Below are 60,948 nucleotides of genomic sequence, written 5' to 3' on the forward strand. Positions count from 1 at the left end.
TAGAAATGATTGTTTGCTTTCAATATGGACCATAACTATTTAAAGTACAATTAGAGGTTTGCTTCTTACACCTCCATAATTGCTAACTGCACGCCCATAACTTCTAAAGTGTCTGGTTCTTCGCATTTTATTTGAAAGCTGCTGCTCCTTGTTCACAGTTACCTATAATTTTCACTATCGAGGTCTAAAATTTCGCCGCAATCGTCACATTTTGAAGTTTTTCCAATTCATTATCATTCCTCACATAATTTTAATATTGAGGTGAACACGCCACTTTCCAGAAAATGGTCCTTCTGGATTCCGGAAAAGTGTTTATTACGGAACACTAATCATGAATCCCTAATTCAGAATTCAAAGTCCGATGATCTTCCGAAATAATCAAACCAAAAAGTTCTTGAAAAATACATTATGGTAAAAAGAAAAATACTAACTCACCTGTTGACGAAGGATTATGTTGTTTTCTTTTAAAATTATTGAATATGGTGTAAGTTGATTAAGAAAGCTAAGTGAAATCTCCACTGGACATTAAGATATCAAGCTATCTAGATGTGAAGGTTCCTTTCGCAAAGCTCAAGAGAAGAAGATGATGGATTGATTCAAAACAAAAAAGAAATGGAAAGCACATAAACCATAGAAAACCAAGAACAATTAAAGGAAGAAGAAAACATAAAATGAAAAGGAAAAAAATGGTAAAAATGTGAGAAGCACGCCACTACAAAGTTAAGCTAGAAGTCATGGCAACCTTGAATATGATTGGATGTGTGTCGCCACTTGCTATGCAAGATAAGGCTTAAAAGTTTCACTCCCAAGGGAGGAAACTCTCACAAATGGTTGAGACACAAGAGTGTTTTTACTTCAAAATGTTCAACTCTTTTACATGTCTATGAGCACCCCTTATATAGAAGAGTTTAGGGGCCTCTAAGCAAATCAAAGATACCTAAGGATATCTGTACAAAAACCTAACCCTAGCTTCTAGAAACTAGGTCAAATAAGGTTACAAAAATTAGAGACAAAAGACCTAATTATGGTGTGTACCAGGCTAATTTCGTTCTAGCACAAAAGGAGACAAAGAATGTGTCTCAATGTCTCCAAAAAGTGGCCAAAGTATGCTAAAAACAAAGGAGACCAAAGGTACATAGGTACACTTGCTTCATGGCTTTTACTTTATGTTTTATGCTTTTGCTTTACTCTCTCCTCCACATCATTTATGCTCCCCAATCACCATGCACCACCTAGCATTGTTTTCTTACTCCTAATTAACTTACAAAGTAAATAAACATAGATTAGCATGTTGGCTTAAGTCAAGTCAACTATAGTCAACAAAGTCAAACCTAGTCAAAGGTCAATACAATAAGTCAACTAAAGTTGATTCAACTAAGTCAACTTTGGAAATCAAAAATAACAAATACAAATAAAAAGTATGAAGGATTAGTGAACTTCCTTTCTAAACATGCTTAGTCTTCTTAAACATGTGCCTCCATTCTTGGTTGGGGTCAATCCTTCATCACCTATTTTTTGGCAAGAACAATGCAGCGGTGTCGACTCAGTGGTGAACGATGGCGGTTGTGCTTTGCAGACCAGTGGTGACAAAGCAGAAGCAGCGGCAGCGGCGTGGTGCACAGTGGACAGCGTCTTGCAAACCTACAAGAAGGAGTTAGCGTAAAATTATAATTCCAGGATATTTTTGTCTTTTGACTTTATCAAGGGATGTATGTTTCTGATGATCATGTATTGTCAAAACGGATAGCATAAGCATATGTTTGTCAAATATAGAACATGTTACAAATATAATTATTCGTATGAACCAATATTAAGTTTTCTAAAAAATATTCACTGTATAACTTGAAAAGTCCCAATAATTCACACCATGTTGGTTAGCTTTAAAAATCTATCGAGTAGTTGGCCCAAGCAAAAATTCAGCATAGTCATATCATAATTGTTTCTGAACATTTCTGACCTAACAAATGATTTGGACTTGCTATACCCAATTGGATTGGACAATTTCAACATGATGATTCAACAAGTTTTAATAACATTGATCCCATAATTTACTTTTCATAACTTTTTATTCTGTTAATTTTGAAAACACATTAACATCAAAGATTTTAGTTTCACCTTTTGTCTTGACGTCAATCAATTGAAAACTTAATATGGATTTTAAAATTAGAGCAATCATGGCACAATATATGCCCCTGGAATGCTAAGCTTGCTAAGCGAAAGTTCCAAATCATGTGATCAAAGAACATGAAAAGAAAATTAGGTTAATCAATATACTGTTTTCACCGCAAGCAGCATGGGTGTCACTTTTTCCCTTATCATATTTGAGTCAACTTGAATTTTTACACTGAAGTTAGGGGATTGTATCATATGGAAATGGAAATGTAGTATTTTTTATATTTAGAAGGCAGAGTGGATTACTTAGCTTATTTCTATCACAAGAATTTTTATTTAGTTATGTAGATTATTTTTTCAATTGTAGTTGTTTTAATACTTTAATAATTATGAAAACTCATTCACTTAATATTGATGCTAGAGGAACTTCTCTTCCCTGTTAGCATGGTTTTGAGGCTCTCTGCTTTCAATAAGTTGGATGGATATAAGATTAGTTGGTAGTATTGAGGAATCATATTTTTGTCATTTCATTTTTATTAATTTGATTTATTTATTTATTTTATTTTTACAGTTTAGATTTGCCTTTTTTTACTTTACTGCATTTCATTATTATTTTATTTTATTTTATTTTCTTATTTATTGAAAGAAGACATCATGTAATGATAGATAGTTATAAAATATACAGGAAGTGACATTTTGTGACTATTATTGTAATAAAATTGAAAAATTAGTAAGAAATGTATGTGAGAGAATAATCATATTTTATAATAGGTAAGAACAATAACTTATCATTACTAGCAATTTATTATTTTAATATAATAATTTGTGTAAACACATGTTGTGCATATGATTTTTTAAATATACGTGATATTATATTAGCAGATAATGATATTGTAATGTTATTAAGTTAATATATAAAATAAAATTATATTTATTAAAAATAAAGTGAAATATATCAGGAAAGATAAAAGAATAATGATTGATAAATAGAAAAAAAAAATAGAGATAAACGATTTTATTAAAAACTTGTAAAAATAACAGTCAATTTTTAAAAATTTAATAAATAATTATATTTTAAAGGGTAAAATTGAAATTTTGAAATGTGGACACAAAAGAGAGAATTCACTTTATATATTGTTATAGATACTAACATGTCTATTGATGTATAACATTGTTTAAAGATTTATCTTTGACTTAAGTTTATGTATTTAAAATATTATCTTATAATAATTTTATTTTATTTATTTATCTTTTTCTTATATATATATATATATATATATATATATATATATATATATATATATATATATATATAAAATTAAAAATACATTTAATGAAATTCATAAATATGATATTTTTTATTAATATTTATTGTATAATTATAATTATTACTTTTTAATATAATTCTATATAAATAAAATATATAGATAAATAATATATATTTATTATATTATTAAAACTATTACTTTTAATAAAATTGTATACAAATAAAATATATAGATGAATAATATAGAATGTTTAATGTATTAATCAACATTTATACCCATTTAAATTTTATATGTTATTATAATATATTATTTATTATAAATAATTTAAAATTGGTAACTTCTAATACGAGCATTAAAACAAGTTTCGAATTCTCAATACTGAATTTGTCCCGAACAAATCACTATATTTTTTTCCAATCATTTAATTATGTTTAATATCCTAATTTTACTGATTTTCTTTTTAATAATATTGTAAAATGGCTTGTTTTATATTATTGTTACTTATATTGGAACTTTAATATTTCGTACCAAATTTTAATAATCAAATATCTATATTTTACTTAAATTATTGTATAATTAAAATTATTAGAATGCAAAAGACTATTTGGAAGTTCATACTTTTCAATAGAATGTAAATTTCAAATCGAATAATTATATCTTATTTCAATCAAATCAAAGTTATTTTTTTATAGATTAAAGCAATACCTCGTCAAAAGATTTCTAAATGGGTTCTACTCTTAAAGATAGTAGTCGTTCGCCAAGTTGTTGTTCTTATGTCAAAGTGAACGATACCTATAAAAGAGACTCAAACACTCAAGTCAACAAAGAACTTTTCTTGGATAGTCAAATCTCTCAAATTAGCAATTAATGATGAAATTGATCTTAATTATTTGGGTCCACGTGTATTTATACTAAATTTCTAAGGATCATTACTTGGCCTTTTACAGTCATATGTGGATCCTGACTTCATTATGGGCTTGGACCTAGCTATGGACTTTGTGGGCCTAATGTTGGAGGCCCAACTTGCTAGAAGGTCTACTCGATTAGCAAATTCTTCTTAGTTACAAAAACGCTTCATACTTACTGGTTTGTTGATAAATACTCTGCTTTTGGTTGAGTGCCTTGCTATTTGGTCACTTACTTTTAGTGTTTATCTTATCAAGGCTATTAAGTATTTGGTTCGGACTTCTTGGACTCAACTGATAACTAGCTGATTCTCTATGCATCAGGTTTTCTAATCTTCTTAAGGGGTTGTCCTTCTTAAAGGCTTAGAGTCGATCTTCCTTTAGGGATGGGCCAATTCCCTTCCTAAGGCCTAACCATTGACTAGGAACTGGTCAGTCCTATATGATACATCAACCCTCCAACCTTTTGCCAATTTCATTTGCCAAAGCTTCGAGGAGTTCTAACAAGCCTTTTGATGGGTTATGCTGGCCGTCTAAGGTTTGTGTAAGGTAGAGAAGTCCATGGTTCGTAGTTTATTCTATCTTTTTGTGTCCTCAAATTTGTTTTTTGAAAAGAAAAAAGAAAAAAGAAAAAAGAAAAAATAAAAATTCCTAAATTCTTATTGTCCTTAGTTTGCTTTTGATAACGTTGTCATTGACATGATCAAATCAATACTACTTATCTATAACAACTTCAGTATTGTTAAGAAAATAGTCAACAAAATAGAAAGGGTAAAGTAACCCAAAGTCGTTTCCCAAAGAACACATAATTGCTTTCTAACAAATTAGTTCTTATATAAACTATACAAAAGAGTTAGTCAACTACATTAGGAGCATGCCACATGGCAAGAACACGTGTCTCACAAAAGATAGCAACTTGGAGAGCACTCTAGCTAAAGGCCCACAACCTTTTAGAAGGTTTGTGCTCCATAGGGTTTTTACCTTAGACCCATGTGTTTCCTTAGGGTCCATCTCCTTTAGGCCCAAAACGCTACACTACAACCTTATGCCCAATACAAGGCCCAAAAGAAACCCTAAACTACTTGGTCCATTATACAAGGCCCAAAAGAAAACCCTATACTACTAAGCCTATAATATAAGGCCCAAAATAAACCTAATCTTTTAAGAACTCACTAATGGCCCATAATGATAATAGCTTGGGCTTACCTTTCATAGATGACTCTAACTCTTCTTGAGTGTGTTTGGTCGTTGCTCGAGGGTATGCCATTAGAGAGGGAGGTAACATCATGCCAACGACTTTTCTCGAGTGGGTTGTGAATGATAAGGTTAGCGTGTCGAAGAAACTGATGGAAAATAGTGCCAGATTGGTGAACCAATCTAGGGTTGGTCCTTGCAGAGTGGAGGAACATGCCTTGCACAGAACGTCATTAAGAGTTGAGTAAAGGCTGGTTTGGTTGGTGTACATGACCACATATTCAATGGGGATCAATAGTGCCATCATAATAGACTGTGGGAACCTTCCATTGCTTAGGGAGGGGGTTTTAGTGATGCAATCAATGATGGGATTTGTGTGACTACTCCTTGATGTTAAGGAATTATTGGTCACACCTTTAGTATTGGAGGTTGGGTTGTACTCTCTCTCTTTTTCTATTTCATGAGCAGCCATTCCTCTAGATAGGGTTTTCGGCCCTGCATACACAGTATCGTCAACTCCTTTTCCATTGACCTGTTTTTCGTCTCAATCCTCCTTTTCAACCTCGTGTTTTCTTCTTCCAAGGCATCCATTTCCTTAGCATTTCGCTTGCTATAGTCAGCGAAATCTTGTTGCATTTTTGCTTACACTTATAGGATAACAACTAGATTAGTAGAGGGTCCAACTCCTTTTGCTTTTACTGTCTTGCTTTTGGTAGACAACATTTTTCAAGTTTTCACATTTTCATGTCTTCACGGCTTCTTCTTCATAGAATATAATTTGACCCCACAATGGGCTCCAATTGTTCTTACGAGGTCAATGTATACTCTGCAAAGTCTCCTAAAATGCTCTAAAGGGTTCACAAACTTGGTCTCAAGGGGTATTCATCCTCCAAAGTCACGGACATAGGGGGAGGTGCCTACAAAAGACACTTTAATGCCAAAGTAATTCTGGAATGTTAAAGAATAAATGTTAAAGAATATGTAGTCATGTACTTCGTAAAATGTGCTTGTATATTAGGGTTCATGATCCTTACTTAGTTTGGCTTTAGTTTAGTTGACCTAATTACCTGATAATCCTATTGAGATAACTAACCTTGGATTTACCTGCTTTGATGTTTATGTTGGCTTGATTTGTTGGCATAGTTCGAGTACATGTCGTTCTAGAGGGCCAACATGTACTTCGTTGGGTCGTGTACCTTGTAGGGTACCTTGGTCGTGTATAACACATTAGCCCCCAGGTCATGTACCTTAGTGGGTATCCTGCTTGTGTACAACACAAGTATAATTAATAAGTCTTTGGAGTTGTATTTTAGGCCAAAGTTTTTATTGTAGTTTTCAATTTTTCCTTGTAATATTTTTGGGTCAAGAATCCAAGGAAGCATGATGAAGCCCAATATCATAGGCCAACATGATGGCAACACATGCTTCCTTATTGAGCTTGATTGTGGTTGCACAGACTAAGGCCAAATCCAACGTCAACAACATTCTTCGAAGACCCTTTAGCATCATTTTAGCAGCCAACCATTTTCTTGGGCCTGCATAATGTTTCTTCTAGCAACCCAATTGGTTTGGAGCAACAAGCATGCATCTTCTATGTTGGCCTAATTCAAACAGTGCTAGTGTCATGTACGCGACCAACAACCCAACGATTTCAAAGCGTCAAAGCCTTTTCTTTTCTCATCAGGATTCACATTTTGCTAGCTAAGGTTCCTTCTTCATCCCTTAGGCATTCAACCTCTTAGCCGCTAGGGTTCCTTCCCCACGAGAGGGTTGCCCTCCATTTTTAGCCGATAGGGTTTTGTTAGTGGCATGTTTTCCTTCTTCTAGGTACATGACTACCTTTCTTCTTCTTATAAAAGGTAGGCCACTGATTGTAAGAGTTAACTTTGATGATATGAGTGATTCGTGTTTCTGCATTATTTCCTTTCAAAGTTCACCTTCTTCACCAAGAGTTCAACCTAGGGTTGCCTCATTAGTGAGAATATAACGAGTCCATCTTCAAGAGAAAGGAAGCCAAGAGGAAACCATGCGGCATTCATGAGACTTACGTGGAGAAGGATAAAGGCGCAAAAGCTAGAAGATGAGTAAAAAAGTGGTGTGGAAATGGTGTTTGGAGAAGCTCTCAAGTGAGTTTAGGACAACACTCAAGGAAGGAGGCTAGAGGAAGCCACTAAGGAGAACTCTAGCCTAAGTTGATTCACAAAAAGAAAGGATTCTGGAGTTATCTCAATAGAGTTTCTCTACTATATTCATGAATGAATTTGCAAGGGTCCTAAACTCTCTATTTATAGGAGAAAATGAGAGCTAAGTGGTCTAGAAAAATGGTGGGAAAAAGGATCTAGAATGTGGTATTTCGATCTAAAAAGAGAGCATGAGGGAAGTGTGACTTGCCATCCAAGCAAATCACATGGAGCATGCATGAAGGCACCTAAGAGAAGCTTGGTGACCAAGCTTTGCGCGAGAAGGATCTAGAACCTTGAGAAATGCACTCTCCTTTTTGGTGGCCCAACTCTCCTTTGGTCGAATTCACCTTTAAAGCCCAATACATGGCCCAAAGAAAAGCCTATTCTACAATACCTAAAATACAAGGCCCAAAATTAAACCCTATTCTAATATTTACAAACAAAGAGTCATAGACTAGGTCTTCACATCTTCCTTGACCCGTGTAAAGTTCATCTTGGGCCTTACATGTACATTTGAGGCCCATTCCTCTTGTATTCTCCTAGCCATTGCTCTTGTACATCTCATCAGCATCCAAGTTTGTAACATTTACGAATTTAAATAATAAAATAAAGAAGTAACAATAAATCATCATTTATTATAATTCATTTCCCAAAAATACATGAAATTTAAAACTTTATTTCACTATAAATAATCGTAAGTCCATGCTTATAAAAATTCATATAAAATATCAAGGTCTGATAATATAAAAGTTTACAATTTATTCAAAAACATAATAAACTCAGATAAAAATCTTCTCCTAGACTAGCCCATACTCTGGCTCTATCCCTCACCAGATCCACCTACAACATCATCTATTCCCGTATACCGGGTACACGATCATCACCAAACACAAGCAGATAAGGTGAGCTAACAATATATAAACATATACAATCATATATATTAAGCATATTTATATCAAAGGAACACTATCTCAAGATGTCTTGCTGCCATACGTTCAAGCCACAACTTGTAGAGCACGTGTGGGAAACTTGCTACGGACCATACTCCGTAACGCTAGGTGGAGTTCCCAATACAAACATAGTTCGTAACGTCCCAAGACTACCAAACTAGTCAGCTAGTTACTAATGAGGGCAACCTATCTGGACCCATTCGTAAGAGCCATAGCTCACACACTCACACCGGCAACACTCGCCAACCCAAGCCACAATTCAAGAGTTCCTCGTGTTCATCCGCCATCCCGAGCCACAACTCAAAAGAAGCCATTCTGAGCCACAACTCAAGGAATGTCACGTGCTTAACCCCTATCCTGAGCCACAACTAAAGGAACACCATCAAGCCGACCTTCGAGATATCACCAAAGCCTTGTAGACCACACACATCCAAAGCAAGCAAGCACAAATTCTGCCTTAGCAATATCGCCTGGGGCTGCTTCTGAGCCACTAGGCAAAACATGCTTCCAGACCGCCTGGCGGGGGACACGTCTCGCCAAGCGCCACACGCCTTGAAGCCCACTAACGTTGCAGACTTCGCATGGCGAGACCACCTTCACCGCCAGGCACCACATGTAACAAGACTCTTTTGTTTTCTTAGCTTTCGACTAGCGATTCCAAGCTCATCGCCAGACGCTACACCAGTACAACGAACCTGTACTTGTTTTGTGGCACTTCATCCCATTTTTAATCCTCAATCACGCAATTGCATACATATAGAGTATTAGATTTCTCCACTATTTAGCACTCCATGGTCTCCGTAAGGTACCCATTGGTATACACATATCTTTCTACAATTATTCACACATTCTCAATAAGTCAATCCTAGTTACCATTCCTTCTTTAACTGATACATAATACATGCCCTCATTAAGTACATCAGTATCGCCTTCCTCTCACCTCATAATTTCCCCTTTAATCAAATACCACCTAATCACCATACCTTAACATTTACATATACCATATAGTAATTTATACAACTCACAAGAATCTCCAAGTCCTAAGTTTCATCGTGCAGCCAATATCATGCCTGGTACTGGTTTAGCTAGCCCAAGTTTGCACTATTTTCAGTCCATTATCCTTACATGTACAAGATCACATTAGAGTTATTTCCTACTCTAAAATCTTGTCTGTTTCGTCACCCTAATCCCTCATCCAATAATCAACAATTCCAACTAAATAAGGAAATTGGGTCCAACAGAACCCCAGCCCTACAACTGCACCTCATAGCACCAAAATATCAACTTTTCCTGTAATGGCGCTTGGTGGCACATAGCATGCCGCCAGGCGATGCATCAAATTCTGGAAATTCTAGAACTTCTCCCCACACCTACGAGAATCCAAATTTCCAATTCTCCAATTTCCCTACTTGTGTATTATTTTCCACACTTAATTACATCACCCCATTTCACACATAACTAGTTTAGCACACCTTAATTAAGTTCACATCGTAATTCATACTTGAATTGTTCCTTAACCTAAAATTTCCAATTATTCAAACCCTAACACGCCCATATATCAATTTAATCCTTTTAATTTTGATTATTTGTTAATTTGCCCCACCTTAGCGTCCATCATTTGATTCTCAATTATTAATCCCTATCTTCCCAGTCAAAATTACCCAGCACACCCAAAAACATCAAGATTGAGCATAAATTGGCTTGCGTCGCCTGACGGGTGTTCATCACCGCCAAGCCATTCATCAAAACTCAGAAAACTTGGTTGATCAACTTACGTCGCCAGGTGGCACAACGCTCACCCTTGGCGGTTCCTCATAAGAACCTAGAAAACACATAGAAACACATGCATCGCCTGGTTGCTTTGAAGGCTTGCCAGGCGGTTCTGGAATTTTTTCCAGAAACCCAGAAATTTAAGCACGACCAGCCAAAGAATTTTAGCCCAAACAGGCTATACATAATGCAATTAAATTCAAATTTTAAGATTACAAGTTCCAACTGCCCTAACTTGGATTAAAACTTGATGAATATAGAGCTCCTATTAGATTACCTCTGAATTTTCACCCCTCACAATGCTCAACAAGGAGAGACACTAAACCCAAAAGAAATTTTTGGCAAAAAGAAAGTTATTTTGCTTAGGCTAAGGTTCGAACACACAACCATACAAATATCAACTCAATGCACAACCATTCAACCAATTCATGTTTTGTGATAATTTCTATAAATATAGGATTATATTATCACTCACCACGCTCAATTATATTATTAAAATAATGCACAATTAAAACAACACACAATTGGCAGTAAAGATGGCAAATAAACCCATCCCCGTGGGTATTGTCCGAACTCGTCCCCGTTTTGATGGGGAATCCCCGTATTGACTGAGTATGTGTATGGGTATGGGGAATCCCCGACTTTTTCAATTAGGTATGGGGATGGTTATGGGGATGTACATATCCCTGCCATAATACCCGTCCCCGCCATATCTCCGTCATCGTTTAAATTATTAAAATATTCACAATTAATTAAGTTATGAAACTAATTCACATCTCCAATATATTTTTCATCTTATCATAACATTTATGTAATTATGTTAAAATTATGTATGTCAATTAAAATTTTATGTCTCATATTTGAATATTTCTATTTTTTTTAATATTTCTATTTATTATATATTTTCCTTTCACATGAGTATGTTTAATACTCTCAATTTAAGTGTTTAATAACATAAACCTTTCATTTACTAGGTAAGATAAAAAAATTACTTATTTTTATTAATTTTTGTTTCATTTGAATAACTCTTTTGTTTTGCTAAAACAATTATTTCTCAGCCATTGAATATATATGTTGATATTTCAAAAGTGTTCTTAGATGTCTAAGGTATTTTTCATCTTATCATACCATTGATTATACATTTGTTTTTCTTTGTGGGATTTCTTTCAATAGTTTCTGTATCACACCTAGCCTGACTCAACCAAATAAGTAAACAATGCATGCACCAAGGCCGCCAAGCATTCAACCTAAGCCAAGTCAGCCTAACTTGTATCGGTTCTAACCTACATATCGTCAAAGAAGGTAGCCGGTCTAGGCCGGCTACTCCAGCAAACCCGGTAAGATTAAAGCCCGACCCAGGCCGACTACTCCAATAAACTTAGCGAAATAGAAGCTCCCGCGTCCAATAAGTCTTGAGGGCCTAGGTTAGGGCCCAGGCCCACTCATAGCCCAAGCTACAGCCCAAATCAAGGCCCGGCCCATGAGGTGGTCAGACATCATTAATGCTCTATAAAAACGCGTGGACCCCATTAATTAAAGGTACGCATTCATTAATCACTGATTTGACTCTCTGAGAGCTTTGACTTACTTGAGCTTCAGAGACTCTTCTGCAGGTAACCCCTCCTGGGTTCAAGCTGACATGTATCGATCAGGAAGAGGCCAACCGAAGAGATAGCGGACTACATGGTAAGGTGACGCTTGTGCCTAACTTATCTTATTTCACGAGACGAACACCTTTAGTACTCGCTTTTCTCCGAAGATGGTTTCCACCCGCAGCAAAGCTGGAGCGAACAAGCAAGCGGATGCTGGTCCCTCTGGACCTCCTGGCATCACCCCTGATTTGGCCGCCATCCTAGACGGCCAAGCAAAGATGCAACAGGAACTCGCGGATCTGAAGAAACGCAGTGTTGAAGAAATGGAGGCGTTGAGACAAGAAAACTCCCGCCTCAGGCAAAAGATCGAGGCCGACCCCAACCTGAAGGGAAAAGCCAAAGAAACCTCTGAAGCCGTGAAGTCTCCGACTTTCCAGCCTACAGAGGAAGAAAGTGAATACAATCCTACCCCCCACACCTTCACCACCACCCAACAGACACCCATTATCTCTACCCATCCCCATCACCTCCCATCTGGTCAACCGGGGCTTACCGCACCCCCAACCCCTGCCGCCACCCTTCCTACCACCCAAATCCCCTACAACATACTCATCACCCTCCACACCACACATATTCCACCCTATAACCCACAATATCTTCCCACAACCCACATTCCCCCTCACAACATCACCTCCACCTTTCCTGCTATGATCAACCACCCCGTTCCACCTCACATGCTCCCTTTTCACCAGCCCAGACGCCGTCACCCATTCACGGACTTTATTGCCAACACCCCTCTTCCAGCCCAGTGGGAACCTTTCACCCTGGATCGCTATATTGGCGAAATCGACCCTGATGAGCACCTTAAAGTCTACATCACCCATGTCGCCTTGTACACATCCCAAGACGCAGTCTTTTGCAAAGCTTTCCCCACCACCCTCAAAGGCCCTGCCCTAGACTGGTTCACAACTCTTCCGCCCTACTCAATCGACAGTTTCGACATCCTTTCCCACATGTTTTCCACCTACTTCGCCGGAAGCCGTCCCCATCAAACCACCACCATATCCCTACTGGCATCAGACAAGAATCTAACGAACCACTCAGAGCGTTCATCGATAGCTTTAGTAAAGCCGCCCTTCGTACACCGCACCTCAACCAGGAGATGATTCTCCAGTGCATGACTCTTACCCTACAACCCGACCCCTTCGCCAACAACGTCTATCTCCACCCACCTGCCTCCATGCACGAACTCAAGTTACGTGCAGCCGACTACGTCCGCATGGAGGAAATGCAAACGCTTCACACCAAATTCTGCAACGACTACGCAGCAACCACCGCCAACCCCACCACACAACCTAACCCACGCCCTGATACCCGTCCACACGAATCCCGCCAACCTTGCTTCACCAGATATGCCCCCCTTACAGTAGCCCGTTCCCGCATTCTGGACGAAGCCCTCCAAGCCGATCTCATCCCTCCACCACGCAAGACAACCACACCCCCCAACGCCGACATGAGCAAATATTGCCGTTACCACCGCAACCATGGCCACACTACAGAAGAATGCAAAGCACTCCAGGATAAAATAGAAGAATTGGTTCGTGCTAGCCACTTTCGCCGCTTCATGCGTAGAGATGACCATTCCTCCTCCTCTCGATCCCGTCACCCCCCGCGACCTGATCACAGACGTCAACCAAATAACTCCCATCACAACAACCACCCCGCCCAACCCAACAATCAACAACAAGAGCCCGCCCACACCGACATCACCCCTGCCGACCCCCCCTTACGAGGCACCATTAACACAATCTCTGGTGGCTTCGCAAGCGGAGGCTCCACCTCTTCTGCCAAAAAAAGACACCTTTCCCTTTCGGGACGGAACCCAAACCAAAACCTTCCCAATCCGCTTCCTTATTGTCGATGCGCCAACATCTTACAACATCCTCCTGGGCCGTCCTTCCCTCAATACACTTGGCGCAGTCGTCTCCACCCCTCACTTGGCCATAAAGTTCCCTGCGCCATCCGGTGACATCCTGACCATACACTACGACCAGCGCTTGGCACGTGAATGCTACATGGCAAGCTTGCGACCACAACTCCCAATCCAACAAACCAACCATATCGAACGACCCCCTGGTTCCAGCATAGCCCTATCCGGCGAAGACCTTGACCCCAGAATAGGCCGGGATGTCCGCCTCGAACCAGTTGAGGACACCACGCCTCTAGAGCTTCCCAATGGTCACTCTATTAACTTAGGCACTGGTTTGAACTCTAACGAGCGTGCCACAATTACACCTATCCTCATCAACAACACATATCTTTTTGCCTGGTTGGCCGCTGACCTCCCTAGAGTAGACCCCCAGGTGGCATCCCACAAGCTGTCCATATATAAAGAAGCCTGCTACGTATCCCAGAAAAAATGCAAGCTTGGTGAAGAACGCCGGCAAGCAGCCAAGGTGGAAGCCGACAAGTTACTGAGCGCAGGATTTATAGAAGAAGCTTAATACACCACTTGGCTCTCTAACGTTGTCTTGGTGAAGAAAGCTAATGGCAAATGGCGGATGTGCGTAGACTATGCGGACTTGAATAAGGCTTGCCCTCGCGATGCCTACCTCTTACCCAACATTGATCGACTCGTAGGCGGTGCGGCAGGAAACAAGGTGCTTAGCTTTTTGGATGCGTATTCAGGGTATAACCAAATCCCCATGGCCACAACAGATATGCACAAAACCGCCTTCATCACGGACGATGCCAACTACTTCTATAGGGTCATGCCCTTTGGCCTCAAAAATGCCGGGGCAACTTACCAACGACTAATGGACAAAGTTTTCAGCCACCTAACAGGGCACTGTGTCGAAGTATACGTCGATGACATGGTTGTCAAGTCCCCAAGCCATCATCAACACACTGAAGACCTAGCAACAGTGTTCTCCGCGTTGCGCCAATATAACCTTCGCCTCAATCCCGACAAATGCGTATTCGGCGTTGACCGGGGTAAATTCCTTGGTTTCATGTTAACCCAACGCGGCATAGAGGCTAACCCTGAAAAATGCAAGGTTATCATTGAAATGCGCAGCCCCACTACTGTCAAAGAAGTCTGACGTCTCATGGTGATGAAGGATTATCTTGTTCCTTTTTAAGATTATTGAATATGGTGTGAGTTGATTAAGAAAACCAAGGAAATCCCCACTGGACATTAAGATAGCAAGCTATCTAGATGTGAAGGTTCCTTTCCAAGGTTCTAGAGAGGAGGAGAATGGATTGATGGGGAGTAAGAAATCAAAAGGAAAAACATATAATAGAAACAATATAAACCAAGAAGAGTAAAGAAACATAAAATGAAAAGCAAGGGAAATGGGAGGAATGGAGGATTCACGCCACTACAAGGCTAGGCTAGAAGAAGCCATGGCAACCTTGAAGATGAGTGGTGCATGCCGCCACTTGCCAAGGCAAGATAAGGCTTGAAAGAACTCCACTCCCTAAGGAGGAATGCTCTCACAAAAGGTTGAAACACAAAGTGTATAATTTCTCCAAAATGTTCAACCCTTGTACAAGTGTTAGAGGTCCCCTTAAATAGACAAGTCTAGGGGCCCCTTAGCAAAACAACTAAGTTAAAGGATTACAAAAGAAACCTAGCATGTTCTAGAAAGTAGGTCATCCTAGGGTGCACATGGGTGAATTTTCGTCCAAGCCATCTAGGTGGCAAGTCTTCATGGCCAAGGCTCCCAAAGGAAGGTTCTAGAACATTCTAGAAGACTTGGTGTCCAAGGCATGTGGGCCTCCCCTTTCTAGATGCTTCTAGAAAGTCTTATTCCTTCTCTCTCTTCCTTAGGACGCCAAGTGTCTCCTATGTGGTCCTCCTCCTTTCTTATTCCTACAAAAGCAAATTAAGGAATTTATTAGCATGTTGGTTTAAGGTTAAGTTAATCTTTTGAGTCAACAAGTCAACCCAAAGTCAAGGTCAACAAGTCAACTCAAAAATAGTCAACCAAGCCAACTTAAAGGAATTTTAAAGTAAAGAAAATAAAAGCAAAGGAAGGGATCAAGGAACTCCCTTTCTTCTAAGCATGTGCCATGGGCCATCATCCTTGGTAGGGATCAATCCTTTATCATTCTCCCCTTGTTGGAGAGAATTTGACCTCAAATTCTTGAAGTCTTTGTTGATGGAGTTTGACTTGAGTTGATGAGAACTTTCTTCATCTTTAATGATTTGATCCCTAGTCTTGGAGGTGCCCTCTTTCTTTTTAGTGCCACTCTCCTTTTCTTGCTTGTGTTTTTGTTCATCTCTCTTTGTTTGGGAAGAGAATGAAGAGTGGTGTTGCACCTCTTGCTTTGAAAAACTCTTTTTGTAGGCAAGTAACTCCTTGGTGAAAGCTTGCCCCTTTTCTTTTTCTTTTTCATATTTTATTTTATTTTTGTCCTCATTTTCTTGTGGAGGTGGGAGAGGTAGGATTGTGAACTTCTTTCCTAGGGAGGAAAAAACATAAGTGTTTGCATGGCCATCATAAACAACTTTTCTATCAAATTGCCATGGCCTACCTAGCAAAATATGGTTGGCTTCCATAGGCACAATGTCACATAATACCTCATCCTTAAAGTTGCCAATTGAAAAGTTAATGAGGACTTGTTTAGTTACTTTTATTTCTTCTTCCTTAAGCCATGATAGGTTGTAGGGTTTGACATGAGGAATGGTTTTCAAGCCAAACTTGTCCACCACCCTTGGGCTAGCCATATTTACACAACTTCCACTATCTATGATGAAGTGACATATCTTGTCATTGATAAGGCACCCTCCATGAAAAAGGTTTTGTCTTTGAGAAGGATCAAGTTCTTTGGGAACTTGCCCTAGTTGGCGCCTTACCATTAACAATCCACTTTCAAAGGGTTTAGTCCTTTCAATTGAAGAAGAAGTATGGGAAGAAGTATTTTGGGGGGAAGGGGAAGAAAAATGTTCACTCTCATCATCACTCTTCTTTAAGATCATTGTCCTCTTCATTGGGCAATTCAAAGCAATGTGTTTATACCCCAAACATTTAAAACATTTAATGGAACTTGATCTTTGAGAAGTGGAATGGTGAGTGTGACCACTTGGTAACTTATTTTTACTTGATGGTACTTGGTGAGACTTAGAAGGAAATTTATCATGTTTCTCTTTAGCTTTTCCCTTCCATGAGTGACTATAGTAGTGGTTGGGTGAGTAACTCTTCCTTGCCCTATTCTTTCTTTTCAAATGAGTTTCAATCCTAAGAGCAAGTGTGAAAACATTTTGAAGAGTGGAGTACTCATACAACTCTACTTGGTCTTGTATGTCTCTCCTAAGACCATTCACAAACCTTTTCATTTTTTCTTTGTTAGTTTCTCTTATTCCAACCCTAAACATTTGAGACTCTAATTCTTTAAAGTATTCACTCACACACATAGGACCTTGGTGAAGCCTTTGGAGCTTCAAAAGAAGTTCCTTCCTATAGGAGGGAGGAACAAATCTAGCGCGCATAAGAGTTTTAATGTCCATCCAAGAAGCCGCGGGTGGCCCTTGATCATAATTTTTACAAACTTTATGCCACCAAGTTTTGGCATACTCAAAAAATCCTAACACTACTAGATCAACTAGTGTTTGATCCTTTACATGATTTTCATTGAAAATTTGATCAACTTTAGCTTCCTAATCAAGGAAGATTTTGGGATCACTTCCTCCATAGAACTTAGGAATCTTTGGAGTTTGCTTCTCTTGTGATGGGTTGCGCCTAGAATGCCCTCTTTTCCTAGGATCTCTTTCTTTTTCCCTAGCTTCAAGCCTTTGAATGTGCTCTTGGATTCTTAGGTCACTTTGCTCCTTGTCCTTTCTCAATTGTTCAAAGGCCTCCTTCCTAGACAACTCCAAATCCCGAAGCAATCTCATCAATGTATTATTTTTGTTTGGTGTAGGTGCATTTGATGAACTTGCCATGATTCCTACAACAAAAACACTCAAATCCGAGACAAAATAAATGGATTAGGGGTTAGACAACATGAAAACCGAGACCAAATCCAACCCAAAATGTAACCCAAGTGTTTAGATCACTCTCCCAAAGTAACAAGGCAAGGCTAGCACTCAAAATCCACCAAAGGAGTGAAGCAAACACTTTTCAAAACTTGTTCAAAACCTTTCAAATGCAATACAAGTGATTCGGCCACAACATCCCAAGAGTTTCAAGAAAAGAAAACTACTAAGACACAACAAAGAACACCTAGTGACAAGCAAGAAAAGCACAAAAACAAGAAAGTTTAACTTCTAAGGAAATTTTGTTTTAAAGACAAAACTTGAACAAGACTAAAGCAATGAAAAACACTTTTAAAGACTCTATGGAAAGCATTTGAACAAGCCAAGATTATACCTCAAATTATGCATACACCAAGAAAGATCATAACCAAGTTAAAGCATGGAACTAATTTGCCAATATCACCCAAAATCCAAGTATAAAATTTGGTAGCATAACACCTAGTAAAAATGGCCAAATGGATTTACCAAGCAACACATTAGCTCTCGGCCAAACTGTTTTTGGTATTGAAAACACTTTTTCTTTTCAAAACTAGGTACTTAAAATGATTAGAAGGATGTTTTAGGGTGTCTTGAACACTTAGTTCCTTAAAATTAGGTCAAAATCAATTTCAAGGAGCATGCTACAACAAAAGGCATAGATCTCATGCAATAGCTCAAATACTTAGAAATAAGAATAAGAAAACTCAAAGAAGCATATGACATATGACTCAAGCAAAAGTTAGACACATTTAAAGACTCAACATGACATACACAAAGACACAAACATGTAGCTATCATGCATTTAAACTCATGGATTAGAGGCTCAAAGACTAAGCATCAAAAGACATGTTATCCAACCAGATTTAGGAGTTAAAGCATCACAAAACCGAAGCAAAAATTGCCACAACATAACCTGAAAACGTTGTTTTTCGTATTCTCGGCAGCTCTGACCTTTGCTCACTCATTTGATCATAACTCTCTCCACAGAACTCCAAATGCATTGGTTCTTTTTTTGTTAGAAAGTAGACTAACAGAGCTTTCTTTTGACATCAAGAACGTAATTTTTGGATCACTGAGCAGGTGCAGTTTAATCTTTTAAAATCGTGAACAGTTTCTGCCAGCATTGTTTTTGTGTGCAATGGAAGTGGATTTGAACCATACAAAGATAGCTACAACAAGACAAGATTAGCACATGAAAAACACCATATTCAAGGACAACCAAAGCTCTAGATACCAAATGATGAAGGATTATCTTGTTCCTTTTTAAGATTATTGAATATGGTGTGAGTTGATTAAGAAAACCAAGGAAATCCCCACTGGACATTAAGATAGCAAGCTATCTAGATGTGAAGGTTCCTTTCCAAGGTTCTAGAGAGGAGGAGAATGGATTGATGGGGAGTAAGAAATCAAAAGGAAAAACATATAATAGAAACAATATAAACCAAGAAGAGTAAAGAAACATAAAATGAAAAGCAAGGGAAATGGGAGGAATGGAGGATTCACGCCACTACAAGGCTAGGCTAGAAGAAGCCATGGCAACCTTGAAGATGAGTGGTGCATGCCGCCACTTGCCAAGGCAAGATAAGGCTTGAAAGAACTCCACTCCCTAAGGAGGAATGCTCTCACAAAAGGTTGAAACACAAAGTGTATAATTTCTCCAAAATGTTCAACCCTTGTACAAGTGTTAGAGGTCCCCTTAAATAGACAAGTCTAGGGGCCCCTTAGCAAAACAACTAAGTTAAAGGATTACAAAAGAAACCTAGCATGTTCTAGAAAGTAGGTCATCCTAGGGTGCACATGGGTGAATTTTCGTCCAAGCCATCTAGGTGGCAAGTCTTCATGGCCAAGGCTCCCAAAGGAAGGTTCTAGAACATTCTAGAAGACTTGGTGTCCAAGGCATGTGGGCCTCCCCTTTCTAGATGCTTCTAGAAAGTCTTATTCCTTCTCTCTCTTCCTTAGGACGCCAAGTGTCTCCTATGTGGTCCTCCTCCTTTCTTATTCCTACAAAAGCAAATTAAGGAATTTATTAGCATGTTGGTTTAAGGTTAAGTTAATCTTTTGAGTCAACAAGTCAACCCAAAGTCAAGGTCAACAAGTCAACTCAAAAATAGTCAACCAAGCCAACTTAAAGGAATTTTAAAGTAAAGAAAATAAAAGCAAAGGAAGGGATCAAGGAACTCCCTTTCTTCTAAGCATGTGCCATGGGCCATCATCCTTGGTAGGGATCAATCCTTTATCACATGGGCCGTCTCACAGCCATCTCTCGCTTTCTACCCAAACTAGCTGAACAAACCCAACACATAATCCAAGTCCTAAAGAAATCCACCTGGTTCACGTGGACTGATGACTGTGAACAAATCTTCCAAAAACTCAAAACAACCTTAAACTTACCGCCTATCCTCCACAAACCGGACACCAACCAACCCCTGTTGGTATACATCACGACCACCAACTATACCGTCAGCGCAGCGCTTATTCAAGAAATAGAAGGCACACAACATCCTGTGTATTTTATGAGCAGAACACTGCAAGATCCTGAAACCAGATATCAGATGGTAGAAAAACTAGCCCTATCAAGAAGGATCACTAGAAGCATGTCTAGAGGGGAGTCTTCTATTCCATCACCTTTATCTTTGTTTTGCATTACTTTAGTTTGAATTCCCTAAGTTGGTTTCTAGTTGATTTATTTTGGTTGACTTGTTGACTTTGATCCAAAGTTGACCTTTGACCAAGATTAGATTAACTTAAACCAACATGTTAATCCTTGTTTGTCTTGTTTTGTAGGTAATTAAGAGAAAGTAGAGCATGGCTAGGTGGCACTTGGTGATTGGAGCACTTGGATGAAGTGGAAGAGAGAGGAAAGCAAAAAGCAAAAAGCAAAAGCAAAAGTAGACATGTACCTTGTCTCCTTTTGCCTTTGTGGTTTATGCCTTAGAAGGTCACTTGGTCTCCTTCCTCTTTTGGCCTAGAATCCTCATGGGAATGCCTCCACCAATCATCTCCCTTCACTTGGCCAAGACTCACTCTCACATTAGGTTTAGGGTTTGCTAGTTAATCCTTTTTCATGTTTTTGTATTTGCTAAAGGACCCCTATGAACTCCTATTTAAAGGGTGCTCCTTGTCTTGTAAAAGGGTTGATCATTTTGTTTCTAAACTATTGTGTTTCAACCTTTAAATTTTCGTGAGCTCTCCTTCCTAGAAGTGAACTCACCTTTGCCTTATCTTGCTTGCAAGTGGCGGCACCATCACTCATCTCTAGGGCTTGGTTGGCTTAGATCCCCCCCTATGAGTGGCGTGCTTCTTCCATTCTTCATCTTCTATGCTTTCCATTTTTATTGTTTCTTCTTTCATTTTTCTCTTTAGTGTTGTTATTGCCGTGTGTGTTTAAGCTTGAATCCAACTCTCTTCTTCCTTTCATGAGCTTGAGAAATGAACCTTCACATCTAGATAGCATGCTATCTTAATGTCCAGTGGGAATTTTCAAAAAGCTTTCTTAAACAACTTCACCATATTCATAACTCTAAAAGGAAACAAGATAATCCTTCATCAGGTCCACGCAGCACACATGTCATCATGGGTCGTGGAACTATCAGAATTCAACATCCGCTATGAACCCCACGGCCCCATCAAAGCCCAGTGTCTTTTAGACTTCGTCAACGACCTACAACAAATACCCATTGAGGACCAGTGGACACTTCATGTAGATGGCTCCTCAAATCCAAAGGGTGCCAGCGCCGACATCGTCTTAGAAGGCCTCAACGACATCCTCATCGAAAAATCCCTTCACTTTGCTTTCAGAACGTCAAATAACCAAGCCGAATACGAAGCCATCCTTGCTGGCCTTTCCCTAGCCCGTGAAGTCGGCGTCAAGAAGTTAACGTGCAAAACTGACTCCAAACTCACTGTAGGTCATCTAAATGACGAGTTTCAGATCAAAGACCCAATCCTTCTACAATATTACCATCTGGTCCGTACAGTTATTCAATCCACTTTCGAAAAAGTCCGCGTCGAACACATCCCAAGAACCGACAACGTCAGGGCCAACATCCTTTCCAAATTGGCCAACACCAAGCTCAAAAACCGTAACTGATCCTTACTACAGCAAACACTATCCACACCTTCCATCACACACACTTGCCAAAACTTAACCCACACCCCAGCTAACAACGTCACCCCCACCAAAACCCAAAACTGGACCACCCCCTACATTCAATATCTTAAAATCGGCAACCCCCCCTCGACACAGACAAAACTTGGCTGGCTAAGACCGCCAGGTACACCATGATAGGCGATGACCTCTACAAACGCGGATACGGCCAACCTCTACTTAAGTGTGTCACAGCAGAGCAAGCCCAATATATCATCAAAGAGCTACACGAAGGAATTTGCGGTTATCATTCCGGTGCACGCACCATGGCTACAAGAGTTCTCAGAGCTGGATACTTCTGGCCCACTATAGAAGCAGACTGCCAGGATCATATTAGGAAATGCAAGCCATGTCAGAAACATGGCAACCTTATTCATCAGAAACAGGAACAACTACATCCCATACTATCCCCATGGCCATTCGCTAAATGGGGAATGGACATCCTCGGCCCTTTCTCACCCGGCAAGGGGCAGGTAAAATTCCTAATTGTAGCCGTCGATTATTTTACCAAATGGATCAAAGCCAAGCCGCTAACCACCATCACGGCCCAGCAAGTCCAGCAATTCGTGTGGAAGGACATTATATGCAGATATGGTGTACCACATACCATCATCACAAACAATGGCCGACAATTTATTGACAAGGAGTTAGCCAAATTCTACACCGGCCTCGGCATCAAGCACATCATAAGCTCTGTAGAACATCCACAAACCAATGGGCAAGCAAAGGCAGCAAATAAAGTCATCCTCGTAGAGCTGCGCAAAAGGTTGGATACCGCCAAAGGCCGATGGCCTGAAGAGTTAATAGAAGTACTATGGGCTTATAGATGCACCCCCAATCATCAACAAACGAATCCCCATTCAGCTTAGTCTACGGCGCAGACGCCATGATACCAGTAGAAATTGGCGAACCATCCCTGCGCCGAGAACTATACGACCCAACCCACAACCACCAAAACATGGCCTTACATCTCGACCTCCTACCCGAACTCAGAGAAAAAGCCCAAATACGCAATCTAGCTGCCAAACAACGAGCTGCCAGGAAATATAATGCAAATCTACACCCACGATCATTTGTCGTCGGGGACCTAGTATGGAGAATGGCCAGCAGTGCTAGAAAGAAGGATGGCAAGTTCTCTGCCAATTGGGACGACCCGTACCGCATACGAGAAGATGCAGGAGGAGGAGCTTATCGCCTAGAACAATTGTCTGGGGAAGAGATTCCCAACACATGGAATGTATCCCATCTCAAGTTCTACTTCAGCTAAATGTGTATTGTAATCGAACCAATACTTGTAACCCCGGGTGTACTCTTTTTCCTCACTTGGTCTTTTTTCCCTAAGGAGGGTTTTGGCCAAGGAGGTTTTAACGAGGCATCCCTATTCGATAAATAAAAAGAAGGGTTCCCTACTTTATGACTCTATATGTTTTTACTCTTGCTCAATTCGTTTAAGTTCCCCACCCTTACCCCAAGTAAGCGGCCTGGGTCGAACACCCTTAACTCATGGTTAATTCGTTTAAGTTCCCCACCCTTACCCTAAGTAAGCGGCTTGGGTCGAACACCCTTAACTCGTGGTTAATTCGTTTAAGTTCCCCACCCTTACCCCAAGTAAGCGGCCTGGGTCGAACACCCTTAACTCGTGGTTAATTCGTTTAAGTTCCCCACCCTTACCCCAAGTAAGCGGCCCGGGTCGAACACCCTTAACTCGTGGTTAATTCGTTTAAGTTCCCCACCCTTACCCACAGTAAGCGGCTTGGGTCGAACACCCTTAACTCGTGGTTAATTCGTTTAAGTTCCCCACCCTTACCCCAAGTAAGCGGCCTGGGTCGAATACCCTTAACTCGTGGTTAATTCGTTTAAGTTCCCCACCCTTACCCCAAGTAAGCGGCCTGGGTTGAACACCCTTAACTCGTGGTTAATTCGTTTAAGTTCCCCACCCTTACCCCAAGTAAGTGGTCTGGGTCAAACACCCTTAACTCGTGGTTATTTCGTTTAAATTCCCCACCCTTACCCCAAGTAAGCGGCCTGGATCGAAACCCTTAACATACAAATTCATCGCGTCACACATACACACATATCATTGAAACTCAGCATACACATAACATACAGAAAATCAATAGCATTAAACATAAATGCAAGTGTACCAATGAAACATAATGTACCGGCTATTACAGACACAGGCTCAAATATTTTTAAATCAATTAGCACTAAGATCATATTTCGCTGCCTCAGGTGCCACCTCCTCGGCATCACCCGCTTTCTTCTCGTCCTCTACTGCTTTCTCCTACGCCTCCTCAGTCCCACTCTCATCCTCCTCGACCAAATTCCCATTAATAACATCCTTATTTACATCAAACCTCGAGTCTGTCACATCCACATCTTGATGGAAAAAAGCCGTCTGCCGCAATCCCTTCTCAAAACCATTGATGTGTTCCTGTATGATGCTGATCTTCAGATCATCAAGCTCACCGACAGCTCCATCATACTTGTCCTTCAAATCATCATAGTCCTCCTCCAACTCCCCTATACGTTTGTTCAGCTTTTCCTCAGAGTCCAAGCAACGCACCCTCCATGTTGCCAACCTTTTCCTCTCCGCTTCCCAACCTTCTTTTGCCTTTTCCAATGCAGCCTTCTCCTCCTCCAGTTTATCCACCTTACCCTGCAACTCCCCCACCTCCTTCACTTCCCTCCTATAAAGCGACCCCACATGCCGGCTCAAAACTAAAGCTTTGCTCCCAAACTCGACCATTGTTCTCACAATGTGCTCCGCGTCCATGTTGTCAATAGAATTTACAACGGTATCCGGGAGGGTGATTGAAATATCCTTCCTCACAGATACCTCCGGCAACTCAATCAACCCGGCTTCCGGCCCCTTCTCCCCACTAGCTGACCCCGCCCCACTAGCCGTCCCAAGCAGAGCCGCCCTTATCTTCTTCACATCTTTTCCATTCCCGGGTCGAGGCGAAAGCTCAGCCTTCCTTTTCGTCCTGCCTTGCACGTGCACCTCCACCACCGATTCTCGTAAGTTGGGAACATCAGCTTTCCCAACCGCCTTGGCCTTAGCGGCCATTTCCTTCCTCAACGTTTGAAAGAGCGTCAGATTCTTCTTTCCAAACTGCGCCATATGCCCTACAATGATACATCACAACTCGGATCAAAACAACTTAGTATTATTAACACAGCTTAAGTAATAAACAGATACCTTCGATATTTATTATCGGGTGCACCGAATTATAAATCCTAACTAGGCCCTTAGTGGGCAACTTATCGACAAACTTCAACAAGGTCTCCACAACCTCCTTATCACCAACCGACAATTCATCCATCCGCATGTCCTTATACCGAGAAGGATTGTTTGTCCAACTCAAAGGGAACTTGGGACTTTCGTCTGCGTTCAAAAAATAAGCTTTTCCTCCTTCCTTGATGACGACCTTGAAGTACCCATCTTTGAAATGCTTGAAAGACTGGGAGAAAACATCCAGTCTGCTGATGCTGGGGTGACTAATCAAAGAGAGCCAAGTAGCCGGCCACCGAGGTCTGGTGTCGTAAAAATATAAGAAAGCATAGGGAGTGGGCTCCAAATATAAGAACTTGCACAAAATGCGGAAAGCCTGCAAGTAGGCCCAACTATTAGGATGTAGCTGGGTAGGTGCCACATTCAACGCCCGCAACACACCCATAGTGAAATCGTCTAAGGGCAGTCGCACATGAAGTTGAGAAAAGTGGCACATATACATGTAGAAGAACTTCTCGGTAGCCCCCTCCTGCCCATGGCATACCCGGTCGACGGCACTCACCCTCTCTAGCGAAACAATGTCTCCACTGACACCCTTGGAGATGACGGGTGTGCAGTTCAGCCAAGAGTTCAACAGACGAGGCCATCTGAATAAAGATGATTGATTACGAACATCAGCAGCAACCCACCCATAGCCACCTTTCGCGGGCCAGTTGTTCTCCTCCAACTCTTCGGGGGGATCCTCTCGAACCTCCCTCACAACCTCCATTGGCATCCCGTTCGTAACAACTCCAGAACTCGTACCCTCTCCGCCAAGTTGCCTATCCTTACTTCTATCTGACTCGGTACTTTCACTACTACTAGACGTAGACACGCTACCACTACTAGACATACCTGGTTTCGTTTTTTACGAGAAGATGTCGGTCGAAATTGAGGACTAGTCGAACAGTTTTACGCGCACAAGATCTCTGAATTCAGAACTCTCACAAATGAAACAAGTAACCCCTCATCTGTTTGCAACCCATATTTATAGTCCATGATCCCAAACGACAAAACTCTTCCCGCCAAAATAATACCCCAGACCAATCGACACCATCATTGCAAAGGATATGCCACTTCAAAACGATGGCGCCAAAACTTTTTCGATTTGACCACAGACGCCTCTTCACCTACCCTCTGACGGTTACCACTTTTTAGCCTTAACACTGTTCACCACACTTAAAGGCTGGGGGACTGGTGTATCACACCTAGCCGGTTCCGCTAGCATACCAACACAACCAACACATATCCCCCTTGACCGACAACTCCCATCGGATAAGGCTGGGGGACTGGTGTACCACACCTAGCCTGACTCAACCAAATAAGTAAACAATGTATGCACCAAGGCCGCCAAGCATTCAACCTAAGCCAAGTCAGCCTAACTTGTATCGGTTCTAACCTATACATATCGTCAAAGAAGGTAGCCGGTCTAGGCCGGCTACTCCAGCAAACCCAATAAGATTAAAGCCTGACTCAGGCCGACTACTCCAATAAACTTAGCGAAATAGAAGCCCCCGCGTCCAATAAGTCTTGAGGGCCTAGGTTAGGGCCCAGACCCACTCATAACCCAAGCTACAGCCCAAATCAAGGCCCGGCCCATGAGGTGGTCAGACATCATTAATGCTCTATAAAAACGCGTGGACCCCATTAATTAAAGGTACGCATTCATTAATCACTGATTTGACTCTCTAAGAGCTTTGACTTACTTGAGCTTCGAAGACTCTTCTACAGGTAACCCCTCCTGGGTTCAAGCTGACATGTATCGACCAAGAAGAGGCCAACCGAAGAGATAGCGGACTACATGGTAAGGTGACGCTTGTGCCTAACTTATCTTATTTGTTCTCTGCAGGAACAATTTCTCAAATTATTTCTAAGACACACGTTTGTTAATTTTTTAACATTTTTATTTAATATTTATTTTCATCATGTAAAATATTATTTCAATACATTTTATCTATTTATTTTTTATTTTCTAATTCATTATATCAATCATACTATAAATTTATTCACTATAATTGTATGAATAACTTTTATTTACTGCAATATCAAAATTTAATGTAATTGTCATGAATATTTTTTTATTATCATCCAACATATATTGAAGTTCAAAAGATACAATATCTATGTTAAAATTTTATTATTATGTTTATTATTTGTTATTTGTGTTATTTTGATTAAGTGATGTATTATCATTTTTATTAGTGTATAAAAAGAGAGATTCATTAGAATTTAAAAAATTGAAGTAAACAGACATTTAAAATATATTTTAATTTGAATATTTGTTTTCCATTAAAATTTTTAAAAAATATTTTTAAATTTTATCAACTAGGTTTCATTAATGTTTGTAGTTTCCAAATTTAATAAATGTTTTGATTCTCATGAAATTTTATTTGGTATTCTAATCTAAAATGTAAACAATTATAATTTATTTCAAATATTTGACATTGAGGAAACAATAATCCTCTTAATATTGAATATTTGATAATATTATCTTTCCTTTACCGCAACTTTGTATTATTTTATAAAATAATTAAAATTTATATTGAAGTAGTAAAGAAACGGGTACGGGTATGGGTACGAGATTATACCCGTTACCCGGTGGGGATGGGGATGGGATAAAAGTTTGATACCCGTTGGGTTTGGGTATGGGGATGGGATGAATTTGTTTTACGGGAATGGGTATAGGATAGCGAAACCCGTCCCTGCCCCGCCCCGTTGCCATCCCTAATTGGCACACATAGGACTTGAATCCAAGTTCTCTCACACAATCAAGTACTCTTAACCATTTGAGCTAGTACTTTTCCCCGTCATATCAATCAAGATTTAATGTCATAAAGGCTCCCAATGTCCGCATTTATTAATTAATTATTTATTTAACTAATTAAATTTAGCAGGTCTTACAAAGTTCCCTTGATAGAGCTTGGGAAACCTACTAGTCGTCGATCTTCACTATGATTTTGTGAGCAAACTTCTATTGATTTGTTCTTCTGCTATGTAAACCGCATTATCAGGTGGTATCAAGAGCTTCAGTTATGCGATTGGGAGTGTCGAGAGATAAGTTTCCTTTCCTTATCTCATTTCCTTGTTTTCCTGTTTGATTCTTATCTTGTTTGTTATCATTTGAGTTCTTCTCTGCCAAATGTTTTCTTTAAATTTGATTAAAAAATCTTTGTTGATCATATCCTTTAATCAATGCTTCTGTTTGGGGCTCCATTCTACCGCAAGATGCATGTCAATAGGATTATTGTTATTTTTTGCTTTATTTACATAACTTTAATTTTATATAATCTTGTGTTGTCTTAGAGTTGTATATTCTTTTACATGTTCGACATTCCGTGGAAATTGTCCCTATTTTGTGTATATTGTTTTGTGTCTTAATGTGCTAAATGTTAGTTCTTGTATTTGTTCAGTTCTCTATGTTTGTTATTAGTTCATTAGCAAATAATTTAAACCATTTTCATTTCTATGAATGATGGTGCCTCTTGTTTAAACGATGTTGTTTGTGTTTTTTCATCTTGAAATTTCTACTAACCGAGCCATTGCATTTGTTGCTGATTGAATCACTTGTGAGTGTTCCACCACTATGTAATCTAGTTTTTATTAGAATTCAATTGTGGAAACTCCAAGATGGTCTCATTGTTTGCTTTGGTATTGTGTCTCTATTGTTCTTTTCAGTGAATACCAAGTGGTTAGTGCATTTTGAATTTGAATCTATACAGAACCAATCAAACATATTTTGTGACCTAGGTGCAAATAAGTGAGGAGTCGGGAATGATGTTTTGTACAAGTCTACCAAAACATGGAAATTAACCTTTTCTATACACACAAAGTTACATGTACTTGTCTCCCAACCATAGTAATTAGATTTATCTAGTTATGAACCTAAAGTAATTAATTGGCTTGACTAGTAACCAAAAAATTGACATCAAACTTGTCAAACATATCTGGTGACCCATGTGCAAAATAAATGAGGCGCTAGGAAGGAGTTTTTCTTCAAGTCTACCTGAACTTGTAAAATTAATCTTTTCTATACACACAAAGTTATATATAGTTTTTATGGACGACAACAGTCAAATTTAACTATTTATGAACCCAAACTAATTAAATGGGTTTGTTGGTCTCTAAAAAAATGGATATGAAACCTGTCAAACATATCAAGTGACCTAAGTGAAAATAAGTGGGGTGTTGGGGAGGACATTTTGTACAAGAGTATCATAACATGGAAAAAATGAAACATTTTTGTACACCCGAAGTTACATGTACTCGTTTCTTAGCCATAATAATTAGATTTATCTAGTTATGAACCCAAAATAATTAACTAGCTTGGTTGGTCACAAAAAAAGTGACACAAAACCAATCAAACTTATTTGGTGACTCATGTGCACATAAGTGGGGAGCTAGGAAGGAGGTTTTCTACAAGTCTACCAGAACTTGCAAAATTATATTTTTTTGTACACACAAAGTTACATGTATATGTTATGGACCATAGGAATAAGATTTAACTAGTTATGAACTCAAACTAATTAACTAACTTGACTGGTCTCCAAAAACAAATGACACAAAAGCTAACAAACATATATAGTGACTCATGTTCACATAAGTGGGATGCTAGGAAGGAGTTTTTGAACAAGTCTACCAGAACAAGTAAAATTAATCTTTTCTGAACACACCAAATTACATGTACTTCTTATCGACAACAGTAATTACATTTAACTGGTTATGAACCCAAAATAATTATCTGGCTTGACTGGTCTACAAAAAATATGATACAAAACCAGTCAAACACATCTTGTGACCCATGTCCAAATAAGTGGGGTGCTATAATGAGTTCATATTTTTGCCCTCATATAATGTTTAATTTTGGGGATTTAATTGATTTTTTTTTTTGTGATTAAAGGATGAATTTAGTTAGGATTTGTGATAATTGGACTTATTGAGTTCATGAGATAAAAATGGATTAAAAAGTGATTTTAGTTGTATAAAATATTGATGAAAGCTTATCTTGTTTTCTTTTAGAGTTACGAATATGGTGAAGTTGTTTAAGAAAGCTTTTTGAAAATTCCCACTGGACATTGAGATAGCATGCTATCTAGATGTGAGGGTTCATTTCTCAAGCTCATGAAAGGAAGAAGAGAGTTGGTTTCAAGTAACACACACACACAGATTCCACAACACTTAAAAGAGGAAATGAAAGAAGAAACATAGAAAATGGAAAACATAGAAGATGAAGCATGGAAGAAGCACGCCACTCATAGGGGGGATCTAAGCCAACCAAGCCCTAGAGATGAGTGATGATGCCGCCACTTGCAAGCAAGATAAGGCAAAGGTGAGTTCACTTATAGGAAGGAGAGCTCACAGAAATTTAATGGTTGAAACACAATAGTTTAGCAACAAAATGATCAACCCTATTACAAGACAAGGAGCACCCTTTAAATAGGAGTTCATAGGGGTCCTTAAGCAAATACACAAACATGAAATGGACTAACAAGCAAACCCCAGAAACATTAAAGCATGTGAAGTCTCGGCCAAGTGGGTGTATATGATTGGTGGATGCATTCCCATGAGGATTCTAGGCCAAAAGAGGAAGGAGACCAAATAGCCTTCAAAGGAATAAACCAAAAAGGCAAAAAGAGACAAGGTACATGTCTACTTTTGCTTTTGCTTTATGCTTTTTGCTTTCCTCTCTCTTCCACATCATCCAAGTGCTCCAGTCACCATGTGCCACCTAGCCATGCTCTACTTTTCTTAACTACCTACAAAAACAAGACAAACAAGGATTAGCATGTTGGTTTAAGTTAATCTAATTTTGGCCAAAAAGGTCAACTTGGGTCAAAGTCAACAAGTCAACCAAAATAAGTCAACTCTAAACCAACTTAGGGAATCCAAACTAAAGAAATGCAAAACAAAGATAAAGATGATGGAATAGAAGACGCCTCTCTAGACAAGATTCTAGTGATCCTTCTTGAGGGGACTTCTAAGGAGGTGGTGGTGGTGGTCACGCCTTCATCATCCTCCCCTTCCTTGAGAGAATTCAACCACGAATTCTTAAACCCTACATAAAAAGAAGATAGGTCACAAACATTAAATAAGTTACTTATGTTGTAGCTTGGGGGTTAGTCTAACTCATAAGCATTGTTGTTAATTCTCCTAATGACTTGAAAGGGGCCACCCCTCTAGGGAGAAGCTTAGACTTCCTTTGAGTAGGGAATCTCTCCTTTCTCAAGTGAAGCCAAACGCAATCTCCCTCTTGGAAGATGACTTCCTTTCTTCCCTTATTACCATCCTCTTGTTGTTTCTTAACTCTCCTCTCAATGGTTTCCTTAACTTGTGAATGCAAGTCTTGGATGTACTTGGCTTTGGCCTCACCATCTTGGCAAGTCCATGCCTCATGAGTGGGAAGGGGAAGGAGGTCCAAGGGAGTTAAGGGATTGAACCCATACACAACCTCAAAAGGGGAATGAAAAGTAGTGGAATGCACAACTCTATTATAGGCAAACTCTATGTGGGGAAGAAGTTCCTCCCACTCTCTAATGTTTTGCACTATCATACATCTTAGCATTTGCCCTAGGGTTCTATTAACCACCTCGGTTTGGCCATCACTTTGGGGATGGCAAGTGGTGGAGAAAAGAAGCTTGGTGCTAAGTTTACCCCACAAGGTTCTCCAAAAATGGCTTAGGAACTTGGAGTCCCTATCACTTACAATGGACCTAGGTAGGCCATGTAGTCTTACCACTTCCTTGAAGAAAAGATTTGCAATATAAGTTGCATTATCAATCTTATGGCAAGGAATGAAATGGGACATCTTAGAGAACCTATCCACCACTACAAAAATGGAATCCCTACCTTTTTTTGGTCTTTGGGAGGCCTAAGACAAAATCCATAGATATGTCAACCCAAGGCTTGGAAGGGATAGGCAAGGAGTGTAAAGACCATGGGGTTGGACTCTAGACTTGGCTTTCATGCATGCTATGCAACTTTTGCAATGCATATCTACATGCTTCCTCATGTGAGGTTAATAAAAGTGTTCTTTCAAGACTTCCAAAGTCTTGTTTGGCCCAAAATGCCCCATTAATCCTCCCTCATGTGCCTCTCTAATGAGTGAGGCTCTGAAGGAACCTTGGGGAATGCAAAGTCTCTTACCTTTGAAAAGATATTGATTGAGAAGGTAAAAGTCTTTGTAAGCCCCTTGGTGGCACTCACTAAGAATGGAGGAGAAATCAACATCCCTTGGATACAATTCCTTAATATGATCAAAACTAAGAAATTTAGTTTCAAGAATGGAAAGGAGGGAATTCCTTCCTGAAAGTGCATCCGCCACAATGTTAGCCTTTCCTTGCTTATGTTTGATCACATATGGGAATTGCTCTAAGAACTCTACCCACCAAGCATGTCTCTTGTTTAACTTGCCTTGGCTTTTCAAAAATTTGAGTGACTCATGGTCACTATGTATCACAAACTCCTTTGAAAGAAGATAATGTTGCCAAGTTTGCAAAGTTCTCACAAGAGCATAAAGCTCTTTGTCATAGGTGGAGTAGTTGATATGACTCCCCTTGCGTTTCTCACTAAAATAGGCTATGGGGTGCCCTTCTTGGAGAACCATGGCCACAATGCCTACATTGGATGCATCACACTCAATTTCAAAAGTTTGGGAGAAGTTAGGGAGGGCTAAGAGTGGTGCATTGATCAATTTTTGTTTTAAAATTTCAAAAGCCTTTTCTTGATCTTTGCCCCACTTATAGACCACACCTTTCTTGACCAATTCATTAAGAGGGGCGACTGTGGTGCTAAAGTTTGGCACAAATCTCCTATAAGAACTAGCCAACCCATGGAAAGACCTAAGCTCACTTACATTCTTTGGGGGAGGCCAATCCTTGATGGCCATAACCTTTTCTTGGTCCATATGGACCCCATGTTGATTTATTTTGAACCCTAGGAAGATCACATGATCCATCCCAAACACATATTTCTCCATGTTAGCATACAAGGATGCCTTCCTCAAGGTTTCTAACACACTCCTTAAATGATGCAAGTGGTCATCTGATGAAGGATTGACCCCAACCAAGGATGAAGGCACATGCTTAAGAAGACTAAGCATGTTTAGAAAGGAAATTCACTAATCCTTCATTTCATTTGTGTTTGTTATTTTTGATTCCCTAAGTTGACTTAGTTGAATCAACTTTAGTTGACTTGTTGACCTTTGACTTGGTTTGACTTATTGACTATAGTTGACTTGACTTAAGCCAACATGCTAATCTATGTTTATTTGCTTTGTAGGTTAATTAGGAGTAAGAAAGCAATGCTAGGTGGCGCGTGGTGATTGGGGAGCATAAATGATGTGGATGAGAGAGTAAAGCAAAGGCATAAAGCATAAAGTAAAAGGCATAAAACAAGTGTACCTATGTACCTTTGGTCTCCTTTGTTTTTAGCACACTTTAGCCACTTTTTGGAGACATATGAGACACATTTTTTGTCTCCTTTTGTGCTAGAACGAAATTAGCCTTGCACACACCATAGTTGGCTCTTTTGTCTCTCATTTTTGTAACCTTATTTGACCTAGGTTCTAGAAGCTAGGATTAGGTTTTTGTAGAGACATCCTTAGGTATCTTTTATTTGCTTAGAGGCCCCTAAACTCTTCTATATAAAGGGTGCTCCTAGACATGTAAAAGGGTTGAACATTTTGAAGTAAAAACACTCTTGTGTCTCAACCATTTGTGAGAGTTACCTCCCTTGGGAATGATACTTTTAAGCCTTATCTTGCATAGCAAGTGGCGGCACACATCCACTCATCTTCAAGGTTGCCATGGTTTCTTGCCTAGCCTTGTAGTGGTGTGCTTCTCACATTTTTACCATTTATTTCCTTTCCATTTTATGTTTTCTTCTTCCTTTAATATGTGCTTTCCATTTCCTTTTTGTTTTGAATCAATCCATCATCTTCTTCTCTTGAGCTTTGTGAAAGGAACCTTCACATCTAGATAGCTTGCTATCTTAATGTCCAGTGGGGGTTTCACTTAGCTTTCTTAATTAACTCACACCATATTCAATAATCTTAAAAGAAAACAAGATAATCCTTCATCATCATCTTGAGACATACTATAAATGAGAGTGTCATCAAAGTACACCCCAACAAACTTCCCTCAGAACTCTCTAAGAACATGGTGCATTTTAAGAAGGATGTTTTTGGTCTTGAAAACACTTTTTCTTTTCAAAACTAGGTACTTAAAATGATGAGAAGGATGTTTTAGGGTGTCTTGAACACTTAGTTCCTTAAACTTAGGTCAAAATCAATTTCAAGGAGCATACAACAACACAAGGCATAGATCTCATGCAATAGTTCAAAAACTTAGAAACAAGAACAAGAAAACTCAAAGAAACATATGACAAGAGACTTAAAAGTAGCTAGGAACATTTTAAGAAGACTTTTAACATGTGAAGAAAAATTTTGGCATAGTAACATTTAAGCAAGCTCTCGGCCAAAGGAAACATAAACACCAAACTTCATGTTTTCACTTCACCAAACAACATATATCAAGAGATAGAGATTTTAGATACTTTAACCTTAAGTGAAGTGGAAAAATTATGTCCACACCAACTTGAACCACCAAAAACCGAGAGCTCCCCCAAGCCAAAGAAGCCAACAAACAAAGGTTAGCATAAGAAAATCACCATATTCAAAATAACCTAGGCTCTAGATACCAAATGATAAAGGCTTATCTTGTTTTCTTTTAGATTTACGAATATGGTGAGGTTGTTTAAGAAAGCTTTTTGAAAATTCCCACTGGACATTAAGATAACATGCTATCTAGATGTGAAGGTTCATTTCTCAAGCCCATGAAAGGAAGAAGAGAGTTGGTTTCGAGTAACACACACACACGGATTCAACAACACTTAAAAGAGCAAATGAAAGAAGAAACATAGAAAATGGAAAGCATAGAAGATGAAGCATGGAAGAAGCACGCCACTCATAGGGGGGATCTAAGCCAACCAAGCCCTAGAGATGAGTGATGATGCCGCCACTTGCAAGCAAGATAAGGCAAGGTGAGTTCACTTCTAGGAAGGAGAGCTCACAGAAACTTAATGGTTGAAACACAATAGTTTAGCAACAAAATGATCAACCCTTTTACAAGACAAGGAGCACCCTTTAAATAGGAGTTCATAGGGGTCCTTAAGCAAATACACAAACATGAAATGGAGTAATAAGCAAACCCTAGAAACATTAAAGCATGTGAAGTCTCGGCCAAGTGAGTGCATATGATTGGTGGATGCATTCCCATGAGGATTCTAAGCCAAAAGAGGAAGGAAACCAAGTAGCCTTTAAAGGAATAAACCAAAAAGGCAAAAGGAGACAAGGTACATGTCTACTTTTGCTTTTGCTTTATGCTTTTTGCTTTTCTCTCTCTTCCACATCATCCAAGTGCTCCAATCACCATGTGCCACCTAGCCATGCTCTACTTTTCTTAATTACCTACAAAAACAAGACAAACAAGGATTAGCATGTTGGTTTAAGTTAATCTAATTTTGGTCAAAAAGGTCAACTTGGGTCAAAGTTAACAAGTCAACCAAAATAAGTCAACTCTAAACCAACTTAGGGAATTCAAACTAAAGAAATGCAAAAACAAAGAGAAAAATGATGGAATATAAGACTCCCCTCTAGACAAGCTTCTAGTGATCCTTATTGACGGAGCTTCTAAGGAGGTGGTGGTGGTGGTCACGCCTTCATCAAATATTCTTGGACATTCTAAGATTTGTTCATGCAGCTGAAGTTAAATTTGGTTCATTAAAAGTGGAAATAAAATTGTTCAAAGTTATAAAATAAGACTAAAATCAATAAATTCTGGAAAGAAATAATCAGGAGCTAAATGCATCCCTATTTTTTACTGATACACTCCATTATTTTCAAATAGCTCCGATAGACCCTTTTCTACACCTATTCTTTTGTCTTTTTTCACCCCTCCTATCACTTAAACTCAAACCCATCAAAACATGACACGTGTTAGAATCCAAGCACTCAGAAACTAACTAATTAGAGCTCGCAACGTCATTATCTTGTTTCCTTTTAGAGTTCATAGGGGTCCTTTAGCAAATACAAAAACATGAAAAAGGATTAACTAGCAAACCCTAAACCTAATGTGAGAGTGAGTCTTGGCCAAGTGAAGGGAGATGATTGGTGGAGGCATTCCCATGAGGATTCTAGGCCAAAAGAGGAAGGAGACCAAGTGACCTTCTAAGGCATAAACCACAAAGGCAAAAGGAGACAAGGTACATGTCTACTTTTGCTTTTGCTTTATGCTTTTTGCTTTCCTCTCTCTTCCACTTCATCCAAGTGCTCCAATCACCAAGTGCCACCTAGCCATGCTCTACTTTCTCTTAATTACCTACAAAACAAGACAAACAAGGATTAGCATGTTGGTTTAAGTTAATCTAATCTTGGTCAAAGGTCAACTTTGGATCAAAGTCAACAAGTCAACCAAAATAAATCAACTAGAAACCAACTTAGGGAATTCAAACTAAAGTAATGCAAAACAAAGATAAAGGTGATGGAATAGAAGACTCCCCTCTAGACATGTTTCTAGTGATCCTTCTTGATGGAGCTTCTAAGGAGGTGGTCATGCCTTCATCATCCTCCCCTTCTTGGAGAGAATTCGACCACGAATTCTTAAACCCTACATCAAAAGGAGAAAGGTCACAAACATTAAATGAGTTACTTATGTTGTAGCTTGGGGATAAGTCTAACTCATAAGCATTGTTGTTAATTCTCCTAATGACTTGAAAGGGGCCATCCCCTCTAGGCAGGAGCTTAGACTTCCTTTGAGTAGGGAATCTCTCCTTTCTCAAGTGAAGCCAAACCCAATCTCCCTCTTGGAAGATGACTTCCTTTCTTCCCTTATTACCATCCTCTTGTTGTTTCTTAACTCTCCTCTCGATGGTTTCCTTAACTTGTGAATGCAAGTCTTGGATGTACTTGGCTTTGGCCTCACCATCTTGGCAAGTCCATGCCTCATGAGTGGGTAGGGGAAGGAGGTCTAAGGGAGTTAGGGGATTGAACCCATACACAACCTCAAAAGGGGAATGAGAAGTAGTGGAACGAACAACCCTATTGTAGGCAAACTCTATGTGGGGAAGAAGTTCCTCCCACTCTCTAATGTTTTGCACTATCATACATCTTAGCATTTGCCCTAGGGTTCTATTAACCACCTCGGTTTGGCCATCACTTTGGGGATGACAAGTGGTGGAGAAAAGAAGCTTGGTGCCAAATTTACCCCACAAGGTTCTCCAAAAATGGCTTAGGAACTTGGAGTCCCTATCACTTACAATGGACCTAGGTAGGCCATGTAGTCTTACCACTTCCTTGAAGAAAAGATTTGCAATATAAGTTGCATCATCAATCTTATGGCAAGGAATGAAATGGGCCATCTTAGAGAACCTATCCACCACTACAAAAATGGAATCCCTACCTTTTTTGGTCCTTGGGAGACCTAAGACAAAATCCATAGAAATGTCAACCCAAGGCTTGGAAGGGATAGGCAAGGGGGTGTAAAGACCATGGGGTTGGACTCTAGACTTGGCTTTCATGTATGCTATGCAACCTTTGCAATGCCTATCTACATGCTTCCTCATGTGAGGCCAATAGAAGTGTTCTTTCAAGACTTCCAAAGTCTTGTTTGGCCCAAAATGCCCCATTAATCCTCCCTCATGTGCCTCTTTAATGAGTGAGGCTCTTAAGGAACCTTGGGGAATGCAAAGTCTCTTACCTTTGAAAAGATATTGATTGAGAAGGTAAAAGTCTTTGTAAGCCCCTTGATGGCACTCACTAAGAATGGGGGAGAAATCAACATCCTTTGGATACAATTGCTTAATATGATCAAAACTAAGAAATTTAGTTTCAAGAATGGAAAGGAGGGAATCCCTTCTTGAAAGTGCATCCGCCACAATGTTAGCCTTTCCTTGCTTATGTTTGATCACATATGAGAATTGTTCTAAGAACTCTACCCACCTAGCATGTCTCTTGTTTAACTCGCCTTGGCTTTTCAAAAATTTGAGTGACTCATGGTCACTATGTATCACAAACTCCTTTGAAAGAAGATAGTGTTGCCAAGTTTGCAAAGTTCTCACAAGAGCATAAAGCTCTTTGTCATAGATGGAGTAGTTGATGTGACTCCCCTTGAGTTTCTCACTAAAATAAGCTATGGGGTGCCCTTCTTGGAGAAGCACGGCCCCAATGCCTACATTGGATGCATCACACTCAATTTCAAAAGTTTTGAAGAAGTTAGGGAGGGCTAAGAGTGGTGCATTGATCAATTTTTGTTTTAAAGTTTCAAAAACCTTTTCTTGATCTTTGCCCCACTTATAGGCCACACCTTTCTTGACCAATTCATTGAGAGGGGCAGCTATGGTGCTAAAGTTTGGCACAAACCTCCTATAGAAACTAGCTAATCCATGGAAAGACCTAAGCTCACTTACATTCTTTGGGGGAGGCCAATCCTTGATTGCCATCACTTTTTCTTGGTCCACATGGACCCCATGTTGATTTATTTTGAAACCTAGGAAGATCACATGATCCATCCCAAACACACATTTCTCCATCTTAGCATACAAGGATGCCTTCCTTAAGGTTTCTAACACACTCCTTAAATGATGCAAGTGGTCATCTTGAGACATACTATAAATGAGAATGTCATCAAAGTATACCACAACAAACTTCCCTAAGAACTCTCTAAGAACATGGTGCATGAGTCTCATGAATGTACTAGGTGCATTGGTCAAGCCAAAAGGCATGACTAACCACTCATATAATCCAAACTTAGTCTTGAAAGAGGTTTTCCATTCATCACCTTCTTTGATTCTAATTTGATTGTACCCACTTTTCAAGTCTATTTTGGAAAATATGGTTGCACCATGTAACACATCAATCAAATCATCTAACCTAGGAATGGGATGCCTATACTTGATGGTTATGTTGTTGATAGCCCTACAATCTATGCACATTCTCCATGTTCCATCCTTTTTGGGGACTAGGATCACGGACATTGCACAAGGACTCGTGCTATGTTGCACCCACCCCTTTTCTAACAACTCATTCACTTGTTTTTGAATTTCTTTAGCCTCCTCGGGACTAGTCCTATAGGCTGGCCTATTAGGCAAAGATGAGCCTTGTATGAAATCAATTTGGTGTTCTATACCTCTTAGGGGTGGGAGACCCTTTGGAGGTTCTTGAAAAACATCTTTGAACTCATCTAAGACTAATGACAAGTCTAAGGGACATCTAGAGTGAGGGTTTTGGAAGGAGGGGGAAGATTCACTAGGATAAGCTAGGAAGATGGGTTTTTGGGCAAGCATTACCTTCTTCACCCCCTTGAGAGTGATCATGCTCTTCTTGGACTCATGCCCTTGCGCCTTCTCTTCTTTTCTTTTCTTAATCATTTGCAATTGGTCCTCATTGACTTCTCTTGGTGAAAGAGGTAGTAATGTGATCTTTTTGCCTTGGAAGCTAAAGGTAAACTTGTTAGCATGGCCATCATGAAAAGCTTTTCTATCAAATTGCCATGGCCTTCCTAATAAAATGTGAGTTGCTTCCATGGGCACTAAGTCACATAATACCTCATCCTTGTAGTTTCCAATGGAGAAGTTAATAAGGACTTGTTTGTCCACTTTAATTTCACCTTCCTCACTGAGCCAAGAAAGCTTATAGGGCTTGGCATGAGGGATGGTTTTCAAGTCAAGCTTGTCCACAACCCTTGTGCTAGCCACATTAACACAACTTCCACTATCAATTATGAGGGAGCAAGTTTTGTTGTTGATTTGGCACCTTGAGTGAAAAATATTTTCTCTTTGGTTTTCAAATTCTTTAGGCACTTGGCCTAGCATGCGCCTAACCACCAACAAACCTCCTTCATTAGGTTTGATTTCATCCTCACTTGAAGATTGGGAAGAAGTGTGGGAGGAAGAACTTTTAGGGGAGGGGGGAGAAGAATGTTCACTTTCAACCTCTCCTTTAGGGTTCAAGATCATGTTCCTTTTTGTTGGGCAATTTGAAGCAATGTGACCATAGCCCAAACACTTAAAACATTTGATGGAACTAGTTCTTGAACTTTGAGAAGAGTTTGCATTTTCATGGGAGGTTCTAGACGAATTGGTCCTAGGTGGGTGGTCTTTGGAAGGAGGTTTCTCATCCTTTCTTTCTTTTTCTTTCCAAGTTCTAGAGTAGTATTCATTGTATGAAGTATTCCTCTTGGCCTCTTGTTTCTTTTTCAATTGACTTTCAACTTTTAAGGCCAAGTGTAAAATTTTGTCAAGAGTGGAATACTCATACAATTCAACTACATCTTGAACTTCTCTTCTAAGACCACTCACAAATCTAGCTACCTTTTCTTCTTCACTTTCAAATTGGAGTCCTACTTTGAGAAGCATTGACTCCATCATTTTAAAATATTCATTCACACACATAGACCCTTGTTGAAGCCTTTGGAGCTTCAAAAGAGTCTCCCTCCTATAGTAGGAAGGAACAAATCTAGCGCGCATCAAAGTTTTAATGTCCATCCAAGAGGCCGCGGGTGGCTCTTGGTTAATATTGTCCATACACAATTGACGCCACCATGTCATGGCATAATCTTCAAATTCTAAAACTACTAAATCTACTTGTTCTTGATTACTAACTAAATGAATATTGAAGATTTGGTCCACTTTTTGCTCCCACTCTATGTAGAGGTTTGGATCATTCTCCCCCTTGAACTTTGGAATCTTGATTGGTGGAGGTTGTCTTTGTGGGAGTTGATTGCGCCTTCCACCACCATCATAGCCGTGTCTTCTTCTTCTTCCACCATGGCTAGAGTCCTCGGAAGAGGACCTCCTTCTTCTCCTCTCATCTTCCCTAAGCTCAAGTCTTTGGATGTGCTCTTGTAGGAAGATCTCACTTTGCCTCCTATCCGCCCTCAATTGGTCAAAAGTTTCTCTCCTACTCACTTTCATCTCACGTAAGATGTTGGCAAGGGTTATTTGTCCACTTTCTTGGGCCATAGGAGTCACCATGGGAGGGGAATAAGGTGAGGCCGACTCCTCCTCTTCTTCTACCTCCAAGATTTGATCCATATTCATGTTCCTACACCAAAACTCACCAAAAATCGAGACAAAGAAGAGGTTAGCTAACAAACAATTTCAAACCCGAGACCAAGTGTGGTCTTCTCAAGCACCCAAGTGTTTTTGATCACACTCCCAAAGCACACAAGCAAGGCTAGCACTCAAAAACCTTCTACACAAGTGAAAACACCTTTAAAGAGATGAAAACCTTTTCAAAGCTCAAACAAGTGGCTCGACCACAACACTCTAGGAAGACAAGGAAAAGAAAACTACTAAGACAAAACAAAGATTACCTAAAGACAAGCAAGCAAAGCTCAAAAAACACAAGAAAGTTTAACTTCTAAGGAAACTTGTTTTTAAAGACAAAACTTGAAATAGACTAAAACAATGAAAAGAACTTTGAAGGACTCTATGCAAAGCATTTGAACAAGCCAAGATTATACCTCAAATCATGCATACACCATGAAAGATCATAACCAAGTCAAAGCATGGAACTAATTTGCCAATATCACCCAAAATCCAAGAATAAAATTTGGTAGCATAACACGTAGTAAAAATGGCCAAATGGATTCACCAAGCATTGTAAAAGCTCTCGGCCAAACTGTTTTTGGTCTTGAAAACACTTTTTCTTTTCAAAACTAGGTACTTCAAATGATGAGAAGGATGTTTTAGGGTGTCTTGAACACTTAGTTCCTTAAAATTAGGTCAAAATCAATTTCAAGGAGCATACAACAACACAAGGCATAGATCTTATGCAATAGTTCAAAAAACTTAGAAACAAGAACAAGAAAACTCAAAGAAGCATATGACAAGAGACTCAAGCAAAAGTTAGACACATTTAGAGACTCAACATGACATACACAAAGACACAAACATGTAGCTATCATGCATTTAAACTCATGGATTTGAGGCTCAAAGAGTAAGTATCAAAAGACATGTTATCCAACCACATTTAGGAGCAAAAGAGTCACAAAACCGAAGCCAAAATTGCCACAACATAACCTGAAAACGTTGTTTTTCGTATTCTCGGCAGCTCTGACCTTTGCTCACTCATTTGATCATAACTCTCTCCACAGAACTCCAAATGCGTTAATTCTTTTTTTGTTGGAAACTAGACTCACAGAGCTTTCTTTTGATATAAAGAACGTTACTTTTGGACCACTGAGCTAGCTGCAGTATTTTTTTTCAAAAACGCACACGTTGCTGCTAGCACTGTTTTTTATGTGGACCACTCAAAGATAGCTACACAAGACAAGGTTAGAACATGAAAACACCATATTCAAGGACAACCAAAGCTCTAGATACCAAATGATGAAGGATTATCTTGTTTCCTTTTAGAGTTATGAATATGGTGAAGTTGTTTAAGAAAGCTTTTTGAAAATTCCCATTGGACATTAAGATAGCATGCTATCTAGATGTGAAGGTTCATTTCTCAAGCTCATGAAAGGAAGAAGAGAGTTGGATTCAAGCTTAAACACACACGGCAATAACAACACTAAAGAGCAAAATGAAAGAAGAAACAATAAAAATGGAAAGCATAGAAGATGAAGCATGGAAGAAGCACGCCACTCATAGGGGGGGATCTAAGCCAACCAATCCCTAGAGATGAGTGATGGTGTCGCCACTTGCAAGCAAGATAAGGCAAAGGTGAGTTCACTTCTAGGAAGGAGAGCTCACGAAAATTTAATGGTTGAAACACAATAGTTTAGAAACAAAATGATCAACCCTTTTACAAGACAATGAGCACCCTTTAAATAGGAGTTCATAGGGGTCCTTTAGCAAATACAAAAACATGAAAAAGGATTAACTAGCAAACCCTAAACCTAATGTGAGAGTGAGTCTTGGCCAAGTGAAGGGAGATGATTGGTGGAGGCATTCCCATGAGGATTCTAGGCCAAAAGAGGAAGGAGACCAAGTGACCTTCTAAGGCATAAACCACAAAGGCAAAAGGAGACAAGGTACATGTCTACTTTTGCTTTTGCTTTATGCTTTTTGCTTTCCTCTCTCTTCCACTTCATCCAAGTGCTCCAATCATCAAGTGCCACCTAGCCACGCTCTACTTTCTCTTAATTACCTACAAAACAAGACAAACAAGGATTAGCATGTTGGTTTAAGTTAATCTAATCTTGGTCAAAGGTCAACTTTGGATCAAAGTCAACAAGTCAACCAAAATAAATCAACTAGAAACCAACTTAGGGAATTCAAACTAAAGTAATGCAAAACAAAGATAAAGGTGATGGAATAGAAGACTCCCCTCTAGACATGCTTCTAGTGATCCTTCTTGATGGAGCTTCTAAGGAGGTGGTCATGCCTTCATCAAATCATCATCATCCATACTCTAAGGAAAGTAAGCAAACATAGTAAAGATACCTTGCAAATCAACAAGGGGGTTGACAGATAAATAAACCCTAACTAAGCCTTTAGTAGGCAACTTATTACTAAACTTCTCAAGTACCTTCATTATCTGCCTATCCTCCATCGACAACTCCTCCTTTTTAGTACCTTTATAACACGACTGATTGTCGGTCCAATAAAATGGAAATTTTGTACACCCATTGTTGTCATAAAAAAAGGAATGGCATGCTGGCTTCACCACAACCTTGAAGAAGTCATCCTTAAAATGCTTAAACGATTGAGAAAATGCGTCTAATATACATATCCCTGGACGGCTAACTAAGGATAGCCTTGTAATTGGATCCTTAAGCCGAGTATCATAGAAATAAAGAAGCCATTCAAGTGATGGATGAAGATACAATGACCGACAGAGCAGCCTAAACGCTTGTAGATATCCTCAACTGCAGTCAAATGGTAATACCCCCATGGTAAAGTCATCAAATGGTAAAGGCAAATGTAGTTGCAAAAAGTGACACATGTACATATAGAAGAATTCCTCCTCGGCTTGTTCTCGGCCATGACACACGCTCCACGGTGCTAACCCACTCCAACGACACGATATATTGGGACGCATCCTTCTCAAACACACGAATGAATCGTAGCCACGATTCCAACCATCGCAACCATCTAAATAGAGAGAATTGGCTGGTCACGGATAACGATACCCACTCGTATCTGCCCTTGTGTGGAAGATTGCTCTCGATCACTTCTTCAATCAAGTCCTCCCTTACATTCGGTATGATATCCATATTTACCCCTTCTTCCCTAGATGTAGACCCACTAGAAAACTCATCTACTTGATCACTATCCTTACCCAATATAGAATCACTATCAGACATACCTTACTAAGATGAAGATGTTGACACTAGGTAATATGTCGGACACAAAGAGCGTGACAGACGCACAAACACAATCTTTCTATCGTCAACAAGCATGGTGAAAATAACCACAAGTGATTACATCCAACCCCAATGCTCCTATTTATAGCATCAAAGTCGTGACTTTACATTTTCCCACCTAAATTTCCTATCACTACACCTTCCAAACCCATAAATGCAACCTTAAATAGAGTGCCTTTACAATTCCCCTAACGTGACCTTTTATCTTCCTATCACATCTCTTTTATAACCTCCATGCCGCTTTAACTCCTTAAAGCTAGGGGGTACCATACCTTAGGGGGATAAGACCAAAGAAAGGAAAATTTTCTTTGCAAAACCTGAAATACTTATGACAGTCTTTAGCTCACAAATCATGCCAAAGAATGGGGGGTTGATGTACCATAGTGGCCAAATTGGTTGCTATCTCAAAAGACCGTTAACCCAAAAATCGTTAAGTTTAAGTAACTACTTGGCTTAATATACACTACGAGCACCGTAACCAGATAAATAGCGGCATACTGAATAATAAAGCACCTCATTGCTAACCACACCTCACATGAATCAACTCGCTCACATAGCGGCAAAGTTGGTTAACTATTTGTTTCCCTCGATTATAGAGAGGATATGTACACTAATCAGCTACATCCGTGGAAAATAGATATGGAAGTAGTAATGTCTAGAGTGTCGCTTACTCTAACTTTGGGGTAAAACCAGTTGAACACTCTAAAAGAATAATGGGTCTACAGCTTAGGCCCAATCAAATGTAGATAGGCCCAATGAAATTAGGCCAAGATGAATGAAGTCAAAGTCCAACCCATGGTTTAAACTAAGGTAACAAGATTAGCCATCTATAAATAAGAGTGCACCCCAACAATTAAAGGTATGTGTTTCATTAGTGCATAATCTAAGATTTGATTTTGAGAGTTTTTTGCTAACTTAGTCGTCGGAGCCTTTTCTGAAGGTAACCCCAAGTTTCATCAAGTATCCAGTAATGAAGACATCACAACATGATCATGAAATATTCATCTGAGAAATATCCACAAGTGACTTAATTCTGGAAGTCGACTTCCGTAAGCCACAAAATGACGAAAGTAGACTTCCGTAGATCAAGATAAGTTTCGGAAGTGGACTTCCGTAGACCACTATGAACAACATGAAAATGGCACAACCGTAAGTCGACTTCCGTAAGCCATCAATAAAGGAAGTCAACTTCCGTAATTTAAAATGACTTCTGGTGACTGACTTTCGTAGTTGAAAGTGACTTCCATAGTTTGAAGTGACTTTCGTAAGAGATGACTGATTTACGTAAAAGATTAGTGACTTCCGTAAAAGAGGAGTGACTTCCATAAGTGTTGTGCCCAGAAGTAGACTTCCATAGGTGTGCGAAAAATATCACCAGAAGTCGACTTCCGTAATCACGTGGGCGACTTCTGGTGAATGGTATTGGACAAAGTTGGCTTAACTCACCGATGTCAACCTCTAGAGATACTCGATTCTGGATGTCGACTTTCGGTTGCTTTTTTTTCAATTTAAATTTTTTAATATTTTTTATTTTATCATTTATGTAATTTTTTTAGGTTACGTTGTATTTTTTTTTATTTAATTTTAATGTAAATAAGTTTTAATATTAATTAATTATAATTTAAATTAATTATAATTTAGAATAATTAAAATTTTAATTATTTACGATTTTGAATAATTTTAATTTTAATTAATTCTATTGTTAGTAAATATAATTTTAATTATTATAATTTTAAATAATAATAATTTTGAATATATTTATTTTAAATTAATTTTAATATTAATTAAATTAAATTTTAATTAATTAAAATTTTGATTAATTTTATTTATAATTAATTATAATTTTGAATAATAATAATAATAATTAATTATAATTTTGAATAAAAATAATTATTTATAATTTTGAAATATTATAATTATAATTATTTATAGTTTTGGATAATTTTAAGTAATTATAATGTTTGAAAAATGTTATGTTACTAAGTATACATAATGTTATCTCATTTAGCTTCACGCATCAGGAACATCAGGAACAGAAAGAAAAAAAAAACATATGTTACCACATCCGGAGAAACAAAATCAATTCACAACTTTTGGAAGAAAAAAATCTACTTATCGGAAATCGACATTCATTTAATTTTATTTTCGGATGTCTACTTTCGTAAGATTGCAAAAAAAAAAAACTTCGTTTTATAAGATCGGAAGTCCACTTTCGGAAGACTGGGAAAAAATAACTTCTCTTCCATACTGGAAGTCCACTTTCGTATGTCCACTTTCGGAAGTTGGGATTTTTTTATTATGTTTCGAAAGTCGACTTCCATATATGGCTAATGAATGGAAAATGACTTTCGTCAAAGCTATCTCCACATCCATAGAACATTAAAAACCCAGCTCATTTTTTTTTTACTTTTTTCATCTAGCATTTCGGTACCTCAAACATAAACTTATTAAATATAAACTTATCAGGCATAGACATTGTAATCCGTACCTTTTTCTGAAAAGAAATAAAGCAAAGTGGTGAAATACCAGTGGATCCTGAACTGCAAAATTCACACTTTAGATAACAACAAAAGTTCTTTTACTTCAAGTGGAAGTAAAAGTGAAACGTATACGACACTACTATCAATTAATTCAGGCAGTCAACTACTTTTGTCACTTCATAATTGTTTAATTAATACGTTTACCTAATTAAATTTTATTTATTTATTTAATTTTTTAAAAATATAAATGAAAGACCATGAATCTTTCGAAATATAGAAGAAATATCGGGGGTGCAAGAAGAAAACCCCGGTTTTAATTATTAAGTGCAGGTTTTTGTTTTAGACCAAGTTTAGGCGCATTTTTTTTTAGGCTTAAATGGTCTTTTGGTTCTAGTTTAGGACGACTTTTTTCACTTTGGTCCTACTTTTGAAAATGTTTTCAATTTGGTCCTACTTTTCGTAATTTTGTTTCAATGAACTCCTTTTCGTTAACTCCGTCTAAATAGTTAACGGAACAGTGCCAGCGTGGTGATTATGTGTGACGTGGATACTGTTCAGTGACGTGTCCGTTTGCACTATGCTGACCATTTAATTGAAAATGTGGATTTGTTTAGGGTTAATCTCTGATTAAATTGGGTTTAGGTTTAGGGATTTCGTCGTGGCACTTTGAAATTGTGGATTTGGGGGGCAATTAGGGATTTCGTCCTCGCTCTTTGAACTTGTGGATTTGGGGCTCGCATTAGGGATTATGGCATCCAATTTCGTCGCTCATCTTTGCTCAATCGCTACGGAGGGAAAAAGCGATCTCATCGTGAAGGTATGTCGTGCTTTAGGTTATTACTGATTGTCGGAATTGATTGGGTTTAGTGTTAATGATTAGGGTTTTGTATAATCGGTGCTGCATTGTTTATTGTTTTCGCTGGTGACCCACCATTTTTAATTGCTTCTGTTGTCGCTATCTGTGGTGGGTGGGTTTCATGGTTACTTGTCGGTTTGTCGGTTTGTCGGTTATAGAAAGCGTATTTGTTCCCCTTATTTAAACATTGTTTACCATTTGCAGGTTTTTTTGTGGGTTTTTTTTGTGTTTCCAATGTCTGATGAAAGGTTTGAGGTTGTGGTCCACCACCGTGGTGAATTTGCTAAAAATGAGTGGTGTAAGTATGTTGGTGGAGAAACTACTCATTGGTCATGCGATCCTGTGGTGGAGCTCCAAAGGTGCATGAAGAGCTCCATGGGCAGCGGAAATGGATGAAGGAATGGAGGCAAGTTGGAAGGCACTTGCAAGCAATGGAAGGTGAAAGAGGTGATAGGATTTCCTAATCTATGCTAGCCTAAGGAAGGTGGCTAGAGGTAGAGAGAGGAAATCTCTAGAAAGTGGTGACTCTCAAAGGCAATAGAGGGAGGAGTGCTCTCAACTCAAGTTGCATCTATTGCATAAAATTTCAAGAGTGTCTACAAATGAGTGAAATTTTGGCTTTTATATGAAGCCATTTACACATGAGAAAGGAGAGCCATTGGATGGAGTGGGCCTTGATCTTGGCCCTTAGATCAAGCTAGGAGAAGGAGATAAGATCATGCCCCTTGGATCTTGGCTTGAAGAACAAGAAGGATTCTTAGCCTTTAGATGTGATGACCAACTTTAGTCAAACTATGAAGCAAAGGAGCCTCCTTGTCTTGAAAATCTTGGCCATGTATGAAGAGAATTGGGCCGAGCCCAATTTTAACCCATCCTATGTTCCTTTCATGTCTTATGTATTATTGGAAAGCAAAGCCCAAACAATGGCCCAATTTAAATCTACACTACTAGATTTACATGCACTTCTTCAAGTCTTTGTGATCTCTTTGGCCCATGTAAAGAATGTGAGAAGCCCATTGATTTTGTGATCATCTAATGGGAGGCCCTTTTGAATCATTTTCATCATTGATCTTGTAATTGGGCCTTTTAATGGGCTTGGGCTTGGGCTTGAAGGTGCAATTGGGCTTGGTGGGGTCACATCATCCCCTCCCCCTTGAAGAGGATTTGCCCTCAAATCTTGGTTGTCATCCTCATCAGCTACAGTACCTGTAAAAGGAACTAAGTCAGTGATATTAAAAGTAGGATGCACACTATATTCAGCTGGAAGATCTAATTGATAAGCATTATTGTTGATCTTCTTTATGATTTGGAATGGACCATCACCACGGAGACTAAGTTTGGATTTTCGTAATTGAGGAAATCTTTCCTTCCTTAGATGAAGCCAAACTAAGTCACCCTCATTGAATGACCGAACTCTCTTACCCTTGTTTTTAGAGTTGGCAATCTTTTCTATTTGAGCTTGAATTTGACTTTTAACCTTCTCATGAAAATCTTTGATAAATTGAGACTTAGAAACCCCTTCTTTATGAACAAAGTCAAAAGAAGATTGAAGAGGTAGCAAGTCTAGAGGAGTGAGAGGGTTAAAGCCATAGACAACCTCAAAAGGTGAGAGTTTGGTGGTGCTATGGACCACTCTATTGTAGGCAAACTCAATGTGGGGAAGATACTCATCCCAAGATTTATGGTTCCCCTTAAGCACAACCCTAAGCAATGTGGAGAGGGATCTATTGACTACCTCTGTTTGCCTATCAGTTTGAGGGTGACAGGAAGTAGAAAAAGAAAGTTTAGTTCCAAGCCTAGACCACAAGGTCCTCCAAAAGTGGCTAAGAAACTTAGTATCCCTATCAGACACAATTGTTTTGGGTAAGCCATGAAGACGAACCACTTCTCTAAAGAACAACTTTGCAATGTGGCTTGCATCATCGACTTTGTGGCATGGAATAAAATGTGCCATTTTCGAAAACCGGTCCACAACCACAAAAATCGAATCAACACCCCTAGAAGTCCTTGGAAGCCCTAGGACAAAGTCCATGCTAATATCCTCCCAAGGGGTGGAAGCCACAGGCAAAGGAGTATACATCCCAGCAGGCATTGCGCTAGACTTAGCATGCAAACAAGTCAAACAACTAGCGCAATGTTTTTGAATATCACGTTTCATGTGAGGCCAAAAGAATTTTTCTTTAAGCATGGCCAACGTTTTGGCGACCCCAAAATGTCCCATAAGTCCCCCCTCATGCATCTCAATGATTAAAAGTTTACGATGAGAACCACATGGAACACATAGGCGGGCTTCTTTGAAAAGATATCCATTTGAGACATAGAAGCCGCCTTGGGACTTATTTAAACAATTAGAATAAATAGGGGCAAAGAAGGGATCTTGACTATACAATTCACATATATTGTCAAATCCAAGAATTTGAGATCCAAGTTTGGCTAAAAGAGTATATCTTCTAGAAAGTGCATCAGCCACAACATTGGATTTCCCTTTCTTGTATTTGATGATATAAGGGAATTGTTCTAGAAATTCAACCTACTTTGCATGCCTCTTGTTGAGCTTGTGCTGGCTTTTCAAATACTTGAGAGTTTCATGATCAGTGTGAATTATAAACTCTTTAGACACAAGATAGTGTTCCCAAGTATGAAAAGCTCGCACAAGAGCATACAACTATTTGTCATAGGTGGGGTAATTACGAGAAGGGCCATTGAGTTTTTCACTGAAATAAGCAATTGGATGGCCTTCTTGTAATAAAACCGCACCTACTCCAACCCCAGAAGCATCACATTCTAGCTCAAAAGTTTTCTCAAAGTTTGGAAGAGCTAGAACTGGTGCTTGGGTGAGTTTAGCTTTAATATCCTCAAAGGCTTGTTGTTGCTTATCACCCCACACAAAAGGTGTGTCTTTCTTGACAAGTTCATTGAGGGGTGAGGCAATTGTGGAAAAGTGGGGTACAAACCTGATATCGCTGTCGTTAGGCGATCAAATTACCACTACTTTAGCAACTTCAGTATTGCCAGTTTGTAGTGAAGAAAATAGTTAGGGCTAAGATAACCCTGAGTCGTCTCACAACGAATACGGAATTGATCTCAAATATTTGATTCTCAAAAATGCAATTTAAAACTAGCAACTATAAAAATAGGGGGTTTTGATATGCAAAAGAAAATGACACGGAAGATTGTAAACACAGTAATAGTAAATAGGTCAATTCCACTGCTTTTTCTAAATCAGATTCTTCATTGGTTATCTAGAGATTATTGTTAAATTAATTATTGTTGTTGATTTACAAATAAATCAATGTAAAGACTCAATTCATTTGTTGGCATCCTCACTTTTAATCAAAGTACAGTCTCAATCAAAAGTGAGAATTGTTAGATTATCCATAGTAAATTCAATCAAAGTACAGTCTCAATTAATTTTACTATGCCTAATCATGTCTATTCCTTTGTTTCTTTACCAAATAGAAAACTTAATTAATCAAAGTAAAGTCTTGACTAATTTTAGTTAAAGTAATTACCTCTAATCAAATTAAAGTCTCAATTATTGGCAAAAACTTATTTAATCAAATGAAAGTTTCTAAACAAAATCAAAGTAAAGTCTCAATTTAATTTAAAAACCTTTTAACTCATATGATTAGCATGCATGTAGATTTAAAATCATTATTTTCTATTCGATTAAGAAGCAAAGGACATAGATAAACAAAAAACCACAACAATAATCAAAATAACAAAACATATAAATTCATCTAACCTCAGAACCCATTTAAGAAATTACAGTGGAATCAACCCTTAAAGCTTAGCCCTCCATGGCTTTGATGAAATACATGATGATATGAATGAAAGAAAATAAAAGAAAGAATGAGAGATGTGGTGGAGATGGTATCTGCCAAAACCAGAGAGTTCTAAGTGTCTAAGCTGTCAGCTGTAAATCGTCAGTTCCCCCTCTTCTGCTCCCTTAAGTCTCTTTATATAGGCTTCCACTGGACTTTGGGCTTTATCTGTCAGTTGCTAAAATCTTTTATTTTTATTTAATTAATTAGCAACTTAATTCCTGTCTAATTTCCAATTCTGCCCTTCTCATTTAACCATATTTGCAGTTTTGACCAGAGTTGACTGCTGACTTTGACTAGTTGACCAGAGTTGACCAGTTGACCAGTTTGACTGTCTAATAGCAGCCTGACACGTGGCGCGTCTCTCTCCAGAACTAGGGTTTCTCTCTCACACTCTTCCTTGGCTGCGCGGCTGACGGCGGCTGCTGCCGTTTTCCGGCGTGGTGGCGCGAATGAAGGTTGCAGGCGCGCTCCTCCTTCTCCGACGAGTGCTGCTGTGCGTGACGGGGCTGCTGCCATGGTTGTGCGGATTAAGCTTCACGGTGTGCGATGCGAAACGGTGAGGAAGATGGTGGCGCAAGGTGCAGAGGCGTTGCTGTTCGTGGTGGTGGTCTGCGCGAGAAGATGGAGGTGTGGTTGCCGTGGTTTCTGGTGCGTCGCCGGCGAAGTGAGGAGGTGAACTGGTTCGTGCAGTGCAGCAGCGTGAGGTGCAGAGAAGACGGAGGCGCGATGGTGGTTCGTGACGGCGCGGTGGCTGGCTGCGGGATGGCGCTGGTTCGCGAACTGTGGCGGCCGGAGGTGCACTGCGGTGGCTGCTGTGTGAGGAAGAAGAACTCGCGGTGGTTTCGCGATGATGGTGGCACGCGAGCTGCTGGACGCGAGAAGAAGATGGCGTTGCTGTTGCGGTGGTGCTCCGGCGAAGTGAGGAGGTGCGGCGGCAGCGTGAAGGATTCGCAGGTGCAGGCGCGGTGGTTGCAGCTTCTCTTCTCCTCTGGTGGTGGCGCGCCGCGGTGGCCGGCGAGATTGGCGGCGGCGGCTGTGTGGAGGGTGGTCATGGTGGTTGAAATTAGGGTTAGGGTTTTTGGGAGATGAAGATGATGACGTGGCAAGATCTGAGTGGTCAATTGGGTGAGTGGAGGATTATGACACGTGGCGGCTTATGGTTGGCTAATTTTAAAAGGTGAGGATTGCCACATGGCATGATCTGGTTGAGTGGAGTTTAAGTGGTAGGAGGGGTGCAACTTAGTGAAAACTGGGGGTGCAGAACAGGTTTTTTGTGGTCCACTTGAGGGAGGAGTGTGCAAATAAAATCTGGGGGTGCATTTAGCTCCTGATTTATTCTTTTTCAGAATTTCTTGATTTTGGACTTATTTTGTAACTTTGAATATTTCAAAATCACATTATTAATTGACTAAAAATAAATTCCAGCTGCATTAACAAACGTTAAAATATCCAATAATATTTTATGCAACTAAAATCAATTTTTACGCCACTTTTACCAAACTTACTCAATAAATCCAATAATCACAAATCCTAATTAAATCAATCTTTAAGCACAGAAAATTCAATTAAATCCCCAAATTTAAATATTAAATGAGGGCAAAAATTTGAACTCATCACACACCCACACTTATCCTTTTGCACTCCTGGGCAAAATTGAATAATTTCAAAACTTTTTTCTGAGGTCTTTTATTCCATATTTTCAATGGATTAAAGAAATGATTACAAATGGAAATAGATCAATCTTCTAGAAATCATGTTGTCACGCACAAACAAATGGATAAAATTCTGTTTTTCACACATGAGTTAATCTTTTGAGTTTACAAGATAATCAAATATGAAAGAGAAACACTCAAGTCAAATGTATATTTTCTCACCAAGATTCGCTCAAGTGTTTTGGCTTGTGTTTTCACTCAAAATACCCATGCAAGTAAATACTCTCAATGCTTAGCAAGACTCTAATATTCACAGCTTTCAGAAAACATGCATTCAAAAATCATGAGGACTTTTCACAGATTATAATGAGGCTAAGGCAAAGGTAGGAAAAAATTTAAGATTTTTGGGATTTTGAAATTAAAATACAGAAAGATAGTGGAGCATAATTTCAAAAACAACTCCTTTTCGTTTATTGCTTTGTTGTTCTCTCTTATTTTTAGAAAGCAATTATTTCAACACTTTTTCATCATCAATTTTTCCTTTTGCCATTTTTATTAATTTGTGGGTGAGGTACTCACCCACACACTTTATTCCTCAACCATTCCTGAACACAATCCATTAGCTCCTTCTTTCTTCCTAAGGTAGAATATAGTCTTTTTCTTTTCAAGGTTATGCAATAGGCTTAAAACAAGAAAAAGAGGTTTAAAGCTCAAAGGGGCTACCAATGGATTAATATCAAGGTGGGCTTATTTGGCCAAGTAGCTAAAAATAAGAAATGCCTCAGTCATATCAAATCATGCATATTCACCTAAGATGCAAAACAAAAGACTCAAGCTAAACATTTGAGTATAAACAAACATGAGCAAGTCACTCAAGAAAAAAATAGGAATGACATATGGCAGTTCATCCTTTACATTAAGGCTCAAGACTCACAAGGTCAAATTCTTTCACAAAAGATTTAATCAAGAAATTCTCAAATCAACTCAATTAGCAAATCATAGAAACAGTCCACTCATACCAACATGACTTTTATTTTTCTATAATCATGATCATCCCAATTATTGAATCAAATCCCAAAATCCAATGTCAATATGTTTTATTGAAAGCAGGGAAATATTTTTGGTAGATTTCTTATGAGACATATTGTTTAAAAGTTTCACTTAGTAAAAAGTTAATACTTTCACAATTTTCTCAAAAAGAAATCACAATTTTTTTAAATGAAAAAAAAACACAAAAACCAAAAAACACAAAAAACAAAAAACAAAAAACATAAAAAGGAAAATCCTACCTACAGTTTGTCTCCCCCACACTTATTTCAAAAAAAAATGTCCTTGATGGACTTATTTTGGGGAGGAAACAAAAATTTTTTGATTTCTGGCTCAATCTGGCCATATGTCAAAATTTATTTTCTTTAATTTTATAAAGTACAAGTCAGCTTGTACCATTTTTTTAATTTTTACTTTTTGAAGTTTATGAAAACTAAAAACAAAAAAACATATTTTTGAAATTTTTTTATATTTTTTATTAAAATCAAAAACAAAAAACAAATATGCATGCAATTTAAATTTTTTATCAACAATGCTTTCAAAAGAATTTGAATCTAACCTGTTTACTTGTTGCAACAACCTTTCTTCTTTTTCTGCAGCCATGTCAACAAAGATAACCACTGAAAACTTATTTGCATCATTCACATCAATAAACTTGATGTGTGGAGTGTGTGGCTTCAACTCAACTTGAGCATCATCAGGTGCATTCGAATGGTTAAGCGGATCATCAGTAATCCTCATAATCTCATCTTCTGAGCAAAAATTTTCACCTGGTGTTGTTGACTCTACTCTTCATCATTAACCAAGTCAGTTGCAATAGTAGATGCTTCAGTTGCATCTTCGAATATTGTTGGCTCTTCAACTGCACTTGGTTCCTCCATTGTATTGTTCTCACAACTTTGCTCTTGAAAATGATCATTTGTACTCATAACATCATCAACAGGTACAACTTTATATTCACATGGAGCATCGTCAACATATCCATCAGTAGATATGTTTATGGGAGAATCTTTAATTTCTTCATCAGCAACATCTTTAGCAAAATTGATATGTCCATCAGTAGACATATTACTATGAGCATCATTATATCCATCAGTAGATATATCAATGTGATGTGATTCCGCTATTGGTTTTTCAGACTGACTCTGCAAGCTTTGTGTGGCGGCATTCATCATCTCTTTCTGATCTGTCTGATTCATCTTCATCATTTCAGTCATAATTTTCATCATATCTTCCAAAGTGACCTTTGTCATTGCATCATTCATTAGCTGACTCAAATCTTCAGACATTTGTTCAGCTCTGATGGCCAACTTCAGAAGCACATCTTTGATTTCATGACGAAGTTTGTTAAAATCTGGATTTTCAGGAAATCTTTGATGGGGTTGAGGGGTAGTATTAACAGTTACAAGTAATTCTATGAAGTTGTTCTTACTTGCATCCCTCAACATATCAGACAATATTTGCTTATTTTCGTACCACTCTTGCTCAATATTTCTACATCGTTGATCAACTCGCAACCTTTCATCCATGGACTCTAATTTCTCTATAACTTCACCCATTAATATCATAACTTCCCTGTAGGATGGTCCATTGATTGCTTCAACTTGCTGTGGTGGTACATATTGTTGCTGAACACTATTTGGAACATATGGTTGCTGAGGTGGACACTCAGAATATGGTTGTTGCTCATATCCCAAAAAAGATGATCTAGGATATAGATCATTAAATTGTCGTAAAGTTAACCCACTTATATCAGGTGCAGAAGTAGGTGTGACAATTTGTTGCTGAAAATCACGTGGTTGCTGTGGATAGTAATCATAATTCACTTGAAAATCACACAGTTGATTATTTTCATATGAAAAATTATTTTGCATTTTTGAAAGAGGTTTTCTGAAAAGAGATAAGTTGAAAGCTTGTTGAGTAGACTTCCAGGAAAGAGAGGTGCGTCTCAATGGACAACTTAAGTACCTTATCTTTCCTTAGCCATAGTTTTTCCCAACTAGTTTCACAAATTTCCCAACAAAATTCCTCAAACAAAAATTACGCTTAAAAAAATAACTAAATAAAATAAAATAAAATAACTAAAGAAAATTAAAAAAATGTTAGAACAAAAATTGAGAAAAGAAAATGTTAGTGATAAAAAAAATAAAAATAAAAATAAAAAATAAAATCAAAAGAATAAAAATAAAAATAAGAACTAAAATGATAAAAATTCTAACCGTGTTCCCCGGCAACGGCGCCAAATTTGATAACGCTGTCGTTGACGCGATCAAATTAATACTACTTATCTTATAACAACTTCAGTATTGTTAAGAAAGTAGTCAACAAAATAGTAAGGGTAAAGTAACCCAAAGTCGTCTCCCAACGAACACGGAATTGATTTTTAACAAATTAGTTCTTATAAACTATACAAATGAGTTAGTCAAATAAAATAAAAAATATAGGGGATTAAGATAAACAAAGATAGAAATAAAATTTAAATGATAAAAAGAAATAAAAACAATAGTAAAGAAAATAGATTGATTCCATTGCTTTTTCAAAATAGATTCATCCTCGGTTATCTAAAGATTATTGCTCAATTAACTATTGTTATAGATTTACAAATTAATCAATGTAAAGTCTCAATTAATTTGTTGGTGTTCTCACTTTTAACCAAAGTACAGTCTCAATTAAAAGTGAGAACTTTTAGATTATCCACAGTAAATTCAACCAAAGTACAGTCTCAATCAAATTTACTATGCCTAATCATGTCTATTCTTTTATCTCCTTACCAAATAAAAAGCTTAATTAATCAAAGTAAAGTCTCAATTAATTTTCGTTAGAGTAAATACCTTTAATCAAAGTAAAGTCTCAATTATTGGTAAAAACTCATTTAATCATATGAAAGTTTCTAAATAAAATCAAAGTAAAGTCTCAATTAAATTTAAAAACCCTTGACTCATATGATCAATATGCATATAGATCTAAAATCATTATTTTTTATGAGATTCAAAGATAAAAGACATAGATGAAGGAAAACCTCAACAATAATAAAAAGAACAAAGAAATTAATTGATCTAACCTCAGAATCCAATTAAGAAATTACAATGGAATCAACCCGAGAAGTTTAACAATTCATGGAATACAGAATAAAAATGGAAGAATGGAGAGAGAGAAAGGAAACGAAATTAGGCCCCCCTAAGGGTTCCAAAACTCCGAAGTCCCGAACTTATTCTTTCTGCTTCTCCCTTGGTCTCTTTATATAGGAATTGGACTAGGCTTTTATGTTGCTAAAATCTCTCAAATATCTTTTAAAATAAAGATAAAGATAAATATTTAAAAATATTTGGAGAGATATAGACTATTTGACAAATATAATTGGTTGATAATATCAATATCTAATATAATTAAATTAATTAATTAATTAAAGATATATGATAAATTATCACCAATTAGTATTTGTATTAATTTTCCAAATCAACCTTTTGCAATCTCCTTAAATTATCTTCTAAATAATCAAATATCTTCAAGATATTTTTGTTTGTTGTGGAACTAAAAAGATTCAAGAAGATCTTGTCATATTTAAAAAGATTTGGTAGTTATTATCTTTTAATATTTTATGATATAATTAAATAAGATAATTATTTAAAAATATCAAATAAAATATCTAAGATATATTTTTCCCAAATTATCTTCTATCATAAAGATAAAGAAAATCGTAAGGTCCAATTTTTTGTTGCTCTCTTCTTGGCTTAGCCAAACTTCTTCACTTTTTCAAGCTTTTCTTGTCGTCTTCATGGAATGCTTGGCTTGGATTTTTGTGATTTTGATAATTTCCTATTCTTGGATTTATCTTTAAGGTATCATGAAGCTTTAATCAATTTATTTCCACATCTCCATGAGCTCAACTTAGCTGCAACTGCACTAACACACTTCAAAATATCCAAAGAAAATTTATGCAACTAAAAAACTATTTTTAACATGCTTTTGTACCTCATGCTCAATAAACCGAATTATAGGAAATTCTAATTAAATCAATCTTTAAACACACAAATTCAATTAAATACCCAGAATTAAACATTAAATGAGGGCAAAAATACGCACTCATCATACCCACACACTTATCCTTTTGCACTCCTGGGTAAAATCAAACAATTTCAAAACTTTTTTCTGAGGTCTTTTATTCCATATTTTCAATGGATTAAAGAAATGATTACAAATGGAAACAGATCAATCTTCTAGAAATCATGTTGTCACGCACAAACAAATGGATAAAATTCTGTTTTTCACACATGAGTTAATCTTTTGAGTTTACAAGATAATCAAATATGAAAGAGAAACACTCAAGTCAAATGTATATTTTCTCACCAAGATTCGCTCAAGTGTTTTGGCTTGTGTTTTCACTCAAAATACCCATGCAAGTAAATACTCTCAATGCTTAGCAAGACTCTAATATTCACAGCTTTCAGAAAACATGCATTCAAAAATCATGAGGACTTTTCACAGGTTATAATGAGGCCAAGGCAAAGGTAGGAAAAACTTTAGGATTTGTGTGTTTTTGAAATAGTAAGGAAGAAAGAGTTATGGAGCACAGTTTCAAAATCAATCTTTACTTCTTCTTTTTTTTTTTTTTTTTTTTTTAATCCTTTGTTTCTCTTTTTCAGACAGCCATCATTTTTCATTTCACACTCTGTCATCAACAATTATTTTCCTTTTTGCCATTTTTACAACTTTGTGGGGGAAATACTCACCCCCACACTTTATTCCTCAACCAATCTCAACATAATCCACTAGCTCCTTCTTTCTCCCTAAGGTAAGGAAAAAAAATGGTCTTTTTCTTTTTAAGGTTTAACAGTATGCTCAAAACAAGAAAAAGAGGTTTAAGCTCAAGGGGCTACCAATGGATCAATGTTATGGTTAGCTTATTTGGCCAAGTAGCTAAAAACAAGAAATGCCTCAGTCATATCAAATCATGCATGTTCACCTAAGATGCAAAACAACAGAATCAAGCTAAACATTTGAGTATCAACAAGACATGAGCAAATCACACAAGAAAATAGGAATGACACACGGTAGTTCATCCTTACAATAAAGCTCAAAACTCACAAGGTCAAAAACTCTTTCACAAAAGATTTATTCCAGAAACTCTCAAATCAACTCAATCAAGTAAATCACAAAAACAATCCATTCATAGCACATGACTCTTATTTTCCCAGAATTATGACCGTTCCAATTAGTAAATCAAATCCAAAAATCCAATGTCAATATGTTTTATTGAAAACAAAAACTTTTCTTTTTTTTTTTTTAATAAAAACAAACAGAAAACAAAATTAGAAAAGGAAAAACAAAACAAATAGAAAACAAAAACAGAAAAGGGGGAAATCTCCCCACACCCCCACACTTTATCCATGCATTGTCCTCAATGTATTCAATATGTATAAAATGCAAAGAAAAAGTATGAAGTGTACTTACCTCCTCAAGGTGGAAGGTATGAGGGAGAAGTCAAGTTCATCCCATCCATCGTCTTGTTCAGCATATCTTGATTTTCATTGAATATCCGAAGACGATGCCCATTAACTTTAAAAGTTCTTGCTGAAGATTCTTCCTTGATCTCCACTGCTCCATAAGGGAAGACTTCTGTAACAATGTATGGTCCTTCCCAAGTAGAACGCAACTTACCACTCATGTGACCAAGCTTGGATTTGTATAGTAACACCTTCTGGCCTACCTTGAAATCCTTTCTAGCCACAAGCTTTTGGTCATGGAACTTCTTGGTTTTCTCTTTGTAGAACTTTGAATTTTCATAGGCTGCAAGCCTAATCTCCTCTAGTTCTTGCAACTGAAGCTTTCGCTCATTTCCTGCTTCTTCCAAATCCAAGTTGCATGCTTTCACGGCCCAATAGGCCCGATGTTCAATCTCCACAGGTAAATGACAAGCCTTTCCAAAAACCACCCTGAAAGGTGACATACCTATAGGTGTTTTGTAGGTTGTCCTGTGTGCCCAAAGTGCTTCATCCAATCTTGTGGCCCAATCCTTTCGACTAGGCTTCACTACTTTCTCTAGTATCTTTTTAATCTCCCTGTTAGAGATCTCTGCTTGCCCATTAGTTTGGGGGTGATATGGTGTAGCAATGCGATGTGTCACCCCATACTTCTTCAACATGTTCTCAAGTAGCCTATTACAGAAATGAGTCCCCTGGTCACTGATGATGGCTCGTGGTATCCCAAATCTGCAGAAAATGTTAGACCTGACAAAACTCATAACAACTCGAGAATCATTAGTCCTTGTAGCTATGGCTTCCACCCATTTGGAGACATAGTCTACAGCA

General features: G+C 38.3%; 1 protein-coding gene across 1 annotated transcript; it reads right to left on the reverse strand.

The window, feature by feature from the left end:
- Nucleotides 1-24,424: 24,424 nt before the first annotated feature.
- On the reverse strand, nt 24,425-44,718 carry LOC146886371 (uncharacterized). Its single transcript, XM_085673415.1, has 5 exons — nt 44,549-44,718; nt 37,999-40,151; nt 25,920-26,269; nt 25,448-25,751; nt 24,425-25,269 (listed from the first exon to the last, which is right to left on the reverse strand). The coding sequence occupies exons 1-5, from the start codon at nt 44,716-44,718 to the stop codon at nt 24,425-24,427; spliced, it is 3,822 nt and encodes a 1,273-aa protein (XP_085529541.1).
- Between the last annotated feature and the right edge of the window lie 16,230 nt (nt 44,719-60,948).

This window comes from Vigna unguiculata, chromosome 5 (genome assembly GCF_037176805.1).
Source record: "Vigna unguiculata cultivar grain cowpea cultivar isolate G323 ecotype 2 chromosome 5, ASM3717680v1, whole genome shotgun sequence".
Classification (NCBI taxonomy): domain Eukaryota; kingdom Viridiplantae; phylum Streptophyta; class Magnoliopsida; order Fabales; family Fabaceae; genus Vigna; species Vigna unguiculata.

What these genes read in the sequence shown, in the direction of transcription:
- LOC146886371 (XM_085673415.1), bottom strand. Translation starts at nt 44,718, where the DNA reads ATGTCTGATAGTGATTCTATATTGGGTAAGGATAGTGATCAAGTAGAT. An exon ending in TGTAGATAGGCATTGCAAAG is followed by an intron (nt 26,270 to 37,998) that starts GTTGCATAGCAT and finishes AAACGAAACCAG; the next exon opens with GTATGTCTAGTAGTGGTAGC. An exon ending in GGGTGAGTGCCGTCGACCGG is followed by an intron (nt 25,752 to 25,919) that starts GTATGCCATGGG and finishes GCCTACTTGCAG; the next exon opens with GCTTTCCGCATTTTGTGCAA.